This window comes from Ischnura elegans, chromosome X (genome assembly GCF_921293095.1).
Source record: "Ischnura elegans chromosome X, ioIscEleg1.1, whole genome shotgun sequence".
Classification (NCBI taxonomy): domain Eukaryota; kingdom Metazoa; phylum Arthropoda; class Insecta; order Odonata; family Coenagrionidae; genus Ischnura; species Ischnura elegans.
In genome coordinates this window covers 37,042,481-37,100,403 of record NC_060259.1, presented here as the reverse complement: position 1 = coordinate 37,100,403, position 57,923 = coordinate 37,042,481, and the positions used below count along the sequence as shown (strand labels likewise).

The 57,923-nt window shown below is 35.1% G+C and overlaps 1 protein-coding gene across 1 annotated transcript; it reads right to left on the bottom strand.

Annotated features, from left to right (window-relative positions):
- Positions 1 to 40,370: 40,370 nt before the first annotated feature.
- LOC124171422 lies at positions 40,371 to 54,426 on the bottom strand. The gene is made up of 3 exons (XM_046550597.1): positions 53,979 to 54,426; positions 48,412 to 48,546; positions 40,371 to 40,765 (listed from the first exon to the last, which is right to left on the bottom strand). The coding sequence occupies exons 1-3, from the start codon at positions 54,261 to 54,263 to the stop codon at positions 40,595 to 40,597; spliced, it is 591 nt and encodes a 196-aa protein (XP_046406553.1). The 5' UTR covers positions 54,264 to 54,426; the 3' UTR covers positions 40,371 to 40,594.
- Between the last annotated feature and the right edge of the window lie 3,497 nt (positions 54,427 to 57,923).

Here is a 57,923-nt window from a genome sequence, read left to right as displayed (position 1 = left end):
GTATTTGTGATCCTGCCAAAATGCATAACTAAGTAGTAATATTTTTATAAGCAAAGATGGCGCGCCGCGGCTGAGGTACACGTTTCGAGAAAAAGAAAAAATAATTTATGTGAAATAATGATAATGTGGGAGAAATAGACACTGAGACAAGTAAGTGAATCAAAAATGAAGGAAAAAAATAAAGTAAAAAATTCATTAGAGCGACTATTTACGGAATGATAGCATGGATGAGAAACAGTAAGTTCAATACCCGTATTATATGCTTTAATTGCCCTAAGTAATGGGAATATTTAGAGAAATATGAGGATGAATCACTTATTAAGTCGTAAACCTGAATTGAGGAAAAAATAATCTGAGTATCTTTCTGAAATTGATTTTACTATTCACCTTGTTCATTCAGGCATTTATTCCACTTCTTTGCAAGTCCTTGGAAGCCAGAGGAAATCCTTTGGTTGCTGTCTCAGCCAACTTATAATCTCATAGATGACGGCATCATCTGTACCAAAATGACGGCCACCCAAATGTCCACCCAAGTTTATAGGCGCCCAAGCAGATTAAAATCACTTAATTAATTCAGGAGTGTACGTTGGATGGATCTGCTAGCAAAAGATGGACGCGTAAACTCAAACGGCTGAAGGCACACACACGTTTTCTACTAATTTATTGATTCACCCTCGCAGAGTTGATATTAGACAAAACTCTACAAATACTTTAACTCCCGTCCGTCGATTTAAAAAAGCATATACATTTTAGAGATGCTCTTATATTCTGCTACAAGTGTAGTGAGGAGAGCGAGGGAAAAATTATTTTCTTCATTTTTTTTAAGAGGTGGACATTTGGAGTTTCAACTGAAAATATTCGCAATTTTCTTCAGATGGAATGTTTTTCAAATTAATTTTGTGGGTGACTTTTTGGAAGTTTTTTGTGTGCCCATTTTTTTCTATAAAAATTTACTTTTCTGATAATCCAACTGAATCGAGGAACTAATTTGGGGGAATCCAAATTAAATACATTCAGCAGCTGCATTATTATTTAAGAAATGAACTGAATAATATATGCTTTCGAGATAAAGCTAAGATATTTATTTTAAATAACTTGTGTCTACAAGATATATGAGAATTCTTGGATTGAGAAATTGAAAACGTCAGCCTCAAAATAAATACACCAGCTATATCATTTTCATTGTTTTTGAAAATTTTCTTATTTTATGGGATGATATACAGAATATATTCTCAGAAATTAGTAGCCAATAGATTAGTACGCTCTTTTAAATTGAGCCGTTGAATTAACCAAACTAAAAAAATGGAGTATTCAAAGAGACTTAAAATTGATCTTACATATATTATGCAGACTGTCCCACAGGTTATGTGTCATTTTTGACATATAATTTTATTAGCTTTGCATCGAATAATATTAATGAAAATTAGCATTCTTATTGGAAAAGGTCAAATATTTTGTTGAGTGTAAGAAAAATTTTAAAATTTTGCCCTTTTGACCTCATAATGTAGGTCCAATCGAAAAATTTTAATTTGCCTTATGGGGTTTCAATATTTAAAAAATCGAGGAAGAAAAAAGTCTGAATTTTATTGTTGACCAGGATGTTAATTTTAAGGTTTTCTGACACGAGAAAACCGAAAATAACACTTTTATTAGGTAAACTAAACAGTTGACACAGTAATAATAATAATAATAATAATAATACGTCTTTATTGGGCGACATTGGGACTAGAAAGTCCCATCTTCCATCTAACCCCTAAGGAAGGTCAGTAAGGTCATAGTCAAGATCGTATGGGTGACAAAAATAATAGCATGCCAACATAGGTGTCGATCCATGGGTTTTAAAGGGTGCCCAAGTCAATGGTATTGCCCTAATACCCGTATTATCCACCAATTGACCTCCAAGGTTAATGCGGAGGTCAAAGGTCATAGAGGTAAACGTCGGGCCATCGTGACAACCAATGTGTCGAACCATAGGTTTTTAAGGGTGCCAATGTCGGTTTTGCAGTTCATAGATCCGTATTGTTGATTTTTTGACCTCCGAAGGTCATGAGGGAGTCAAAGAATTAAACGTCACTATGACAACCAACGTGTGCAACCATAGCTTTTAAAGGGTGCCCTAGTCAGTTTTGCAGTTCATGGATCTGCTTTGTTGATTTTTTGACCTCCAAAGGTACTAATGGGGATAAAAAGGTCATTGAGTTAACCGTCGGTTAACTCAATGACCTTTGTTTCATACAAAGCTTTGAAATATTATGATGTTCGCAGTAAATCTAAGGAGTTCTTTCGATGTTTAAAGGATTGGTAAGAATTTGTCGAATTCAAAAATAAATATAAATACAATACGACTGTCTTCATTATTTTTCATGGCCAGTTAAACTAAAGAATTTTATCATAAGAAATATTATATAAAACAATTCGTAAAGGTTTTTGACGCAAAGAGATAAAATTTCAAATAAAAAATACAGTATTTAAATTGATTAAACGAGGTTTTTAGTCCTATTATTGCTGGAAAAACACAAGATCGTATCAAGAAAAGGAAATTTACCATGATTTTGAGAATTTATGACGTAAACAGTTGAAAATTGAACTTAAAAATTTAGCGAATATAATATTATTTTAACGGTGAGAACAAATATTTCTTTTGCACATGGTTTAGTAAAGGAATTTTTCTAAGAAGTAAGAGGACACGAAATAAAAAAAATTGACGAGAGAAGTTGAAACGGCATTTTAAAGGTCACTTAATGGCGAGTTTAAATATATCTTACGTTCTATTTGTAATTTGTGAATTTATTTCTAGAGAGCAGAGTGCAGACGACAATTCATTTTTGATACGACAAATTTAAATATTTTAACTTAAAAATGCAACGGATAAGTTATATTAACGGTGAAATACTGCTGTCTTTCATGATAAGTATTAGCAATTTATTCTGAGGAATTAGTACGAAAGGATTAATGAGAATATGTGACGGGAGAAGATTGAAAAGATAAAATTATAAATATTCAGTTGCCTTAAACATGATTATAAGGTTTTGTTGAATTTTTTAAATATATTTTTTGTTTTAACGAATTCATTCTGGAATAGAAGATCCCAAACCTTAAAGTCCTTAGGTATGAGTGGCTTACCACGGCACAATTTACAGCCGAAGGTAGATTCGGTGTTCATAATGCTACGAAACCAAAAGCAACCAAAACTATACAATGGAACGCGTTCGGTTATTAAATAATGTAATAACCGAACTTAATTAGCTTCATGAATTTAATTTACAAAAAGTGTTAATAAATGTGATTCACGCGACTATACCCAATGGAATATTCAAATATGAGGAAGTTCTCATTCCGAGGACTCCCATGATCCCAACCGATATGCCCTTAAGTTAGAACGAATTCAATTTCCCAGTCGTGTTGCACTCGCGATGGCGAATATCAAATAAATAGGTGAGTGTTTGTGGTCTGAATCTAGAAACGCCATGTTTATATCAGAGTAAAATTTATGTTCCATGTTCAAGTGTTTGCAAACCATCCAATATATTTGTTCTTCCGGCTGGTTACAAAACAAAAACTGTTGTATATCAGTAGGTACTTGACTCAAGTGAATAAAGCCGAAATTTCCAAACCTACTTATTTACAGCGCTCCGCAAGTCATGACTTATCAATGCTGCTTCATGAGGCTATTTTCCTGAGACATTGAGCGTCAGTCAAGCATCGGGCTATCGTTGCGTAAACTTGCCCCTAGAGCGAGGCAAGACTTGGAACTAAAAATATTTTTTGCGGTTAAAATCGCAAATAGCCCACAAAATGAATGCATAAAATTTTGACTTTATTAACTGCTTTATAAAACCACAATGTCAAAAATTTCCAATGCTGAGACATAAAATTTAGAAAATTCATAGAAATAAATCCGCATATGTAAATTGATTAAAGAAAATACATTTCTATGTCCGTCCTATGTAAATTGATTAAAGAAAATACATTTCTATCAAGTCATTGCAATGCCTTTTTTGTGGCATCATTGAATTGTTTTCTTAATTTTTATAATAACTCAAAAATTATTACAATCACAACAGCCTCTCTTCATTTATAAATAGTGTAACTAATCTGTTCATTGATAAGTAGACGGTACGACATTCGCAGGGTTAGATAGTACAATATATTCACGATAACTATCTCAAAATGAAGTCATTCTCTTCCTCGAGTATATTGGGAGTATTTGAGCTCAGAATCAACAAAAATCGGATTATTGTGGTAACTAGAGGGTGTGCCAGAGTGTTTGCTTCCCACTCCGTGGACTATGGCTCCGAACCCGGCGGTGGCAGAGCATTTTCAGGTTCTGCTGATCCCTACTAGTGTTTGTTGGAGGACAAGTGAAGCTCGGCACTCCGTCCATCGGATGAGACGCTAAGCCGTAGTCCCATTTGCGTCTTTCGTTAAGAGCAGGCTAATGCCAACGCCAGGTTTCTCTCCACCCTTCTTCCACCTACCATTTCCTCATGCCGCACGTGAACACAACCGTCGATCTTCAAGTAGCGAACCATGTTTAACACGAGAGACTTTTTAGCTTACTTCACAACTTTTTCACCACTTGAGTCTTTAGTCGTAATTATTCAAATGCTTGCGTCAATTTTATTACTAAGCCTTAGATCGCTAATTTTGCTGGATGAATTTTAAAGCCCCACTTGGAGCATTGGGAAACGACGGACTCACGTTTGAAAGATATTAAATACTCTTTTGTGTAATTTTACCTATATTACCGAGAAGTGTGGCGGTACATATTCAGCGTCCTGTAGTATGACAAAGCTCTTTGACCGGATCACGATATCTCATAAATGATTAGACACAAGTCAAAAGAAACAAAATTATAATTCGTAAGGGAATGGCTTACTTGTTTCCCATCAAGGTAGTATTTTCAGTTCCCAAAGAATCAAATTTTGACTACTGAGTACTTAGGGTCTATGCTATATAGAGTAACCAAATTACATAAATGTGCCCTTAATTTAGGTCATTTGAGGCTGAGAAAACATAAAATTTCCAAATTCTGAGATGTAAGAGTTTTTGAACGCCTGCTCCTAGGAGTAGCTTAACATGTCGTGAAAACTATGATCTTGCCACTGAATAGGTCTTACGCTGCTCATAGAAGTCGGCTAAATGCAATAAAAGTATAGTAAATGCCCTGAAGGGTACTTCTTATGAGAGATTTCAACGCCCCAATAAATTGAATTGATTTCGTAGTTTGGGCCTCTCATGCGATAAATCAAAATGACAATTCAGGAAAAGCGATGTAAACATTTGGGACTCAAGAAATCAATTAGAACGCAAAAAAATCGGGAATTAATAAATGATAAACTTGAGACGGCACCAAAGAATACAATCCAATAGTAGAAAGCTTATTAATAATGAATATCACTTTGTTACTTCCACTGAATTCACAGTTTCTATTTTAGCTAAATAAGATTTTGTGGAAGTAAGAAAGTGTTTTTCATTTCTAATATGGAGCCCTTCCACCACGTAAAAGCTTCAACTTTCGATGAAATTTAAGTAGAAAGCTTAATTCAAAAGAAGGAGAAATATATATTTGCGAAAAACATTCCTACCGAAGTACGCGTGGGACGCATCACCTAGTCTAAAAGAGTGACATCCCCAACTCCTTTTGCTTTGCATTAGTCCTCCAAACTCAGATAAAAAAATAAAATGGTAGAAAAATGTATGCAAATCCGCCACTTCTGACATAAGTTCAGACTTCGGCAATATCAAAATGTATCCGATTAATTTTAGCTAAACAGAATGAAAATCAAATTCTGTTATGATATATTGATGAAGTCTCTGGCGCAGGCAAGAGGTTTTTATTCCTGATGTTTCGTTTTCGGTATGAGTTAATGGACATTCCAAGGAAGGAGAGGGAAAACATCTAGGAGTTGAAGAAATGGGAAGCCCGTACCTTAGCGCGCTCTTCGGAGGGCGGAAATTAATCTGAGAAATTAGAACTTGTTTCAACTTTTTCACTAAATTTTCAATAGCGTGGTAAAAAAAATCCAAATACCCGACTCAATGTTACATTCATAATGATCATCTATTTTTGAATTTGATTTCTTAGAACTTTCATCAAAAAGTAATTCTACCTGTGGCCAATGCTTTAAACGATTAATTTTCCTTATAAATAAATAATTGAGACGGTTAATTTTTATGCATCGTACACAGTTCTGACGAGGTAGCATACTCACTAAAGGGCCCTAGAGAAGATCTTACCTCGACATTGTTCACTAAAGTGTCCATTCTCTGTTAAAAAATCAAATTACCAACAATTAACTCATAATTACCGAGAATAATGGACAAATTTGAAATCACTGTTACAATACTAATGATAATGTTTTTTTAATTTAGTATTTTTAAATTGCTTTCATCAAAAAGAATCATTTATACAGTGGCCACTTCTTTCTCCGAATAATTTTCAAAATGATATATAAATATATATAATTAAGTTGGGCTATTATGTGTATTGCACACAGTTATAGCGAGCTGGAGTGCTCCATTTAGGGCTCTGTAGTTAACCTTACCTGGACGTATTCCACCTCCTCGCAGATGCACTCCTCGTACCAATAATCTTCCTCTCCAGCCACATTTTCTTCAGGTTTGATTATCATGTCTGAAGCTGCCCCGGTCTGCTCGGAATCCCAATACTCCAAAATAAGCTGGAATAAAAACAAAAAAGTCATCTCAGTATCGATTTGGTAATTCAAATAAAAAATAACTCTATAATTACCTACGCAGTGAAGCGATGGATAGGGTTTGACAGGTGGAATTCGAATCCTGAAATCCCAATTGCGGGTCAGGCCTGTGGCACCACCACTATGGGTAAGATCACTAAATAACAGTGTGAAACTAAAGTGAGTTGAAATCGAATAGGGTGTTTTTCTAATATTTTTTATTTGCCTTTATCGAAAGATTATTACTCTTGGAGTACGTATTTCACGCTTTCTGACTTTTAAACGACGATATTTCTTATTCGCGACTAAATGGAAAGTGAATATTCTTAAGCGCGGAAAAACGTGACGGCTAAGTATGAATGCAGGGAAAAGCCCGTGTGACCCCATTTTGGTTCCCGCTGTCGCCGTGTGAAGTGACCTTGGGGCGATGGTATATGCACTGTTGCGATTAAGGCTGCTAGCAGGTAGCAAAGTACCCTGTTAGCACGTAGAGCTTGGCTTAAATAAGGATTGTTATTAATACCTTATCAAACGTAGGTAACCTTCACCCCTTAGGCAGTTTTAATAGGTGATTATTAATAAATGTTTCCCTTTGCTCTGTGCTTCATGCATGTATTGGTAATCTCAGACCATGTAAAACTCCTATCTATTCGTATAGAAACTAGGTCCCTGTGACGTCACATGGAGTAGCATCGCATGGGCGCTAATCTGGCCTTTTACAAAAGCGGTAAAAATTGACCATTGCCCTTTGTCAAAACTGGTATTTCTTAAACCAAATAATTTGTATATTATAAATACACTAATGGCGGGTAACGAATCGCAATGAATGCCTTTTGTTTCCTTTGATGAAGGAAACTACCCTAGTCTGGCCAACTCGAAGGAAATTTACCATGGGAAACTTCAGTCCCATTGCATACTAATGCAATTTTACAGCTGGTGGATTAATTTATTGCACATTACTTACGACGTGAATTAAACACTTGAAAAGATAGGAAATATTCCAGTCGGCCATTTCATCGGTAGCCCTTTGAATGCTGTCATGTCGGACAACATAGTTACACTACCACGACTATGTGAATGGCGCACAGAATTAAAAAGAGTACTTTTTATTCTCCTACAATTCATGGCAATATTTAAAATAGCTGATCCATGACTGCATAAATTATATTTTTCGGCAGCTTTTTATCTGATGAAATAGAAATGTTTTCCTTCATACTTAACCAATGCCAGAGGAATTCCATATCATGAGACAGTAGATACAAACAATAAATGGAAGAACTACTTTTCATATGGGTAAACAAAGATCTTTTAATGACCTTTGAATAATAATAAATTATATATAATCAATTTATACCCAATCAATAACAATTGTGAAATAGGTATTCTTGGGATGAAAGTAGGCATTCAATCGCGTACCAACTGCAGCCGTAAAGAGGGTTCACTCATCATTCTATAGTTTAGACATGCATAAACAGTTTTTGTGGTCCTTTCTCAATCGAATCACATAGTGCTGTTGATCTTACCATGCACTTTCGGCCATTATATCAGCAAGGGGCGTAACTATGGGAGGGATGTGGGAAAAGATCCCCCCAAAGCCTCAGAGAATTTTATAGTCCTAAGTATACTAATGCTTTCCATATTGTGAAGATTTATCGCGGAATTACGAGTGAAACCAACATTTTAAGTGCCAAAATGTTGTAAAATGTTTTTCCAAGCACGTAATTTTTCAAATATTTTCCTCGGACCGGTCGTCTGGGGGGGGGGGAGGGAGCAAGGGGTTGCCCTCCCATCCCCCACTTCCCCCGCCAAAACACATTCCTAGTTACGTTGTGCCTATATTCCACACTGAAATCGGGTATAATGGCTCTAATTTCGTCCATCATGTCAACAGCAGTCCATTTCGACTTCCAGTTACAGTCGTCGTAGTGGCCACGTGGGCCACTTTCTTCTTATAATTTACACCGGCATTTTTCATTTTTCATTAGGCTTAGGGTGGTATCTATCCCCTCCATAGTTACGGCACTGATGTTTTCTTATAGCTAAAATCGCAAGTCAATAATTCAATTTATTAGATGGAAGATAAAGTCAACTTGCGATGGCAACACCTTCCTTATTCAGCCTTTTTATCAATTTCGTAGATAGACTTCCCGGTTTTCCTCCGCGTCGATTCATCTTCGATAACACAGACGCCTTGCTGCCTCGCCGGCGAAACTGTCTTAACGCAGATTACAACCCTGAAGCCTACCTGCGCCTACTGCACCACTCCGCAGAAGCCTCTATCAACTTTCTATGAAAGGTTCGGTCACAAATGACTGGAAGTTGACTCCCAAATTTCATGAGTTGGCGACGTCTTTAGAGTTCCGAGATATCAACTCGTTCAATGAGAACCACTCATAATGGGAAAAGAAAAGTTCACAACAACGAATCACGCGAGACCGATGTGTGGGAGAAAGGAGTAGCTGATAGCGGAGGCCAAGAGCGCGCGACGTCCCAAACTTGCTTGCAAAAGGGTTATGGCCGTCGATTTCTCGCCGCGAATACCTCGAGAGGTAAGCAATGAATCGAAAATGGAGAAATGGGGGTCATCTTGTACTTCAAATTCTATCGCTATAGACAAAGAGAAAAATATTGAACGGGATCATACGTTTAATGGACGCTCCCTTACTTTCTGCGGAAAACATTGCGCCCCTCACACAGTTTATGCAGTATTTATCCCAATCGATTTTTCCATCACTACTGCTATGCCAACGTAATCAAGGAAATGAATTATTTTTCAAGAATGTATTAACAACCGTTCCCGCGATAACTATGGCAGAGCAGGGCCTAACTATGGCCATAAAAACGTAAGAAGTGCTATACAAATACCGCTTGCGCAATCCAATTCCCTATTTAGACTCCCTCGAGCCTCATTCATATAACTTTTATGATTTCCTAGGAATTTTTTCACCGATTCTGAACGCGGTTTATGGAATTGCTTATGTGTTGAAATTCTTTTCATGGTTCTCAGCACGAGATAACGGAGAGTACTTTTTAAACATTAACTACATATTCTTCCTTAGCTAGAGATGACGCATCATTCCCGCACGACCAGTCTTTTCCGATGACGTTTTTTTGTGTTAAATTTTTGCTGGATTCTTGATACTTCTAGAATGTGCTGGGTGTTTCGGAGGGAATCTGCAATACTTCAGTAGGTGGTAGTAGAGACAAATTTCAGCATTTTTTGTCAGTAAACATGGGATCTCAACTTCATTGTCACTGAGACCTATGGCCACGGAAATATTTTTAGGATACACCTTGCGATTACCATAACAAAAGTTTTTCTTGAGTAACTAGCCTTTTCGAAATTTTATTTAATATTCTGAGTTTTTAAGGATATAATATAATTAATATAGATCGAAAATGTGCGATTATAAACTTCTGATATAATTAACCTTTGAGCTTGATTATTCGAGAGATTTGAGCGAGTATCAATTATTCGATTGCGCAATCTCACCCATGTTTAGATTAATTGATTAAGAAAAATGTAATAGCACATTTTTGTTCAACCTTAGCTACTTAATGTACTTAAAAATCCAGAAAATTAAATAAAATGTCGATAAGGCTGAATATCGGTGAAAAACCGTTTTCATGGTTGCTGCGAAGCATGTACATCCAAAAAATATTTCTATTGCAATGGATCAGAAAATGTGAAGTTCCGACCCTATTGTAATGGACCAAAAAAGCTAAAAATAATCTCCCCGACGACATTCTGAAATATTGTAGATTCCTCCTCACACGCCCTTGTAGAATACTCCCGATTCAACATTTTATTGAAACACAAAGATAAAATTTTTAAATTAGTAGGTACCCTCTAAAATGTAAAATTGTTATACTTAACATTCAGGGAAATGTTGATTTTTGTTAAGTCTATCTACTCGGAAAATTTCAAGGCATAGGACGAGATTTTAAACGACTAATACGATAAAAAATATAAAAAGATACGACCGGTTGATTACGAGTGATGAGACTTATTAAGAAAAGAGTTGTTTCATCTCATAAGATTGCGCATTGCGATTAAGAATTTGAAAGAAAATTTGTTCATCAAATCAACGCACATCCTAATAATACTAACATAAGTATTGCATACCCGACTATACTTACGAAAAGACTTTATTTATTAAAACTACCAGAATTAAATCAAATCCCACACAAATGTTTATAATGCAGTTGCTACAATGAATCTTTGAGATTAATTTAACGAGAGCTTTGAGCGGCAATCAACAATTCAAATGCGCAATATCAACCATTTTGAGATTGATTGTTACAGACAATTACTATCGCACAATTTCGTCCAACCTTAATTATTTTATATCCTTAAAAACCCATTGTATTAAATAAAATGTGGAGAAGGCTGCATACCAAAGAAAAACAGTTTTCATGTAAAAGCAAAGAATATCAAAAAATGTTTGCGTTGCCATGGTTCAGTATCTAAGGAATGGCGATCCGGTGTTTATGGATTAAAAAATTGCCACAAATTGTCCCTCCTACCACATGCAGAAGTATTGCAGATTACTCCTGATACTATCTGAACAGAATATACTCGATTCAACATTGGATTGTAACACGAAGTGAAAATTAATTTTACTTCTGTACTGTCTGATATGCAAATTTTTTACACTTGAGATACAGAAAAATTTTGTCACTTGTTTTCTTTACAAAATATGAAATTTTCAAGGCGATAGCGAGAATTTAAACGGTAAATACAATAAAAAACACAAAATACGACCGTTCCAGCAAGATTGATGGGACATCTTAAGAGAATGTGTGTTTTCTTCTAGCAAGGAAATACGAAATAAAATTTGATTTGCACATGAAAACACTACCTATGAGGCATAATAACCGTTAAAAATTCTCGCTATTGCCTTAAAAATTTCCTATTGTGTAAAGTAAAAAAGTGACAGCATTTCTCTGTATCTGAAGTGCAAAAAAAATTTACATAAAAGACAGTACTGAAGTAAATTTTTCAACTTCGTGTTAACCTGAATGTTGAATAGAGTATATTCTGTACAAATGGTTTCAGACTGCAAACGCGACTCTGCTTACGACAAGGCTTCGTTCATCGTAACCACCAGAACAGAAAGAAATCCCATACAAAATTATCACAATACTACTAGAATTCGAATCAGTGGCGGATACACATGGGGGACGCAGGGGGGTGCGTTCCCCCTTGTGGGACCGCCCGTATTGCCAAACATTGCAGAACCACAATTTTAACATTTTTATATCATAATATTGAATTGTCTTGTATTTTACACAATCACTTTAATTTACCCTTCCTAAACTTTGCATATGACTTGATTTTTTATTACGATAAAAGTAAAGGTAACTCAAGGTATTTTTTGCGCCCCCCATTGATTTTTTTCTGTATCCGCTACTGATTAATATCAAATACAAAATTACAGAAAGGGCCACTTACCACATCATACTCTTCGTCCTCCATGTCCTGTGATTGGTCGTCTCCATTTTCAAAGGTATCGTCATCGTCCACGGTGGCTTCCAAATCCATGTAAATCATTTGGACTGTGTCAAGCGAGTACTCTTGTTCGTCGAGACTGGCTTGAGGGATATTGTACTGAAAGGCTCCTACTCCCCAGCGACTTGCGGCATGTCTGATGCGGTGGCCCTCCACAGACCCCTGTGGAGGCACCGTCCTACCAGCGGCACAAGCCAGAAGGGCAAGGACAAGGACTATTATACGCATTTTGAGAAGACCGATTCACTAAAAGGGTATCTGCTGGAGTATCACTCGTCTATCAAAACACGATGCACAAAGACTTCGCGCCACAAGAGATACAAGGCAAGGGTAGAGTTATCGGAGAGAGAGACCAAGGCGTCCGTCTGCAGTTGTTGTCCGAAGAAGACTACTTCAGCCAAACTGTGCCTCTCCAATGATGTCTCGTACTCTCGCACTGCACCCCACCGACATCACGTGACACCCCCCCTACTTCTTTCCGTTTACCGCCTGACCAATCATGAGCGTCCTGCTCCCCTTCTTTTCTTCTGCCACGCCTCATCCACCGCCTTCTTACCGTGCCAACATGAAGCTTAATTGATAATATGAAAGTACAAGCATTGAAATTGCCACTTTTTTAACTTAAAATCTTCTTCTAAATTCAAATTCTAATTATCTAAGAAAGATAACTTGTTGTTAAAACAAGGAAAATATTTTTATTTTTACTTTTAAAAACTCCTTAAGCCGTATTGTTTCGAAATACTTTTTCTGTGATTGGGTTGGACATGCTCAAATAATACCTCTGGCGGAACATTGCTGTCCATTGTTTTGTAGATGAAGACGATTGGAAAAGAAAAAATCTATGCGTTTATATGCTCTTTTTATTGACGCCAGTAAAAACTTTTTCCGCCTTTTATACCAATAAATATTTTAAAATTACAATCTAAATGTAAATAAATTGGAGTAACCATGGTCTACAAGAGGACTGGTATAACTTAAACATTTTTTGTGTGAAAATACTAATGCCACAGAGAAATTTGACTCCAATTCTCGAAGTTTGAAATGGTTTCAAAGGTATGAAAGAAAATTCGTTACAGGAAAACCGCTTCGCAACCAGAGACGTAGCCGGGGGGATCCGTGGGGTCCGGGCCCCCCGAATTATGAAAACACAATTATTTTCTTTTATAAAAGAGAACGAAATAAATTTTTTTAAATCATGAATTACTTAACAAAACATTTTTTTACAAATAAAGCTTTTCGATTATTATAGGTGTTTAAATTAGTTAAAAATCCTTTATAAAATTCCAAGGGTATAGCGTAGGAGATGTAGTCTCAAAGATTTTTTCAATGAATAATATCTCAGTGGTAGGTCCTCGAGGACGCTGAATATGTCTGGTACACTTTTCAATCAAATATAGTCTAAGTTTTGGAGGAGTGGGATAAGGGATATGGGTGTCTTCAATTTTTTTTATTCGAAATAGCTTACTCGGGGTTTTAGAGGGTCCTGAAGCCATTTTCGGCACCAATATCCACCAAATTATGTCCTTTGTGGTTGGAATTACAATCGGTATGAGTTTGAGCGTTAGTGACACGACTAAATACGTACAAGATAGCATGAAACGGGTGTTATGGGGGCACAGCTCATGGAAAAAACAGCAAAGAATGGCCAAAATCTCGCATTTTATTTTTTTCGCGGTGTTGCACTACCTAAATATACTTTTTTTATTACATTAGCCGAAAGGTATTTAAATATTCATTCGAAACACGTTTTCTTGTGGCTCTCTCAAAAATTTTATATGAAAACCAGCGTTTGAAATATTCAAATTGACGCAATTTCTCCTTATGTCATTGAAAAGTTGTTAAAAAAATTAGGCATCTGCTCGATTAAGAAAGTCCTCCAATGTCGCAATCTGCATTGAAATGTATGCATTCTACTCCGAGATATTTAAAAAACAGTGGAAATCGAATTTTCGAGCTAGCCGGCCCTAGTGGGCCTCTAGTGAGCTGGAAGTGTGGGGAGGTTAGTCCTATTTGATCCCAAATCGCATGCCTCAAGTCCAGGAAAAATTCCGGAGGGGGGCTTTTCACCCTCTTATTCGGCTATGGCCTTTGGTTTTTTCTTAACGGTGGCAGATATTTCAAAATGCACCAAATATTCGTCCTACGAAGGCAGTAATACTGCAATATCTATAGGGAATGACCATTAAATATAAAATTTATCGAATGTCGATCCTCCCCTAAATTGCATTTGAGCGAGGGTCAGGGGTTCACCTCGAGGTCTCAAAATTTTCAGGACTTATTTCTACCAGTCCCAAAACTTTTATCATTGGGCGAGATGGATTCGAGAAAAATTGATTTTCCCTATTCGCACTACTGTAATTTCAGGTATCTATCTCATTTTTGCATTCTAACGCATTTTTGTGCCATTACTTTTTAAGGATTTTTTTAAATCCCAGTAATTATATGTGTCTAAAGAAGCAAATTCATAGTGCATACACTTAATCGAAGAACAAATTACGAATTCTCTTCAAATCGCCGAAATATAATTCCTCTAGAATTATAACGCAATGCGAGGCATTATTGCGTACTGGCTATTTTTAATGCTGCAAACCAGAAAAATGTGAACAGTACAGTGGAAGTGAATAGAATAACCTCATAGATTACGGCATCATCTGTACCAAAACGAAGGCCACCTATACGATGTTTTAAGAGCCTAAACAGATCAAAACCACTGGGGACTAATTCAGGACTTTACGCTGGATGGATGTGCTAACGAAAGATGGGCGCGTAATTTCAAACGGTATGAGGCACACACACGTTTGCGACATATTAATTGAATCACCATCGTAGAATTGACATAAGATAAAACCATACCAAATTTTCAACTCCCGCCTAGCGATTAAAAAAAATTAATTTTAGATGCGCTTTTATAATCTGCTACGCTTGTAATGAAGAGAGCGTGGGATTATTTTTTTTTTCATTTTTTAAAGAGGTGGATTTTTTTGGTTTTACTGAAAATGTCTACAATGTTTGCAGCATGGAATATTTTTAAAAATTAATTTTATTGGTGACTTCCTGGATTTCTTTGGTGTGCCGACTCTTTTTCTGGAAAAATGGACTTTACTGAAAATCAAACGAAATGGGGGAACTAATTTCAAACCAAAAACTTTCAGCAGCTCCATTATTATTTTGAAATGAACAGAATAATATTATTTTTCGAGATAAAAATAAGGTATTTATTTTTAGTAACTTATGTCTACAAAATACATGAGATTTCATAACTTTAGCAATTGAAGATATCAAGGCAAAATAAATAGGCGAATTAAATTATTTTAATCGATTTATGAACATTTTGCATGGGATTGTATCTCATAAAATATTCTCAGAAAGCAGTAACCAATAGATAAATACGATTTTTTAAATTGACCCATTGAAATACACCACATTAAAAAAATGGAGTATTCAAACTCGCTTAAAAAACGGCGTAAATATTTTGCAGATATACCTGGTAATAAAAACGAATTTATTCGACGCTAGTTGCACAAATTTTTAGGGATTATAATTTTAAAGTTCTGATGCGAGAATTTAAAAAATAAAACTAATAATACATCGCAGTTATAAAAGAAATTTCATTGTTCTTTCAGGTCTTTCAAGTTTCCCCTGAAATGCTAAGGAATTAATACAAAAAAAGAGTTATCAAAAGATAAATAATAATCATTAGCCCGGGCGGAGGAAAAATTGATTTATAAAGTACACTAGGTCTTTCAATTATTTTGACAGTGGATCCAGTTTTTATAACTTCATTGGTTAAAGTAATAAATTCATACCAATAAAGTAGTGTCCACAGTGTGTAGAAACATTTTTTACGTGAGAAATAGAGAAGTAAATAAAATTAAAGCTCAAAAAATTAGGACGTAAAATGACTGAATGATGAAAGTTAAGGTGAAATATTTTTTACACCAAGGATGAAATTCGCCATGGAAAAAATTTGAATCCGGTTAAAACGAATTGTTTTTGTAACGAATAACATTTGGTTTATTTAACTTTTTACCCGTGCGATTCACTGCTTGCAAAGTCACTTGTTTCATAAAAAGCTTTGAAATATTTCTTATTTTCGCATGTAAATGCTGTTAAGAGTATTGATTAGAATTTGTTGAAAATGAAAATAAAAATAAATATAATCCTACTTGCTTCATTATTTTTAAAGACCAGTTGAGGTAAGGAATTTTATCAAAAGAACTCTTATGTAAACATATAGTATGGGGGTCATGGTGATGACCGTGGGTTTATAAAGCTGTACTGACCAATTGAAAAATTCTAACTCAAAATATAACATACCCCACTCTGATTTACTGCAGTTGGTAATAATGAATAAAACAAATTAATAATTTTTTGGAGCCACCGAAAATTAATATGTGATAAATTAAAACAATTCCCACAAATGCTAATATGCACAAATACTAATCCAGAATCGTTACAACAGGACATAATTTTTTTAATTTTCATCAAAACCTTAAAATTATGTGTATTGCTACTGTATTTTTATAATTTGAAATTTTTAATCGTCTCCCGTTATAAATTCTTATTTATCCATTCGCCAATATTTTCACAGAATTAATTTCTCAGACTTATCATGAGCGAAAGTAGTACATCGCTCTTAATATATCTTATCTGTTTCACTTTTAAGTTTAAATAATTCAAGTTGTCATATCAAAAAAAAATTTTTGGCCTCTACACACAGTAATCTTGAAATAAATTCACAATTTATAAATAGAATTTAAAATGTATTTTAACTCACCGATAGGTAACCGTTTACATGCTGCATTTCATGAATTTGAGAGTTCCAAATGCTCTCGTAAATTTTTTTTACACGTCGCGGTCTCTTATTCCATAAAAAAATTCCTTTGCTAAACCATGTTCGTAAGAAATATTTGTTCTCACGGCTAAAATAATATTATATTCGCTAAATTATAAGTTCAATTTTCAACAGCTTACGTCAAAAATATTCAATATGCTGGAGAATTTCCTTCTCTAGATAAAATCTTGTGTTTTTCCAGGAATAATAGGACTAAATACCCCGTTATCTCAATTTAAATCCTGTATTTATTTTAATTTTAAATTTCATCTCTTTGAGTCAAAAACCTATACGAATTGTTTTATTTCAGATTTGCCTCGATTAAATTCTTTAGCTTAACTGGCCATTACATATAATTAAGAAAGTAGTTTTGTTTTTATTTTTATTTTCGAGTACAACACATTTTAACCAATCCTTTTATCACCGAATGAATTCCTTAGATTTACTTCGAGCATTATAAAATATGAAAAGCTTTCTATGAAACAAAGGTTATGGAGTTAACCCACGGTAATTCTTAGACTTATCATAGTGTGGGATGTATTTTACGTTTAGGTGCTTGAATTATCCAAGGTTTGCAATTAATTCGAATTCGATATGTGTATTTTTGGATGTGCAGTTAATGCCTTTTTTTTTAGGAGATCAGTACGTGAATCGCAGAGATTAAATAACTGTTTTTGGGGAACTAAGTTTCGATCATAAAAAGAGAATGTGAAATTTGTTTTTTGAATAATTGTAGCTGCTGTATAAAATTTCATATTTTACAGGTTGGTAAAATTAATAAAATTATGAAAATAAATCAGTAACGGGTACGTTTTAGTTTATGGCAGTTTAATTTTCACTAACTAGAAAACATTTTGATTTTGCTCTTTTCACTTCAACTGTATTTTTCACATTTATCTGGTCAGCAGCATTAAAAATGGCCAGTACGCAATAATAGTTCGAATTGCATTATAATTTTAGAGGAATAAATTTTCGGTGATTTGAAGAGAATTTGTAATTTCTTCTACGATTAAGTTTATGCACTTTTGCTTCTTTAGACACACTGGGATTATAAAAAAGGCTTAAAAATTAATGAGACAAACATGCGTTGGTGGGTATGTTTTACGTTTTAGATACTTGAAACATCCAGGGTATATGACATGTACATTTTTTGCAATAGTTTATATTTTTCAAAGGGAATTAACTATCGGTAATTTGAAAAGAATTTCAAATTTTCCTGGAATACCTAGTTGCACTATAAACTCACATTTTTTAAGTTAGCAATATAAAAATCAATCGCTCACAAATATGTTGTGAGATTTATTTTACGTTTCCGATTCTTGAAATATCCAATTTCGGAAGATGTTATGAAATATTATAAGAAGCACGATTAATTCGCATTCTCCAGTTCAAAAGGTTCAAAGCCCCTAAGACGAAATAACGATTTTGCAAATATTTTAATTTTAGGCATAATTTTTGGCGATGAAAGACCATGTGAATTTTTTTTGATCGATGCTAATTAAATGAATAAGGTCAAAATTCACGGGTGGTATAATGGAATAACTTGACGTGGCAGGAGAAAACTAAACACAATTTTTAAATCAACATATCGATGAGTAATGTTCTACACGTATCTCCAAACCCGCCGGTTTGAGACAAGTATCTAAAAAATTGTAATAACAGTAAAACGTAAAATACAAACAAAACACGACTTTTTGTTTGCAAATAAATGCTTATTTTACAGTTTTATGAACATATTGTATTTAATATCAGTGTCCAAGTTAATTAATTAATCGTTATTTTGCTCTCCTGAAAAGTTGCAATTTTTGAGATACGTGCTGTTAGAACTTAACTTAGCCATTGAAATGTCCTTTAGCATAGCGCAGCTCATGATTTGAATTTAACAGAATACTTGATTAAATTGCTCACAAGGGATAATCCTAGAGGGATATTTTTCTCTTTTTCTGTGGGATTATATTTCTCTCTTTTCGGAATATATTGGTTGGATATAGTTTAACAGTTAAATGCGCCTCCCTTATCTTTTTTTTTCCAGCATATTACTTAAATTTCAGTAATCGATAGTTATGTGCAATAATATTCTAAGAGGCTCTACGTAAATGGCTCAAGAAAAACTAAAGATAAGCATATATTTATATGGGAGAAACAAGAGCCTTCGGGCCTTAGGTTGATCCTGCAATTATTGCCTGTTTTACTAGACAATTATTCATTCTATTGACGTGCTCATAATCCAGTCATTGATATTTATGAACACTACTCACAAAGAATAATTTTCGAGATAATTATCAGATTGAAGACACCATTTGTCATCATTAAAATTCAATGAACATTGAAGAGTGATCAATGCAACAGTCAATTATGTCACTGATCATTGAGATTTAAAAGTCTTGACGAATACTTCTCTCTGCTTAATTCAAAACTAAAAGATTTGATTAAAAATTAAGTGTGTAAATTATCACCTCATGATATCTGAGGAAGTAGAGGGGAAGAAATTGCCTTTAACTTGGAGAAATATTTAATAATTTCACCGCAGATGTAAATGATATTATTGTCCATGCATGACGTGCCTTGGTTCTACTTGTACCCTGCCATCTAACGGCAAAAAAGGAAATTACAACTTTTCTTCTCTACGGTAACAAATTGACACATATTGGGAACATTTACCCACCAAGATAATGTTATAAAATACAATTTCGATTTCTTATTCTTTTAAAAGTTGAAATTTGTTAAAAACAATTGGCATTTAAAAAATCGAAGTGCTTTTTAAGTCGTCATTATTATACTCCGCGAGAACGCCACATTCGACACATTGGTTGTCACGATGGCCCGACGTTAACCTCTATGACCGTTGACCTCCGCATTAGCCATGGAGGTCAATTAGATCATAATGCAGGTATAAGGACAATACCATTGACTTGGCCACCCTTTAAAACCAATGGATCGACACCTGTGTTGGCATGCTATTATTCTTGTCACCCTTACAACAGTGACTGTGACCTTACTGGGTCAACTGTTGAGTTTTCGTAAATGAAAGTTTTATTTTCGGTTTTCTCGTGCCCGAAAACCTTAAAATTAACATCTCGACCAACAATAAAATTATGACTTTTTTCTATCTCGATTTTTTTAACATTGAAACCCCAACTTTCTCAACTCAACGTCAACAAAACAAACAAGAACTCAACAAAACCTTTGACCTTTTTCCATAAGAATGCTAATTTCATTCATATTACTCGATGTTAAGTAAATAAAATTATAGGTCAAAAATGACACACAACCTGTGGCAAAGTCTACGTGAAATATTTAAGCTAACTTCTTAGTCACTTTGAATACTCCATTTTTTAGTTTGGTTAATTCAACGGCTAAATTTAAAAGAGCGTACTATCTATTGGCTACTAATTTCTGAGGATATATTCTGTATATTATCCCATCAAATAAGAGAATTTTAAAAAACAATGAAAATGATTTAAATGGTGTATTTATTTTGAGGGTGACGTTTTCAATTTCTCAATCCAAGAATTCTCATATATCTTGTGAACACAAGTTATTAAAAATTAATATCATAGCTTTATCTCGAAAACATATATTATTCAGTTCATTTCTTAAATAATAATGCAGCTGCTGAATGTATTTAATTTGGATTACCCCAAATTAGTTCCTCGATTCAGTTTGATTCCCAGAAAAGTCAATTTTTATAGAAAAAAATGGGCACACTAAAAATTCCAAAAAGTCAACCATAAAATTCATTAAAAAAACATTCCATTTGACGAAAATTGCGAATATTTTCAGTTAAAACTCCAAATGTCCACCTCTTAAAAAAAATGAAGAAAATAATTTTTCCCTCGCTCTACTCACTACACTTGTAGCTGAATATAAGAGCATCTCTAAAATGCATATGCTTTTTGAAATCGCCGGACGTGAGTTAAAATATTGGTAGAGTTTTATCTAATTTACACTCTACGAGGTACAATAAATATGTCGAAAACCTGTGTTTGACTTATGCCGTTTGAAATTACGCGTCCATCTGTTGCTAGCTGATCCATCCAACGTACCTACAGTCCTGAATTATTAAGTGATTTTCATCTTATTGGGCGCCTATAATGTCATTTGGGTGGCCGTCATTTTGGTACAGATGATGCCGTAATCTATGAGATTATACGTTGGCTGCGACAGCAACCAAAGGATTTCCTCTGGCCTTGAAGGACTTGCAAAGAAGTGGGATAAATGCCCGAATGTACAGGGTGAATAGTTAAATCAATTTCAGAAAGTAACTCAGATTATTTTTTCCACAATTCAGGTTTGCGACTAAATTATTGACTCATCCTCATATTTCTCGACGTATTCTCATTACTTGGGGTATTGAAAGCATATAATTCGGGCATTGAGCATACTATTTCTCATCCATGCTATCATACCGTAAATAGTCAATTTCATGAATTTTTTGCTTTATTTTTTTCCTTCATTTTTGATTCCCTTACTTGTCTCAGTGTCCATTTCTCCCGCATTATCATTATTTCACATAAATTATTTTTTCTTTTTCTCGAAACGTGTACCACAGCCGCGGCGCGCCATCTTTGCTTATAAGAATATTACTACTTAGTTATGCATTTTGGCAGGATCACAAACACGAAGGTTTGATTGTCCTGAAAAGAGATGCATAAAATGCTAAAATTTTCATGCAGCTATGCCTCTATGATTTCAGTCCAAACTTAAAACTCACGATATTCGAATGAATTAGCTTCCAATTCATACAGAATAATTTTAATGTCATGAGCATTTTCAATAAACATATCCGAAATTGAAGATTTATTGCTCCATTCCCTTAAACTCCGTTTTTGACTCCTGAAGCTTCTAAATGCATGCTGAAAAACTTGTTTCTTCACCATCAGTCGTTGTGTCGTCAGTGTCTTGTCTGGGAATGGATAGATGCACCTGGATACAATAAGTCTGTTTCTTTCATTTTCATGGACCACTCACTGAATCATCTAACAATGAGGGCCTTAAACGATGCAATGTATGTTATCTTATACAGATAGTATATGAGGATATTTTTTCACGTAAGCCTCGTTTTCACTCAACATACGTGGGCCCCGGCCACCGATAAATATGGTGAGAAAAATTTGCCGCTCCATTGAAAAAATGAATGAAATGTTAACGTATCAAGTATTACTCTTCCAAAAAAATAATTAATATAATGTTGATTAATGTGTTCGAGTAAAGATCTTGAAGAATCTAAATGAAAATTTTTGTCCTAATTTCGGTTTACCTTCATCAGGTTTTTTTATATGAATTGGATCTAAACAATAAAATTCATTAAAAAAAATCCTTAAGTCCATGAATATGAAGAGACGTCAGGACATCGGGTTGGTGTGGTGGCTAGAGTATTGGCTTCCTATACCATGGGCTCGGGTTCAAAACCCGGCGGTGGTATAGAATTTTCAGACACTACCAGTTCCCTGCTTGAACGTTGTGTGGAAGACATTTCAAACACAACAATGGCACAAATGACCTCTGCTGTCGATCGCCTCATCCAAATACCATGCCATGCTGATACGTTGTAAAAAATTGGATTTCAATTCTTTAAGACCTTAAACTCCAACACACTATTCAACAAATCAACTTGAAAATATAGTAGTCAAGAGGAAGAAAAACTTAACTATATTATGAAAATTAAGGAGAAGCTAATTAAATGCCTTACTTTTTTACTTTTCAGGATGTAGACGTGCTCCCTGCAGAATGGCCAAATGTTTTTATGCTTGCCTTCTTAATCATGAGTATCAGACTTTGTTTTGCGTTGTTTTTGTGGTACTCAATAGAGAAATATCACATTGTATCTCGAGATATGACTGGAGAACGTGGTCTTATTTACTCTCCACTCGTGTAATTGAATTGAAATTTTAAAGAAGAGTTTTTGCTCAATTCCTGATTTTATTATAAATGTAATGAATATATTCTAGATTTTACATATGTTTTGTAGCGTGGTGACAATATTTTATTGTTACTGGGTGATTCCATTTGCGACAGAATGACCTTTAGAGAATTATATGCAATACGATATTTCGATAAAATTGTAAAATACAAAAAAATGAAAAATATCTAACTGTGCATGATATTTGCTAAAATATTTATGAAGGTGATTACATACACAGAAACAAAATTTGTTATAGATATAACTTCTAATTATAACCTAAGTTAACATGTGACGGTATTTCTGTCAGGTCAACCTCCTTTGTGTATTGATTCCAAACATCTTCGAAACTCTGAATCTAAGCGGAATTTGAAAACTTTCAAGAAGGCTCTGAACAATGTTTGAGCCTCTGCTTTTGATAACACATTTTTTCGAAACTACAAAAATTAATAATGTGTAAATCATATATAGGAAATTTGTATATAATCTATTTAAAGATACGGTCTTCCGATGAAAATCGAAGGCTTAGAAACTTTTTCAGGCATGAAAAAGAAGGCATGAAGCCACCAGTCAATAAACATCGCATTAATTAAAAGACAGATTTACAGAAAGTATACTATTAATGTGCCGACACAACTTCACGACACCACAAAATTCCAGCACCATTCCACCAGCATTCCACCACAAACATTCAATACCACAAAATACCAAAGAACACAGTCATAAAAAGCTATAAATAGATAATTTTGACTTCATGTTGTGTAAAACGCTAGGTGACATCAAAACATGAGTTTGATAACACTGCGGAACAGCTATTTAGTCGTTTTGGATGTGTGACTTGTATTTGACTAACTATTGACCTCTGAATGAGAAAATTAACTCTTGTGTGTCTAATAGGTGAACTTTTTAAATTACAAGATAACATCTTCTGTCTCATAAGTCATTAAGAATTTACAAATGAAAGAATCTAAAAGGAAAACTTACCTTGCATAATTTACATTCGGGAAGTTTTCTGGTAATTATTTTAACAGAATTGGTTTACTAATGCGCGTGGATTTAAAATAGAAATATATCCTCGTATGCAACCCGAACAATTACAAAGCTTCCCCCTTCCTGGAAACTGGTCTCATAATAGTATCCCCTGCATAACTTTATCGTTATGAACATGTCACTGGGCTCCTAAGGCGGGCCGCGGTTGTTGCGGTATGGTGCTTGGAGGAGGCGATCGACAACTGAGGTCTTTTGCGCCATAAGGGCAGGGTATGGAAGGAAGGGTGGAGAGGAAAGCGGCGTCAGCATCAGCCTGCTCTCAAAGAAAGGCGCCAAGGGGACCATTGCTGACGTCCCATCCGTCGGACGGATTGTTGCGCTTGAAATGTCCTCCACACAACATTCAGCAGGGATCGGGTAGTGTCTGAAAATTCTATGCCACCGCCGGGATTTGAACCCGAGCCCACGGGGTAGGAAGCCAACAATCGAGCCACCAACCCCGTTGAAGCAGGGAATAGGGGTTTGGGGGAAACCCCCCCTCTCCCAGACCTCAGAAAAATCTTTAAGCTTCATCCATTTCACTTAGTTGAATTAATATTACTTATATAATAGTGAAAGGTTTAATAAAATATCCCTCAGAAAGCAGTAAAAGTCATCATTTTGAGCCATTTATCTGCGAAATTTTCCAGGGGAGGGCTCCCAACCTTCCCTCTTACCCTCGCGGGTATTTAACACCCTCAGTCCCCCCAAATGTTAGTTACGCCTAAAACCCCCCCGTAGCCTTAATTCCTAGCTGCGCCCCAGTCCACACCAACCCAATCCCGCGCGCCGTGGCGTCGGATACCGGTCGCCATTCTGATAAGGCTTATGTGAGCCAAGTGGAGAGTAATAATGCCTCCTGTGTTCCACTCTAAATCTAGCAGAGTGGTCATAATCAGAGAAGGTGTAGTGAAATAACCAGGTAGAAGTAATATATCTTAAGTTTTGAGATCAGCCTTTCCATTTTAGCACAAAGCAGCTCGAAAATTGGAGTAAACAGAAAATGTTGTACAAAATTTTTCCAAGGGTAATAGACGTATGTACTTCTTTTGGGACCCAGCGGCCATGGTGGTAGGCCAAAGGGGAGGAAGAGTGTGGAATATCAGTGTTGCGTACACCGGAAGGATGGTATAGATACAGCCAAAATAGACTGATGACTTTACACTGATAACTTCAACTGATTAAAAATTATTTGCTCCATCTGTCTACTAGTTGGTTTCATCACATGCTTATGAAAAGGTAATTTTTCACCTTTTTCATTTAAACAAATTGGCTTCGTGTTGAATTTTTTATACTATTATATTAATAAATTATTTTATACATCCATTGCCACTGACAATAATTTATACCTGCTGTGATATAGTGATTGAAGTTGATAATGACTAATAGTCTATTCAAAATTGTAAGTATCCCCTAAACGATAATAATCCTATAACAAAAGTGCGAAATGATATCAATGACTGGATTATGGGCACTTCAAAATAAGCATATAACAGCGAGGTAACGTAGGCTATAAATTGCACAACCGAAATGATGCTTGAAAGGTAAGGCGTTTTCGCGGAGTATAATGCTGACGACTAAAGAAACATTTAGATTTTTAAATGCCCATTGTTTTTAATTAATTTCAACTTTTAAAAGATTAAGCAATAGAAATTGTATTTTATAAAATTATCTTGGTGGGTAAATGTTCCCAATGTGTGTCAATTTGTTACTGTAGAGAAGAAAAGTAGTTGATTCCTTTTTTCCCGTTAGATGGCAGGGTACAAGTAGAACCACGTCACTTCATCCATGGACAATAATATCATTTATATCTGCGGTGAAAGTATTAAATATTTCTATAAGCTAAAGGAAATTATTTTCTCTCTACTCCCTCAAATTTCATAAGGTGATAATTTACACACTTATTTTTAATCAAATGGTTAAGTTTTGAATTAAGCAGAGAGAAGTATTCGTCAAGACTTTTAAATCTCAATGATCAGTGACATAATTGACTTTTGCATTGATCACTCTTCCATGTTCATTGAATTTTAATGATGAAAAATGGTGTCTTCAATGTGAAAATTATCTCCAAAACGATTGATATTCTGTGTGACTAGTGTTCACAAATATCAAGGACTAAATTATGGGCACGTCACGACAGTGAATTATTGCCTAGTAAAACGGGCAATTATTGCAGGATTGACCTAAATCCCGAAGGGTCTTGTTTCTCCCATATAAAAATATGATTATTTTAAGTTTTTCGCGGGTCCCTTACGTAGAGCCTCTTAGAATATATTGCACATAACTATCGATTACTGAAGTTGAAGTAATATGCTGGAAAAAAAAACAAAGATATGGGAGGCGCATATAACAGCTATACTATATCCAACCAAAATATTCCGAAAAGAGAGAAATATAATCCCACTGAAAAAGAGAAAAATATCCCTCAAGGGAGAAAATATCCCTCAAATATCCTTGGGAGCAATTTAAGCAAGTATTCTGTTGAATTCAAATCATGAACTGAGCTATGCAAAAGGACATTTCAATGGCTAAGTTCTAACAACACCTATCTCAAAAATTGCAACTTTTCAGAAGAGCAAAATAACGATTAATTATTTTAATAGGAATCTGAAATTAAAAACCAGAAGCTCATAAAAATGTAAAATAAGCATTTATTTGCAATCAAAAAGTTCTTTTTTGTTTGCATTTTAGGTTTTTAGTGTTATTACAATTTGTTAGATACCTGTCTCAAACCGGCCGGATTTGAGAATCGTGTAGAACTTTGCCATCGATATGTTGATTTAAAAATTATATTTAGTTTTCTCCTGCCACGTCAAGTTATTTCATTATACCACCCGTGATTTAGACCATACTCATTTATTTAGCATCGTTCCAAAATATATTAACATGGTCTTTCATCACCAAAAATTATGCCTAAAATTAAAATATTTTCAAAATCGTAATTTCGTCTTAGCGGCTTTGAACCTTCTGAACTGGAGAATGCGAATTGATCGTGCTTCATATAATATTTCATAACATCTTCCAAAATTGGATATTTCAAGAATCGGATACGTAAAATAAATCTCACAACACATTTGTGAGCGATTAATTTTTATATTGCTAACTTGAAAAATGTGAGTTTATAGTGCAACTTGGAGTCTCAGGAAAATTTTAAAATTCTTTTCAAATTGCCTATAGTAAATTCCCTTTGAAAAATATGAATTATTGCAAAAAAATTACGTGTCATATACCCTGGATGTTTCAAGTTTCTAAAACGTAAAACATACCCACCAACGCATTTTTGTGTCTTAAATTTTTAAGCATTTTTTTTCCCAGTAATTATATGTGTCTAAAGAAGCAAATTCATAGTGCATATACTTAATCGAAGAACAAATTACAAATTCTCTTCAAATCACCGAAAAATTATTCCTCTAAAAATATAACGCAATGCGAGCCATTAATGCGTACTAGCCATTTTTAATGCTGCTGACCAGAAAAATGTGAACAGTACAGTGGAAGTGGGAAAAACAAAAGCAAAAACAAAAGTGGCATCGACGGCGGCAGATATATTAAATGCACGAAATATTCGTCCTACGAAGGCAGTAACACTGCAAATTCTATAGGCTATGACCATTAAATATAAAATTTATCTAATGTTGATCCTCCCCTAAATTGCATTTGAGCGAGGGTCAGGGGTTCACTTAGAGGTCTCAAAATTTTTAGGACTTATTTTTACCAGTCCCACAACTTTTTTCATTGGGACAGATGGAGTTGAGAAAAATTGATTTTTCCTATTCGCACTACTGTACTTTCAGGTATCTATCTCACCCCTTTACATGTTTGAAAGCCAGCAGCAATGATTTGGTTGCTGTCGCAACCAACGTATAACCTCATAAATTACGGCATCATCTGTACCAAAGCGCAGGCCACCCATAAGATGTTTTAGGAGCCCAAACAGATGGAAACCACTGCGGGCTAAGTCAGGACTTTACGCTGGATGGATGTGCTAACGATAGATGGGCGCGTAATTTCAAACGGTATGAGGCACACACACGTTTGCGACGTATTAATTGAATCACCATCGTAGAATTGATATTAGATAAAACAATATCAAATTTTCAACTCCCGCCTAGCGATTTAAAATTAAAACTAAATTGTAGAGATGCTCCTGTAATCTGCTACGCGTGTAATGAAGAGAGCGTGGTATGATTTATTTTTTCATTCTTTAAAGAGGTGGATTTTTAGGGTTTTACTGAAAATGTCTTCTATGTTTTTAACGTGGAATATTTTTTAAAAATTATTTTCATTGGTGACTTCTTGGATATCTTTGGTGTGCCCACTCTTGTTCTGGAAAAATGGACTTTACTGAGAATCAAACGAAATGGGGGAACTAATTTCAAACCGAAAACTTTCAGCAGCTCCATTATTTTTTTTTTAATGAACAGAATAATAGTATATTTCGAGATAAAAATAAGGTATTTATTTTTAGTAACTTATGTCTACAAAATACATGAGAATTCATAACTTGAGCAATTGAAGATATAAAGGCAAAATAAATAGGCCAATTAAATTATTTTAATCAATTTATGAACATCTTATTATTTGCATGGGATTGTATTTCAAAAAATATTCTCAGAAAGCAGTAACCAATAGATAAATACGATTTTTTAAATTGACCCGTTGAAATACACCACCTTAAAAAAATGGAGTATTCAAACTCGCTTAAAAGTCGGTGTAAATATTTTACATATATACCTGGTAATAAAAACGAATTTATTCGACTCTAGTTGTACATATTTTTAGGAATTATAATTTTAAAGTTCTGATGCGAGAATTTGAAAAATAAAACTAATAATACATAGCAGTTATAAAAGAAATTTCATGGGTCTTTCAGATCTTTTTTACTTCTTTACTTATCTTAGAAGGAGTTAATACAAAAAAAGTGTTACCAAAAGATAAATAATAATCATTAGCCCGGCCGGAGGAAAAAATCGATTCATAAAATACACTAGGTCTTCCAATTATTCTGACAGTGGATCTAGTTTTTATAACTTCATTGGTTAAAGTACTAAATTCATACCAATAAAGTAGTGTCCACAGTGTGTAGAAACATTTTATACGTGAGAAATAGAGAAGTAAATAAAATTATAGCTCAAAAAATTAGGACGTAAAGTGAGTGAATGATGAAAGTTAAAGTGAAATATAAAACATACACCAAGGATGAAATTCGCCATGGAAAAATTTTGATCCCGGTTAAACCGAATAGTTTTTCGTAATGAATTACATTTGGTTTATATTACTTTTTGCCCGTGCGATTCACTGCTTGCAAAGTCACTTGTTTCATAAAAAGCTTTGAAATATTTCTTATTTTCGCATGTAAATGGTGTTAAGAGTATTGATTAGAATTTGTTGAAAATGAAAATAAAAATAAATAAAACCTACTTGTTTAATTATTTTTAATGACCAGTTGAGCTAAGAAATTTTATCGTAAGAACTCTTATGTAAACATATAGTATGGGGGTCATGGTGTTAACCGTGGGTTTTTAAAGCTGTACTGACCAATTGAAAAATTCTAACTCAAAATATAAGATACCCCACTCTGATTTACTGCAGTTGGTAATAATGAATAAAAGAAATTAATAATTTTTTGGAACCACCGAAAATTAATATGTGATAAATTAAAACAATTCCCACAAATGCTAATATGCACAAATACTAATCCAGAGTCTTTACAACAGGAAATATATTTTGAATTTTTCATCAAAACCTTAAAATGATGTGTATTGCTACTGTATTCTTATAATTTGAAATTTTTAATCGTCTCCCGTATTAAATTCTTATTTATACATTCGCCAATACTTTCTCAGAATTAATTTCTCAGACTTATCATGAGCGACAGTAGTACATCGCCCTTAATATATCTTATCTGTTTCATTTTTAAGTTTAAATAACTCAAGTTGTCATATCAAAAATTAACACTTGGCCTCTACACACAGTTATCTTGAAATGTGTTCACATATTATAAATAGAACTTAAGATGTATTTTAACTCACCTATTAGTGACCGTTTACATGCTGCATTTCATGAATTTGAGTGTTCCAAGTGCTCTCGTCAATTTTTTTTTTAACATATCGCGGCCTCTTACTCCATAAAAAATTCCTTTCCTAAACCATGTGCGTAAGAAATAATTGTTCTCACGGCTAAAATAATATTATATTCGCTAAGTTTTAAGTTCAATTTTCAACAGCTTTCGTAAAAATTCTCAAAATCCTGGAGAATTTCCTTCTCTAGATAAAATCTTGTGTTTTTCCAGGAATAATAGAACTAAATATTCCGTTAAATGAATTGAAAGACTGTATTTATTTTAATTTTAAATTTCATCTCTTTGAGTCAAAATCCTTTACGAATTGTTTTATTTTAGATTTGCCGTGATAACATTCTTTAGCTTAACTGGCCATTGAAAATAATTAAGGAAGTAGTTTTGTATTTATTTTTATTTTCGAATACAACACATTTTAACCAATCCTTTTATCACCGAATGAATTCCTTAGATTAACTTCGACCAATATAAAAATTTCAAAGCTTTCTATGAAACAAAGGTTATGGAGTTAACCCACAGTAATTCTTAGACTTATCATAGTGTGGGATGTTTTTAACGTTTCACGTGCTGTGTAAAAAGAGAATGTGAAATATGTTTTTTGAATAATTGTAGCTGCAGTATAAAATTTCATATTTTTCAGGTTGGGAAAATGAATAAAATTATGAAAATAAATCAGTATGGGGTACGTTTTAGTTTGTGACAGTTTATTTTTCACTAACTAGATAACATTTTGGTTTTTTTTCTTTTCACTTCAACTGTATTTTTAACATTTTTTTGGTCAGCAGCATTAAAAATGGCTAGTACACAATAATGGTTCGCATTGCATTATATTTTTAGAGGAATTAATTTTCGGTGATTTGAAGAGAATTTGTAATTTCTTTGACGATTAAGCATATGCACTATGAATCTGCTTCTTTAGACACGCAAATTACTGAGATTATAAAATATCAATATCAAAGGGAATTAGCTATCGGTAATTTGAAAAGAATTTTAAAATTTTCCTGGAACAACGAGTTGCACTATAACCTCACATTTACAAGTTATCAATATAAAAATCAATCGCTCACTAATGTGTTGTTAGATTTATTTTACGTTTCCGATGCTTGAAATATATCCAATTTTGGAAGATGTTATGAAATATTATAAGAAGCATGATGAATTCGTATTCTTCGGTTCAGAAGGTTCAAAGCTGCTATAATGAAATAACAAATTTTCAAATATTTTAACTTAAGGCAATATTTTTCAGTGATGAAAAGACATGTGAATTTTTATTTGTTCGATACTAAATAAATGAGTATGGTCAATATCACGGGTGGTATAATGAAATAACTTGACGTGATAGGAGAAAACTAAATATAATTTTTAAATCAACATATCTATGGCTAAGTTCTACACGTATCTCAAAACTGGCCGGTTTGAGACAGGTATCTAAAAAATTGTTAAAATCTAAAAAATATAATACAAACAAATAACAACTTTTTGTTTGCAAATCAATGCTTATTTTACAGTTCTATGAGCTTTTGATTTTTAATTTCAGAGTCCAAGTAAAATAATTAATCGTTATTGTGCTCTCCTGAAAAGTTGCAATTTTTTAGATACGTTGCCGATAGGTTGTTAGAACATAGCCATTGAAATTTCCTTTAGCATACCGCAGCTCACAGAATACTTGATTAAATTGCTCCCAAGGGATAATCCTTGTCGGCTATTTTTCTCTTTTTCGGTGGGATTATATTTCTCTCTTTTCGGAATATTTTGGTTGGATATAGTATAGCTGTAAAATGCACCTCCCTTATCTTTGTTTTTTCCAGCATATTACTTAAACTTCAGTAATCGATAGTTATGTGCAATAATATTCTAAGAGGCTCTACGTAAATGGCTCACGAAAAACTTAGAATAAGCATATTTTTATATGGGAGACAATAATTCATTCTCGTGACGTGCTCATAATACAGTCATTGATATTTATGAACACTACTCACACAGAACATAGATCGTTTTTGAGATAATTATCAGATTGAAGACACCATTTGTCATCATTAAAATTCAATGAACATGGAAGAGTGATCAATGCAAAAGTCAATTATGTCACTAATCATTGAGATTTAAAAGTCTAGACGAATACTTCTCTCTGCTTAATTCAAAACTAAACCATTTGATTAAAAATTAATTGTGTAAATTATAACCTTATGAATTCTGAGGGAGTAGAGAAAAAGAAATTTCCTTTAGCTTAGAGAAATATTTAATAATTTCACCGCAGATATAAATGATGTTATTGTCCATGCATGACGTGCCTTGGTTCTACTTGTACCCTGCCATCTAACGGGGAAAATGGAATCAACTACTTTTCTTCTGTACAGTAACAAATTGACAACCATTGGGAACATTTACCCACCAAGTTAATTTTATAAAATACAATTTCGATTTTCGGAATAAATTATTGTCAGTGGCAATGGATGTATAAAATAATTTGTATATATAATAGTGTTAAAAATTCAACACGTAGCCAATTTGTTTGAATAAAAAAGGTGAAAATTACCTTTTCATAAGCCTGTGATGAAACCAACTAGTAGAGAGATGGAGCAAATAATTTTTAATCAGTTGAAGTTATCAGTGTATACTTATCAGTCTATTTTGGCTGTATCTATACCTACCTTCCAGTGCACGCAACACTGACATTCCACACTCTCCCTCCCCTTTGGCCTACCACCATGGCCACGGGGTCCCAAAAGAAGCTCATACGTCTATTACCCTTGGAAAAATTTTGTAACACATTTTCAGTTTACTTCAATTTTCGAGCTGCTTTGTCCTAAAATGGGAAGGCTGATCTCAAAACTTAATTTATTTTTCTACCAGGTCAAGTTTTTTCACTACACCATCTCTCATCATGACCAATCAGCTAGATTGAGAGTGGAACAGAGGAGGCATTATTGCTCTCCAATTGGCTCACATAAGCCTTATCGGAATGGCGACCGGTGGCCGACGCCACGACGCGCGCGGATTCTGTTGGTGTGGTCTGGGGCGAAGCTAGGAATTAAGGCTACGGGGGTTATTTAGGCGTAACTAACATTTGGGGGGTCTGAGGGTGTGGAATACCCGCGATGGTATGCGGGAAGGTTGTGGGCCCTCCCCTGGAAAATATCGCAGATAAAAGGCTCAAAATGGTGATTTTTACTGCTTTCTGAGGGATTTGTCCCCCAAAACACCTCCTCGCTGCGCCACTGGGCGTGTTGGCTCGAGTGTTGGATTCCTACCCCGTGGGCTCGGGTTCAAATCCCGGTGGTGGCATAGAATTTAGACACTACCCGATCCCTGCTTGAATGTTGTGTGGAGGACATTTCAAGCGCAACACTCCGTCCGGCGGATGGGACGTCAGCAGTGGTCCCCTTGGCGTCTTTCTTTGAGAGCAGGCTAATGCCTACGCCGCTTTCCTCTCCGCCCTTCCTACCATACCCTGCCCTCATGGCGCATTGACCTAAGCTGTCGATCGCCTCCTCCAAAAACCATACTATAACACCGCGACGCGCCGTAGGAGCCCAGTGCAATGTTCATAAATGTAAAGTTATGCAGGAGATACTATTATGAGACTTGTTTCCAGGAAGGGGGTGAAGCTTTGTAATTGTGCGGGTTACAGTACAGTGAACAGTGCAGTGGAAGTGAAAAGAACAAAATCAAAACGTTTTCTAGTTAGTGAAAATTAAACTGTCACAATCTAAAACGTACCCCATACTGATTCATTTTCATAATTATATTCATTTTACCATCTTGAAAAATATGAAATATTATACAGAATCGGAATCGTACTATGAATTTATATTTTGAACTATGAATAAAAAAATACTTCAAAAAGAAATTTCACACTCTTTTTATTAGCTAAATTTTTCCAAAACTTTTCCAAATTTTCGTTAGCACATCCATCCAGCGTAAAGTCCTGACTTAGACCGCAGTAGTTTCCATCTGTTTGGGCTCCTAAAACATCTTATGGGTGGCCTTCGTTTTGTTACAGATGATGCCGAATGCTATGAGGTTATACGTTGGCTACGTTAGCAACCAAATCATTGCTTCTGGCTTTCAAGGACTTGTAAAGAGGTGGGATAGAAGCCCGAAAGTACAGCAGTGCGGATCGGAAAAAAAAAATTTTCGAATCCATCTGTCCCAGTGAAAAAAGTTGTGGGACTGATAAAAATAAGGCGTGAAAATTTTGAGACCTCTAGGTGAACCCCTGACCCTCGCTCAAATGCAATTTAGGGGGAGGGGATTATCAACATTCGATAAATTTTATATTTTATGGTCATAGCCTATAGAATTTGCAGTGTTACAGCCTTCGTAGGACGAATACTTTGTGCATTTAACATATCTGCCACCGTCGGTGGCACTTTTGTTTTTGATTTTGTTCTATTCACTTCCACTGTACTGTTCATATTTTTCTGGCCAGCAGCATTAAAAATGGTTAGTACGCAATAATGGCTCGCATTGCGTTATATTTTAAGAGGAATTAATTTTCGGTGATTTGAAGAGAATTCGTAATTTGTTCTTCGATTAAGTTAATGCACTATGAATTTGCTTCTTTAGACACATATAATTACTGGGATTTAAAAAAATGCTTAAAAATAAATGACACAAAAATGCGTAGGTGGGTATGTTTTACGTTTTAGAAACTTGAAACATCCAGGGTATATGACACGTAATTTTTTTGCAATATTTCATATTTTTCGAAGGGAATTAACTATAGGTAATTTGGAAAGACTTTAAAATTTTCCTGGAATATCTATTTGCACTATAAACTCACACTTTTCAAGTAAGCAATATATAAATTAATCGCTCACAAATGTGTTGTGAGTTTTATTTTACGTTTCCGATTCTTTAAATATCCAATTTCGGAAGATGCTATTAAGTATTATAAGACGCACGATAAATTCGCATTCTTCAGTTCAGAAGGTTGAAAGCCGATAAGATGAAATAATGATTTTGCAAATATTTTATTTTTAGGCATTATTATTTGGTGATGAAAAGACCATGTGAATTTTTTTTAATCGATGCTAAATAAATGAGTATGGTCAATATCACGGGTGGTATAATGAAATAACTTGACGTGGTAGGAGAAAACTAAGCACAATTTTTAAATCAACATATCGATGAGTAATGTTCTACACGATTCTTAAATCCGGCCGGTTTGAGACAGGAATCTAACAAATTGTAATAACACTAAAAACATAAAATGCAAGCAAAACACAACTTTTTGTTTGCAAATTAATGCTTATTTTACAGTTCTATGAGCTTCTGGTTTTTAATTTCAGTGTCCAAGTAAAATAATTAATCGTTATTTTGCTCTCCTGAAAAGTTTCAATTTTTGAGATACGTGTTGTTAGAACTTGATTTGAACTCAACAAAATATTTGTTTAAATTGATCCCAAGGAATATAAGGATATTTTTCTCTTTTTCTGTGGGATTATATTTCTCTCTTTTCGGAATGTTTTGGTTGGATATAGTATAGCTGTTAAATGCGCCTCCCTTATCTTTGTTTTTTTCCAGTATATTACTTAAACTTCAGTAATCGATAGTTATGTGCAATAATATTTGAAGAGGCTCTACGTAAAAGGCTCAAGAAAAACTTAAAATAAGCATATTTTCATATGGGAGAAACAAGACCCTTCGGGCTTTATTTAGATCCTACAATTACTGCCGGTTACACTAGACAATAATTCATTCTCGTGACGTGCTCATAATCCAGTCATTGATATCTATGAACACTAGTCACACAGAATATTAATCGTTTTGGAGATAATTAGCAGATTGAAGACACCATTTGTCATCATTAAAATTCAATGAACATGGAAGAGTGATCAATGCTAAAGTCAATTATGTCACTGATCATTGAGATTTAAAAGCCTTGACGAATACTTCTCTCTGCTTAATTCAAAACTAAACCATTTGATTAAAAATCAAGTGTGTAAATTATAACCTTATGAAATCTGAGGGAGTAGAGAAAAAGATATTTCCTTTAGCTTAGAGAAATATTTAATAATTTCACCGCTGATATAAATGATATTATTGTCCATGTATGAAGTGACGTGGTTCTACTTGTACCCTGCCATCTAACGGGAAAACAAACTACTCTCCATCTCTACAGTAACGAATTGACACACATTGGGAACATATACCCACCAAGATAATTTTATAAAATACAATTTCTGTTGCTTAATCTTTTAAAAGTTGAAATTAATTAAAAATAATGGGCATTAAAAAAATCGAAATGCTTCTTTAGTCGTCAGCATTATACTCCGCGAAAACGCCGCACCTTTCAAGCATCAGGTCGGCCGTGCAATTTATAGCCTACGTTACCCCTCTATTATATACTTATTCTGAAGTGCCCATAATGCAGTCATTGATATCAATTCACACTTTTATTATAGGATTATTATCGTTTAGGGGATACTTACAATTTTGAATAATACTATTAGTCATTATCACCTTCAATCACCATATCTCAGCAGATATAAATTATTGTCAGTGGCAATGGATGTATAAAATAATTTATAAATATAATAGTATAAAAAATTCAACACGACGCCAATTTGTTTAAATGAAAAAGGTGAAGAATTACCTTTGCATAAGCATGTGATGAAACCAACTAGTAAAGAGATGGGGAAAATAATTTTTAATCAGTTGAAGTTATCAATGTATAGCTTTTTTGGCTGTATCTATCCGGTGGGGATCGGGTTGGTGTGGTGGCTAGAGTGTTGGCTTTCCACCCGGTGAACTTGGGTTCAAACCCCGGCAGTGGCAGAGAATTTTCAGAGACCGCCCGATCCCTGCTTGAGTGTTGTGTGGAGGACATTTCAAGCGCAACACTCCGTCCGTCGGATGGAACGTTAAGCCGTGGTCTCCTTGGCGCCTTTCGTTAAGAGTAGGCTAATGCCGACGCTGGGTTTCCCTCCACCCTTCATTCCATACCCTTCCCTCATGGCGCAAATGTCCTCAGCTGTCGGTCGCCTCCTCCAAATACCATACCATACCATCTATCCGGCGCACGCAACACTGACATACCACACTCTCCCTCCCTTTTGGCCTACCGTCATGGCCGCTGGGTCCCAAAAGAAGTTCTTACGTCTATTACCCTTGGAAAAAATTTGTAACACATTTTCTGTTTACTTCAATTTTCGAGCTGCTTTGTGCTTAAATGGGATGGCTGATCTCAAAACTTGAGTTATATTTCTTCTACCAGGTCAAGTTTTTTCACTACACCTTCTCTGATTTTGACCAATGTGCTAGAATGAGAGTGGAACACAGGAGGCATTATTGCTCTCCAATTGGCTTACATAAGCCTTATCAGAATGGCGACCGGTGGCCGACGCCACGGCGCGCGGGTATTGGGTTGGTGTGGTCTGGGGCGAAGCTACGAAGGCTACGGGGGTTTTTAGGCGTAACTAACATTTGGGGGATCTGAGGGTGTGGAATACCCGCGAGGGTAAGCGGGAAGGTTGGGGGCCCTCCCCTAGAAAATTTCTGAGGGATATTGTACTATTCCTTACACTATCATATAAGTAATATTAATTCAACTAAAGGAAATGGATGAAGCTTAAAGATTTCTCTTAGCTCTGGGGGGGAGGGGTTATCCCCCAAAACCCCTCTTCGCTGCGCCAATGGGCGTGGTGGCTCGAATGTTGGCTTCCTACCCCGTGGGCTCGGAATTTTCAGACACTACCCGATCCCTGCTTGAATGTTATGTGAAGGTAATTTAATGTAAAACACTCAACCGTCGGATGGGATGTCAGCAGTGGTCCCCTTGGCGTCTTTCTTTGAAATCAGGCTGATGCCGACTCCGCTTTCCTCTCAACCCTTCCTTCCATACCCTGCCCTCATGGCGCAAATGACCTCAGCTGTCGATCGCCTGCTCCAAGTACCATGCCATACAACCGTTGCGCGCCTTAGGAGCCCAGTGACATGTTCATAACGGTAAAGTTATGCAGGGGATACTATTATGAGACTTGTTTCCAGGAAGGGGGTGAAGCTTTGTAATTTCGCGGGTTGCATACAAGGATATATTACTATTTTAAATCCACGTATTACTAAACCATACCTGTTAAAATAATTACCAGCAAACTTCCTGAATGTAAATTATGCAAAGTAAGTTTTCCTTTTAGATTCTTTCATTTGTAAATTCTTAATGACTTATGAAACAGAAGATGTTATCTTGTAATTTAAAAAGTTCACCTAATCGACGCTAATGGGTTAATTTTCTCATTCAGAGGTTAGGTTAGTTAGTAAAATACAATTCACACATGCAAGACGACTAAATAGCTGTTCCGCAGTGTTATCAAGCTCATGTTTGATGTCGCTTAGCGTTTTACACAACATGAAGTTAACATTATCTATTTATAGTTTTCTATGACTGCGTTCTTTGGTATTTTGTGGTGCTGGAATTGGGTGTCGTGAAGTTGTGTCGGCACATTACTAGTATACTTTCTGTAAATCTGTCTTTTAAAATATGCGATGTTAATTGACTGGTGGCTACATGCCTGCTATTACATGCCTGAAAACATTTCTAAGCCTTCGACTTTCTTCGGAAGACCGTATCTTTTAATAGATTATATACAAATTTCCTTTATGGGCATAACATAAGGTATGTTTTTCCTACACATTTTTTCATTGGCTAATTTTTTATGACGCATGAGTAGCATGCAGAATAGGTACTAGGGAAATTTGAAAGATACTAGGATATATTTCGCGGATGCTGTTTCGGGACATGAAGTGTACTTTATGGAAAAACCTGGACATCCTGATGCAATAAATCTCCTCCAGGTGTCATCTCATCAATTTCAATTTCAAATACGGTTTAAAGTTCGACGTTTTTGGTACATAGTTTTACACTTTCGGTACAAGATTTTCATCGTTTTGGGATGGACATTTTTATCATCAGCCAGGAAAGAACCTTCAGGCCTTAGTTGGGCCCAGTTACCATTCCGTATTTTACCTTGAAATCATTATTTTCTACCGATGTCCAAATTAATCCATAAGTCATTGATGGTAATGAACAGTCGTTGTAAAGGATCTCAATCGTTTTGGAGATAATCATTGTTTTAAAAAACAATTGGTCATAATTAACTTTAATCAACGTAGTTGACTGATTGTAGCAGATGCCAATAATTTTCAGCGGTAATTTAGATATAAAAATCCTTATAAATACTGAACTTGAAAAAATTTCAAAACAACGCAATAATATTCAAGAGCGATTTTTAATATTCATCATGAGCACCTTATGAAACCTGAGATAGAAAACATATTCAATAAATATATTAATATAACTTATTTAATGACTCATCCATTTGCGATTATGAATATCCTTCAGGTGCTTATATTCATAAAAATGATATTTTTAATAAACAGCCAACTTCAGTGCGTTTTAGGTCCTTAGGATTAAACAGAAATAAAAGTCAAAAGAAGTTCAAACATTTTTTTTATATTTTTTTATCTTGAAAAAGGTAACATTAGGATTTTCACATGCGTGTAAAAAGTATTACAAATTTCAATGATATGCGAATAATTATTTACGTCATGCGTTGACTCATGTTGTGAATACCAGAATCAAACCAGGAAATAGAAACGAAAAAGCAGCCATTTAACGGAGCCTTTTTGTTTTTGCAGTAGGTCATTTCCACGAAGATGTCAAATTATTTTCTACAACAAAGATTTAGGTTGGAAATGTTTTATCTCGATAAATTAACAGTTTCATGATTGGTGATCATTGGATTCAAATGGCTATTGGATAATGGTTATGAACTATTTCATCATAGTTCACGCAGTAATATTTGTCGACGAACAAGGCAAGCAGTGTTCCATTGAATATAGGATCTTGTGTAGTATAGCTTCGGCATCGTTTTGAAACAAATATCAACTTCAATATGCAATTCATACAGATATTAAAATATGGATGAATGTGCACATGCAAAATTGGTAATTTCTTCAGAAAAACTCTAAAATTGTTTCTATTTCCTTTTGAGTTTGAAACAAGAAGCAATAGGTAATTCCGTCACGTGTTTGTTTAAGACTGTGATAGAGAAATTATTAATTTTTGTAGTTTCGACAAAATGTGTTATCATAAGCAGAGGCTCAACCATTGTTCAGAGCCTTCTTGAAAGTTTTCAAATTCCGCTTAGATTCACAAAGTTTTGAAGATGTTTGGAATCTATACACATAGGAAGTTGACCTGACATAAATACCGTCACATGTTAATTTAGGTTATATTTAGAAGGTATTTCTATAATTAATTTTATTTCTGTGTATGTAATCACCTTCATAAATATTTATAGCAAATATCATGCACGGTTAGAATATTTTCATTTTTTTGTATTTTACAATTTTATCGAAATATCCTATTGCATATAATTCTCTAAAAGTTATTCTGTCGCAAATGGAATCACCTAGTAACAATAAAATATTGTCACCACGCTACAAAGCATATGTAAAATCTAGAATATATTCTTTACATTTATAATAAAATCAGGTATTGAGTTAAAAACTCTTCTTTAAAATTCCGAATCAATTACACAAGTGGAGAGTAACTAAGACCACGTTTTCCAGTCATATATCGAGATCCAATGTGATATTTGTCAATTGAGTACCACAAACACAACACCAAACAAAGATTGATACTCATGATGAAGAAGGCAAGCATGAAAACATTTGGCCATTCTGCAGGGAACACGTATCCATCCTGAAAAGTAAAAAAGTAAGGCATTTAATAAGCTTCTCCTTCATTTTTATAAATTAGTTAAGCTTTTCTTCATCTTGACTACTATATTTTAATGTTGATTTGTTGAATAGTGTGTTGGAGTTTAAGGTCCTAAAGAATTGACATGCAATTCTTTACAACGTCTAAGCATGGCATAGAATTTGGATGAGGCGATCGACAGCTAAGGTCATTTGCGCCATTGTTGTGTTTGAAATGTCTTCCACACAACGTTCAAGCAGGGATCTGGAAGTGTCTGAAAATTCTATACCACCGCCGGGTTTTGACCCCGAGCCCACGGAGTAGGAAACCAATACTCTAGCCACCCACGCCAGCCCGATGTTCTGACGTCGGGTTCGTGTGGTAATGTTTATATTTACGCCCTTAAGGTTTTTTTTCTATTAATTTCATTGTTTAGATCCAATTCATATAAAAAACCTGATGAAGGTTAACCGAAATTAGGACAACAATTTTCATTTAGATTTTTCAAGATCTTTACTTGAACAGACTAATCAACTTTATATCAATTATTAATTTTTTTGGAAGGATAATACTTGATACGTTAACATTTCATCCATTTTTTCAATGGAGTGATAATTTTTTAACCATGTTTATCAGTCGCCGGAATGGCTCCCCACGTATGATGAGTGAAAACGAGGCTCACGTGAAAATATACCCTCTTATACCCTCTGTATAAGATAACATACATTGCATCGTTTAAGGCTCTCATTGTTAGATGATTCAGTCAGTGGTCGATGAAAATGAAAGAAACAGACTTATTGTATCCAGGTGCATCTATCCATTCCCAGACAAGACACTGACGACACAACGACTGATGGTGGACAAACAAGTTTTTCAGCATTCATTTAGCAGCTTAAGGAGTCAAAAAATGGAGTTTAAGGGAATTGAGCAATAAATCTTCAATTTCGGACATGTTTATTGAATATGCTCATGACATTAATATTAATCTGTACGAATTGGAAGCTAATTCATTCAAAGATCGTGAGTTTTAAGTTTGGGCTGAAATCATAGAGGCATAGCTGCATGAAGCTTTTAGCATTTTATGCATGTCTTTTTAGGACAATCAAACCTTCGTATTTGTGATCCTGCCAAAATGCATAACTAAGTAGTAATATTTTTATAAGCAAAGATGGCGCGCCGCGACTGAGGTACACGTTTCGAGAAAAAGAAAAAATAATTTATGTGAAATAATGATAATGTGGGAGAAATGGACACTGAGACAAGTAAGTGAATCAAAAATGAAGGAAAAAAATAAAGTAAAAAATTCATTAGAGCGACTATTTACGGAATGATAGCATGGATGAGAAACAGTAAGTTCAATACCCGTATTATATGCTTTAATTGCTCTAAGTAATGGGAATATTTAGAGAAATATGAGGATGAATCACTTATTAAGTCGTAAACCTGAATTGAGGAAAAAATAATCTGAGTATCTTTCTGAAATTGATTTTACTATTCACCTTGTTCATTCAGGCATTTATTCCACTTCTTTGCAAGTCCTTGGAAGCCAGAGGAAATCCTTTGGTTGCTGTCGCAGCCAACGTATAATCTCATAGATGACGGCATCATCTGTACCAAAATGACGGCCACCCAAATGACATTATAGGCGCCCAAGCAGATTAAAATCACTTAATTAATTCAGGAGTGTACGTTGGATGGATCTGCTAGCAAAAGATGGACGCGTAAACTCAAACGGCATAAGGCACACACACGTTTTCTACTAATTTATTGATTCACCCTCGCAGAGTTGATATTAGACAAAACTCTACAAATACTTTAACTCCCGTCCGTCGATTTCAAAAAGCATATACATTTTAGAGATGCTCTTATATTCTGCTACAAGTGTAGTGAGGAGAGCGAGGGAAAAATTATTTTCTTCATTTTTTTTAAGAGGTGGACATTTGGAGTTTCAACTGAAAATATTCGCAATTTTCGTCAGATGGAATGTTTTTCAAATTAATTTTGTGGGTGACTTTTTGGAAGTTTTTGTGTGCCCATTTTTTTCTATAAAAATTTACTTTTCTGATAATCCAACTGAATCGAGGAACTAATTTGGGGGAATCCAAAGTAAATACATTCAGCAGCTGCATTATTATTTAAGAAATGAACTGAATAATATATGTTTTCGAGGTAAAGCTAAGATATTTATTTTAAATAACTTGTGTCTACAAGATATATGAGAATTCTTGGATTGAGAAATTGAAAACGTCAGCCTCAAAATAAATACACCAGCTATATCATTTTCATTGTTTTTGAAAATTTTCTTATTTTATGGGATGATATACAGAATATATTCTCAGAAATTAGTAGCCAATAGATTAGTACGCTCTTTTACATTGAGCCGTTGAATTAACCAAACTAAAAAAATGGAGTATTCAAAGAGACTTAAAATTGATCTTACATATATTATGCAGACTGTCCCACAGGTTATGTGTCATTTTTGACATATAATTTTATTAGCTTTGCATCGAATAATATTAATGAAAATTAGCATTCTTATTGGAAAAGGTCAAATATTTTGTTGAGTGTAAGAAAAATTTTAAAATTTTGCCCTTTTGACCTCACAATGTAGGTCCAATCGAAAAATTTTAATTTGCCTTATGGGGTTTCAATATTTAAAAAATCGAGGAAGAAAAAAGTCTGAATTTTATTGTTGACCAGGATGTTAATTTTAAGGTTTTCTGACACGAGAAAACCGAAAATAACACTTTTATTAGGTAAACTAAACAGTTGACACAGTAATAATAATAATAATAATACGTCTTTATTGGGCGACATTGGGACTAGAAAGTCCCATCTTCCATCTAACCCCTAAGGAAGGTCAGTAAGGTCATAGTCAAGATCGTATGGGTGACAAAAATAATAGCATGCCAACATAGGTGTCGATCCATGGGTTTTAAAGGGTGCCCAAGTCAATGGTATTGCCCTAATACCCGTATTATCCACCAATTGACCTCCAAGGTTAATGCGGAGGTCAAAGGTCATAGAGGTAAACGTCGGGCCATCGTGACAACCAATGTGTCGAACCATAGGTTTTTAAAGGTGCCAATGTCGGTTTTGCAGTTCATAGATCCGTATTGTTGATTTTTTGACCTCCGAAGGTCATGAGGGAGTCAAAGAATTAAACGTCACTATGACAACCAACGTGTGCAGCCATAGCTTTTAAAGGGTGCCCTAGTCAGTTTTGCAGTTCATGGATCTGCTTTGTTGATTTTTTGACCTCCAAAGGTACTAATGGGGATAAAAAGGTCATTGAGTTAACCGTCGGTTAACTCAATGACCTCTGTTTCATACAAAGCTTTGAAATATTATGATGTTCGCAGTAAATCTAAGGAGTTCTTTCGATGTTTAAAGGATTGGTAAGAATTTGTCGAATTCAAAATTAATATAAATACAATATGACTGTCTTCATTATTTTTCATGGCCAGTTAAACTAAAGAATTTTATCATAAGAAATATTATATAAAACAATTCGTAAAGGTTTTTGACGCAAAGAGATAAAATTTCAAATAAAAAATACAGTATTTAAATTGATTAAACGAGGTTTTTAGTCCTATTATTGCTGGAAAAACACAAGATCGTATCAAGAAAAGGAAATTTACCATGATTTTGAGAATTTATGACGTAAACAGTTGAAAATTGAACTTAAAATTTAGCGAATATAATATTATTTTAACGGTGAGAACAAATATTTCTTTTTCACATGGTTTAGTAAAGGAATTTTTATAAGAAGTAAGAGGACCCGAAACAAAAAAAAATTGACGAGAGAAGTTGAAACGGCATTTTAAAGGTCACTTAATGGCGAGTCTAAATATATCCTACGTTCTATTTCTAATTCGTGAATTTATTTCTAGAGAGCAGAGTGCAGACGACAACAATTCACTTTTGATATGACAAATTTAAATATTTTAACTTAAAAATGCAACGGATAAGCTATACTAACGGTGAAATACTGCTGTCCTTCATGATAAGTATTAGTAATTCACTCTGAGGAATTAGTGGCAAAAGGATTAATAAGAATATGTGACGGGAGAAGATTGAAAAGATAAAATTATAAATATTCAGATGCCTTAAACATGATTATAAGGTTTTTTTGAATTTTTTAAATATATTTTTTGTTTTAACGAATTCATTCTGGAATAGAAGATCCCAAACCTTAAAGTCCTTAGGTATGAGTGGCTTACCACGGCACAATTTACAGCCGAAGGTAGATTCGGTGTTCATAATGCTACGAAACCAAAAGCAACCAAAACTATACAATGGAACGCGTTCGGTTATTAAATAATGTAATAACCGAACTTAATTAGCTTCATGAATTTAATTTACAAAAAGTGTTAATAAATGTGATTCACGCGACTATACCCAATGGAATATTCAAAGATGAGGAAGTTCTCATTCCGAGGACTCCCATGATCCCAACCGATATGCCCTTAAGTTAGAACGAATTCAATTTCCCAGTCGTGTTGCACTCGCGATGGCGAATATCAAATAAATAGGTGAGTGTTTGTGGTCTGAATCTAGAAACGCCATGTTTATATCAGAGTAAAATTTATGTTCCATGTTCAAGTGTTTGCAAACCATCCAATATATTTGTTCTTCCGGCTGGTTACAAAACAAAAACTGTTGTATATCAGTAGGTACTTGACTCAAGTGAATAAAGCCGAAATTTCCAAACCTACTTATTTACAGCGCTCCGCAAGTCATGACTTATCAATGCTGCTTCATGAGGCTATTTTCCTGAGACATTGAGCGTCAGTCAAGCATCGGGCTATCGTTGCGTAAACTTGCCCCTAGAGCGAGGCAAGACTTGGAACTAAAAATATTTTTTGCGGTTAAAATCGCAAATAGCCCACAAAATGAATGCATAAAATTTTGACTTTATTAACTGCTTTATAAAACCACAATGTCAAAAATTTCCAATGCTGAGACATAAAATTTAGAAAATTCATAGAAATAAATCCGCATATGTAAATTGATTAAAGAAAATACATTTCTATGTCCGTCCTATGTAAATTGATTAAAGAAAATACATTTCTATCAAGTCATTGCAATGCCTTTTTTGTGGCATCATTGAATTTTTTTCTTAGTTTTTATAATAACTCAAAAATTATTACAATCACAACAGCCTCTCTTCATTTATAAATAGTGTAACTAATCTGTTCATTGATAAGTAGACGGTACGACATTCGCAGGGTTAGATAGTACAATATATTCACGATAACTATCTCAAAATGAAGTCATTCTCTTCCTCGAGTATATTGGGAGTATTTGAGCTCAGAATCAACAAAAATCGGATTATTGTGGTAACTAGAGGGTGTGCCAGAGTGTTTGCTTCCCACTCCGTGGACTATGGCTCCGAACCCGGCGGTGGCAGAGCATTTTCAGGTTCTGCTGATCCCTACTAGTGTTTGTTGGAGGACAAGTGAAGCTCGGCACTCCGTCCATCGTATGAGACGCTAAGCCGTAGTCCCATTTGCGTCTTTCGTTAAGAGCAGGCTAATGCCAACGCCAGGTTTCTCTCCACCCTTCTTCCACCTACCATTTCCTCATGCCGCACGTGAACACAACCGTCGATCTTCAAGTAGCGAACCATGTTTAACACGAGAGACTTTTTAGCTTACTTCACAACTTTTTCACCACTTGAGTCTTTAGTCGTAATTATTCAAATGCTTGCGTCAATTTTATTACTAAGCCTTAGATCGCTAATTTTGCTGGATGAATTTTAAAGCCCCACTTGGAGCATTGGGAAACGACGGACTCACGTTTGAAAGATATTAAATACTCTTTTGTGTAATTTTACCTATATTACCGAGAAGTGTGGCGGTACATATTCAGCGTCCTGTAGTATGACAAAGCTCTTTGACCGGATCACGATATCTCATAAATGATTAGACACAAGTCAAAAGAAACAAAATTATAATTCGTAAGGGAATGGCTTACTTGTTTCCCATCAAGGTAGTATTTTCAGTTCCCAAAGAATCAAATTTTGACTACTGAGTACTTAGGGTCTATGCTATATAGAGTAACCAAATTACATAAATGTGCCCTTAATTTAGGTCATTTGAGGCTGAGAAAACATAAAATTTCCAAATTCTGAGATGTAAGAGTTTTTGAACGCCTGCTCCTAGGAGTAGCTTAACATGTCGTGAAAACTATGATCTTGCCACTGAATAGGTCTTACGCTGCTCATAGAAGTCGGCTACATGCAATAAAAGTATAGTAAATGCCCTGAAGGGTACTTCTTATGAGAGATTTCAACGCCCCAATAAATTGAAATGATTTCGTAGTTTGGGCCTCTCATGCGATAAATCAAAATGACAATTCAGGAAAAGCGATGTAAACATTTGGGACTCAAGAAATCAATTAGAACGCAAAAAAATCGGGAATTAATAAATGATAAACTTGAGACGGCACCAAAGAATACAATCCAATAGTAGAAAGCTTATTAATAACGAATATCACTTTGTTACTTCCACTGAATTCACAGTTTCTATTTTAGCTAAATAAGATTTTGTGGAAGTAAGAAAGTGTTTTTCATTTCTAATATGGAGCCCTTCCACCACGTAAAAGCTTCAACTTTCGATGAAATTTAAGTAGAAAGCTTAATTCAAAAGAAGGAGAAATATATATTTGCGAAAAACATTCCTACCGAAGTACGCGTGGGACGCATCACCTAGTCTAAAAGTGTGACATCCCCAACTCCTTTTGCTTTGCATTAGTCCTCCAAACTCAGATAAAAAAATAAAATGGTAGAAAAATGTATGCAAATCCGCCACTTCTGACATAAGTTCAGACTTCGGCAATATCAAAATTTGTCCGATTAATTTTAGCTAAACAGAATGAAAATCAAATTCTGTTATGATATATTGATGAAGTCTCTGGCGCAGGCAAGAGGTTTTTATTCCTGATGTTTCGTTTTCGGTATGAGTTAATGGACATTCCAAGGAAGGAGAGGGAAAACATCTAGGAGTTGAAGAAATGGGAAGCCCGTACCTTAGCGCGCTCTTCGGAGGGCGGAAATTAATCTGAGAAATTAGAACTTGTTTCAACTTTTTCACTAAATTTTCCATAGCGTGGTAAAAAAAATCCAAATACCCGACTCAATGTTACATTCATAATGATCATCTATTTTTGAATTTGATTTCTTAGAACTTTCATCAAAAAGTAATTCTACCTGTGGCCAATGCTTTAAACGATTAATTTTCCTTATAAATAAATAATTGAGACGGTTATGTTTTATGCATCGTACACAGTTCTGACGAGGTAGCATACTCACTAAAGGGCCCTAGAGAAGATCTTACCTCGACATTGTTCACTAAAGTGTCCATTCTCTGTTAAAAAATCAAATTACTCAACAATTAGCTCATAATTACCGAGAATAATGGACAAATTTGAAATCACTGTTACAATACTAATGATAATGTTTTTTTAATTTAGTATTTTTAAATTGCTTTCATCAAAAAGAATCATTTATACAGTGGCCACTTCTTTCTCCGAATAATTTTCAAAATGATATATAAATATATATAATTAAGTTGGGCTATTATGTGTATCGCACACAGTTATAGCGAGCTGGAGTGCTCCATTTAGGGCTCTGTAGTTAACCTTACCTGGACGTATTCCACCTCCTCGCAGATGCACTCCTCGTACCAATAATCTTCCTCTCCAGCCACATTTTCTTCAGGTTTGATTATCATGTCTGAAGCTGCCCCGGTCTGCTCGGAATCCCAATACTCCAAAATAAGCTGGAATAAAAACAAAAAAGTCATCTCAGTATCGATTTGGTAATTCAAATAAAAAATAACTCTATAATTACCTACGCAGTGAAGCGATGGATAGGGTTTGACAGGTGGAATTCGAATCCTGAAATCCCAATTGCGGGTCAGGCCTGTGGCACCACCACTATGGGTAAGATCACTAAATAACAGTGTGAAACTAAAGTGAGTTGAAATCGAATAGGGTGTTTTTCTAATATTTTTTATTTGCCTTTATCGAAAGATTATTACTCTTGGAGTACGTATTTCACGCTTTCTGACTTTTAAACGACGATATTTCTTATTCGCGACTAAATGGAAAGTGAATATTCTTAAGCGCGGAAAAACGTGACGGCTAAGTATGAATGCTGGGAAAAGCCCGTGTGACCCCATTTTGGTTCCCGCTGTCGCCGTGTGAAGTGACCTTGGGGCGATGGTATATGCACTGTTGCGATTAAGGCTGCTAGCAGGTAGCAAAGTACCCTGTTAGCACGTAGAGCTTGGCTTAAATAAGGATTGTTATTAATACCTTATCAAACGAAGGTAACCTTCACCCCTTAGGCAGTTTTAATAGGTGATTATTAATAAATTTTTCCCTTTGCTCTGTGCTTCATGCATGTATTGGTAATCTCAGACCATGTAAAACTCCTATCTATTCGTATAGAAACTAGGTCCCTGTGACGTCACATGGAGTAGCATCGCATGGGCGCTAATCTGGCCTTTTACAAAAGCGGTAAAAATTGACTATTGCCCTTTGTCAAAACTGGTATTTCTTAAACCAAATAATTTGTATATTATAAATACACTAATGGCGGGTAACGAATCGCAATGAATGCCTTTTGTTTCCTTTGATGAAGGAAACTACCCTAGTCTGGCCAACTCGAAGGAAATTTACCATGGGAAACTTCAGTCCCATTGCATACTAATGCAATTTTACAGCTGGTGGATTAATTTATTGCACATTACTTACGACGTGAATTAAACACTTGAAAAGATAGGAAATATTCCAGTCGGCCATTTCATCGGTAGCCCTTTGAATGCTGTCATGTCGGACAACATAGTTACACTACCACGACTATGTGAATGGCGCACAGAATTAAAAAGAGTACTTTTTATTCTCCTACAATTCATGGCAATATTTAAAATAGCTGATCCATGACTGCATAAATTATATTTTTCGGCAGCTTTTTATCTGATGAAATAGAAATGTTTTCCTTCATACTTAACCAATGCCAGAGGAATTCCATATCATGAGACAGTAGATACAAACAATAAATGGAAGAACTACTTTTCATATGGGTAAACAAAGATCTTTTAATGACCTTTGAATAATAATAAATTATATATAATCAATTTATACCCAATCAATAACAATTGTGAAATAGGTATTCTTGGGATGAAAGTAGGCATTCAATCGCGTACCAACTGCAGCCGTAAAGAGGGTTCACTCATTCTATAGTTTAGACATGCATAAACAGTTTTTGTGGTCCTTTCTCAATCGAATCACATAGTGCTGTTGATCTTACCATGCACTTTCGGCCATTATATCAGCAAGGGGCGTAACTATGGGAGGGATGTGGGAAAAGATCCCCCCAAAGCCTTAGAGAATTTTATAGTCCTAAGTATACTAATGCTTTCGATATTGTGAAGATTTATCGCGGAATTACGAGTGAAACCAACATTTTAAGTGCCAAAATGTTGTAAAATGTTTTTCCAAGCACGTAATTTTTCAAATATTTTCCTCGGACCGGTCGTCTGGGGGGGGGGAAGGAGCAAGGGGTTGCCCTCCCATCCCCCACTTCCCCCGCCAAAACACATTCCTAGTTACGTTGTGCCTATATTCCACACTGAAATCGGGTATAATGGCTCTAATTTCGTCCATCATGTCAACAGCAGTCCATTTCGACTTCCAGTTACAGTCGTCGTAGTGGCCACGTGGGCCACTTTCTTCTTATAATTTACACCGGCATTTTTCATTTTTCATTAGGCTTAGGGTGGTATCTATCCCCTCCATAGTTACGGCACTGATGTTTTCTTATAGCTAAAATCGCAAGTCAATAATTCAATTTATTAGATGGAAGATAAAGTCAACTTGCGATGGCAACACCTTCCTTATTCAGCCTTTTTATCAATTTCGTAGATAGTTTTCCCGGTTTTCCTCCGCGTCGATTCATCTTCGATAACACAGACGCCTTGCTGCCTCGCCGGCGAAACTTTCTTCACGCAGATTACAACCCTGAAGCGTACCTGCGCCTACAGCACCACCCCGCTCTATCAACTTTCTATGAAAGGTTCGGTCACAAATGACTGGAAGTTGACTCCCAAATTTCATGAGTTGGCGACGTCTTTAGAGTTCCGAGATATCAACTCGTTCAATGAGAACCACTCATAATGGGAAAAGAAAAGTTCACAACAACGAATCACGCGAGACCGATGTGAGGGAGAAAGGAGTAGCTGATAGCGGAGGCCAAGAGCGCGCGACGTCCCAAACTTGCTTGCAAAAGGGTTATGGCCGTCGATTTCTCGCCGCGAATACCTAGAGAGGTAGGCAATGAATCGAAAATGGAGAAATGGGGATCATCTTGTACTTCAAATTCTATCGCTATAGACAAAGAGAAAAATATTGAACGGGATCATACGTTTAATGGACGCTCCCTTACTTTCTGCGGAAAACATTGCGCCCCTCACACAGTTTATGCAGTATTTATCCAAATCGATTTTTCCATCACTACTGCTATGCCAACGTAATCAAGGAAATGAATTATTTTTCAAGAATGTATTAACAACCGTTCCCGCGATAACTATGGCAGAGCAGGGCCTAACTATGGCCATAAAAACGTAAGAAGTGCTATACAAATACCGCTTGCGCAATCCAATTCCCTATTTAGACTCCCTCGAGCCTCATTCATATAACTTTTATGATTTCCTAGGAATTTTTTCACCGATTCTGAACGCGGTTTATGGAATTGCTTATGTGTTGAAATTCTTTTCATGGTTCTCAGCACGAGATAACGGAGAGTACTTTTTAAACATTAACTACATATTCTTCCTTAGCTAGAGATGACGCATCATTCCCGCACGACCAGTCTTTTCCGATGACGTTTTTTTGTGTTAAATTTTTGCTGGATTCTTGATACTTCTAGAATGTGCTGGGTGTTTCGGAGGGAATCTGCAATACTTCAGTAGGTGGTAGTAGAGACAAATTTCAGCATTTTTTGTCAGTAAACATGGGATCTCAACTTCATTGTCACTGAGACCTATGGCCACGGAAATATTTTTAGGATACACCTTGCGATTACCATAACAAAGGTTTTTCTTGAGTAACTAGCCTTTTCGAAATTTTATTTAATATTCTGAGTTTTTAAGGATATAATATAATTAATATAGATCGAAAATGTGCGATTATAAACTTCCGATATAATTAACCTTTGAGCTTGATTATTCGAGAGATTTGAGCGAGTATCAATTATTCGATTGCGCAATCTCACCCATGTTTAGATTAATTGATTAAGAAAAATGTAATAGCACATTTTTGTTCAACCTTAGCTACTTAATGTACTTAAAAATCCAGAAAATTAAATAAAATGTCGATAAGGCTGGATATCAGTGAAAAACCGTTTTCATGGTTGCTGCGAAGCATGTACATCCAAAAAATATTTCTATTGCAATGGATCAGAAAATGTGAAGTTCCGACCCTATTGTAATGGACCAAAAAAGCTAAAAATAATCTCCCCGACGACATTCTGAAATATTGTAGATTCCTCCTCACACGCCCTTGTAGAATACTCCCGATTCAACATTTTATTGAAACACAAAGATAAAATTTTTAAATTAGTAGGTACCCTCTAAATTTTAAATTGTTATACTTAACATTCAGGGAAATGTTGATTTTTGTTAAGTCTATCTACTCGGAAAATTTCAAGGCATAGGACGAGATTTTAAACGACTAATACGATAAAAAATATAAAAAGATACGACCGGTTGATTACGAGTGATGAGACTTATTAAGAAAGGAGTTGTTTCTTCTCATAAGAGAATTTGAAAGAAAATTTGTTCATCAAATAAACGCACATCCTAATAATACTAAGTATTGCATACCCGACTATTCTTACGACAAGACTTTATTTATTAAAACTACCAGAATTAAATCAAATCCCACACAAAATGTTTATAATGCAATTGCTACAATGAATCTTTGAGATTAATTAAACGAGAGCTTTAAGCGGGTATCAACAATTCAAATGCGCAATATCAACCATTTTGAGATTGATTGTTACAGACAATTACTATCGCACAATTTCGTCCATCCTTAATTATTAAATATCCTTAAAAACCCATTGTATTAAATAAAATGTGGAGAAGGCTGCATACCAAAGAAAAACAGTTTTCATGTAAAAGCAAAGAATATCAAAAAAATGTTTGCGTTGCCATGGTTCAGTATCTAAGGAATGGCGATCCGGTGTTAATGGATTAAAAAATTGCCACAAATTGTCCCTCCTACCACATCCAGAAGTATTGCAGATTACTCCTGATACTATCTGAACAGAATATACTCGATTCAACATTGGATTGTAACACGAAGTGAAAATTTTACTTCAGTACTGTCTGTAATGCAAATTTTTTACACTTGAGATACAGAGAAATATTGTCACTTGTTTACTTTACACAATAGGAAATTTTCAAGGCGATAGCGAGAATTTAAACGGTAAAAACAATAAAAAACACAAAATACGACCGTTCAAGCAAGAGTGATGCGACATCTTAAGAGAATGTGTGTTTTCTTCTAGCAAGGAAATATGAAATAAAATTTGATTTGCACATCAAAACACAACCTATAAGGCATAATAACCGTTAAAAATTCTCGCTATTGCTTTAAAAATTTCCTATTGCGTAAAGTAAAAAAGTGACAGCATTTCTCTGTATCTGATGTGCAAAAAATTTACATAAAAGACAGTACTGAAGTAAATTTTTCAACTTCGTGTTAACCTCAATGTTGAATAGAGTATATTCTGTACAAATGGTTTCAGACTGCAAAGGCGACTCTGCTTACGACAAGGCTTTGTTCATCGTAACCACCAGAACAGAAAGAAATCCCATACAAAATTATCATAATACTACTAGAATTCAAATCAGAGGCGGATACACATGGGGGGTGCAGGGGGTATGCGTTCCCCCTTGTGGGGCCGCCCGTATTGCCAAAAATTGCAGAACCACAATTTTAACATTTTTATATCATAATATTGAATTGTCTTGTATTTAAACAATCACTTTAATTAACCCTTCCTAAACTTTGCATGTGATTTGATTTTTTATTACGATAAAAGTAAAGGTAATTCAAGGTATTTTTTGTGCCACCCATTGATTTTTTTCTGTATCCGCTACTGATTAATATCAAATACAAAATTACAGAAAGGGCCACTTACCACATCATACTCTTCGTCCTCCATGTCTTGTGATTGGTCGTCTCCATTTTCAAAGGTATCGTCATCGTCCACGGTGGCTTCCAAATCCATGTAGATCATTTGGACTGTGTCAAGCGAGTACTCTTGTTCGTCGAGACTGGCTTGAGGGATATTGTACTGAAAGGCTCCTACTCCCCAGCGACTTGCGGCATGTCGGATGCGGTGGCCCTCCACAGACCCCTGTGGAGGCACCGTCCTACCAGCGGCACAAGCCAGAAGGGCAAGGACAAGGACTAAAATACGCATTTTGAGAAGACCGATTCACTAAAAGGGTATCTGCTGGAGTATCACTCGTCTATCAAAACACGATGCACAAAGACTTCGCGCCGCAAGAGATACAAGGCAAGGGTAGAGTTATCGGAGAGAGAGACCAAGGCGTCCGTCTGCAGTTGTTGTCCGAAGAAGACTACTTCAGCCAAACTGTGCCTCTCCAATGATGTCTCGTACTCTCGCACTGCACCCCACCGACATCACGTGACACCCCCCCCCCCCCTACTTCTTTCCGTTTTCCGCCCGACCAGCGTCCTGCTCCCCTTCTTTTCTACTGCCGCGACGCATCCACTGCCTTCTTACGGCGCAAAAATGAAGCTAAAGTGATGATATAAAAATACACGCATTGAAATTTCCACTTTTTTTAACTTAAAATATTCTTATAAATTCAAATTAAAATTATCTAAGAAAAACAACTTGGTTTTGAATAGAGGAAAAATATTTTTATTTTTAGTTTTAAAAACTCCTTAAGCCGTATTGTTTCGAAAATTTTTTTCTGTGATTAGGATGGGCATGCTCAAATAATACCTCTGGCGGAACATTGCTGTCCATTCTTTTGTAGATGAAGACGAATGGAAAAGAAAAAATCTATACGTTTATATGCTCTTTTTATTGACGCCAGAAAATACTTTTCTCGCCTTTTATGCCAATAAATTTTTAAAAATTACAATCTAAATGTGTATAAATTGGAGTAACCATGGTCTACAAGAGGACTGGTATAACTTAAACATTTTTTGTGTGAAAATACTAATGCCACAGCGAAATTTGACTCCAATTCTCGAAGTTTGAAATGGTTTCAAAGGTATGAAAGAAAATTCGTTACAGGAAAACTGCTTCGCACCCAGTGGCATAGCCGGAGGGGATCCGTGGTGTCCGGGCCCCCCGAATTATGAAAACACAATTAATATCTTTTATAAAAGAGAACGAAATATATTTTTTTATATCATGAATTACTTAACAAAACATTTTTTTACAAATAAAGCTTTTCGATTATTATAGGTGTTTAAATTAATTAAAAACCTTTATTAAATTCAAAGGGTATATCGTAGGTGTGGTAGTCTCAATGATTTTTTCAATGAATAATATCTCAGTGGTAGTTCGTCGAGGACGCTGAATATGTCTCGTACACTTTTCAATCAAATATACTCTAAGTTTTGAAGGAGTGGGAGAAGGGATATGGGTGTCTTCAAATTTTTTAATTGGAAATAGCTTACTCGGGGTTTTTCGAGGGTCCTGAAGCCATTTCCGCACCAGTATCCACCAAATTATGTCCTTTGTGGTTGGAATTACAATCGGTATGAGTTTGAGCGTTAGTGACACGACTAAATACGTACAAGATAGCATGAAACGGGTGTTAGGGGGGCACAGCTCATGGAAAAAACAGCAAAGAATGGCCAAAATCTCACATTTTACTTTTTTCGAGGTGTTGCACTACCTAAATATACTTTTTTTATTACATTAGCCGAAAGGTATTTAAATATTCATTCGAAACACGTTTTCTTGTGGCTCTCTCAAAAATGTTATATGAAAACCAGCGTTTGAAATATTCAAATTGACGCAATTTCTCCTTATGTCATTGAAAAGTTGTTAAAAAAATTAGGCATCTGCTCGATTAAGAAAGTCCTCCAATGTCGCAATCTGCATTGAAAAGTATGCTTTCTACTCCGAGATATTTAAAAAACAGTGGAAATCGAAATTTCGTGCTAGCCGGCCCTAGTGGGCCTCTAGTGAGCTGGAAGTGTCGGGAGGTTAGTCCTATTTGATCCCAAATCGCATGCCTCAAGTCCGGGAAAAATTCCGGAGGGGGGCTTTTCACCCTCTTATTCGGCTATGGCCTTTGGTTTTTGCTTAACGGTGGCAGATATTTCAATATGCACCAAATATTCGTCCTACGAAGGCAGTAACACTGCAATATCTATAGGGAATGACCATAAAATATAAAATTTATCGAATGTTGAACCTCCCCTAAATTACATTTGAGCGTAGGTCAGGGGTTCACCTAGAAGTCTCAAAATTTTCAGGACTTATTTCTACCAGTCCCAAAACTTTTTTCATTGGGCCAGATGGATTCGAGAAAAATTGATTTTTCCTATTCGCACTACTCTACTTTCAGGTATCTATCTCACCCCTTTACAAGTCCTTGAAAGCCAGCAGCAATGATTTGGTTGCTGTCGCAGCCAACGTATAACCTCATAGATTACGGCATCATCAGTACAAAACGAAGGCCACCTATAAGAAGTTGTCTTGTCTACAATGTTTTAAGAGCCCAAACAGATCAAAACCACTGGGGACAAATTCAGGACTTTACGCTGGATGGATGTGCTAACGAAAGATGGGCGCGTAATTTCAAACGGTATGAGGCACACACACGTTTGCGACATATTAATTGAATCACCATCGTAGAATTGACATTAGATAAAACCATACCAAATTTTCAACTCCCGCCTAGCGATTTAAAAAAATTAATTTTAGATGCGCTTTTACGCTTGTAATGAAGAGAGCGTGGGATTGTTTATTTTTTCAGTTTTTAAAGAGGTGGTTTTTTTTTGTTTTACTGAAAATGTCTACAATGTTTGCAGCATGGAATATTTTTAAAAATTAATTTCATTGGTGACTTCCTGGATTTCTTTGGTGTGCCGACTCTTTTTCTGGAAAAATGGACTTTACTGAAAATCAAACGAAATGGGGGAACTAATTTCAAACCAAAAATTTTCAGCAGCTCCATTATTATATTTAAATGAACAGAATAATATTATTTTTCGAGATAAAAACAAGGTATTTATTTTTAGTAACTTATGTCTACAAAATACATGAGAATTCATAACTTGAGCAATTGAAGATAACAACGCAAAATAAATAGGCGAATTAAATTATTTTAATCGATTTATGAACATTTTGCATGGGATTGTATCTCATAAAATATTCTCAGAAAGCAGTAACCAATAGATAAATACGATTTTTTTTAATTGACCCGTTGAAATACACCACATTAAAAAATGGAGTATTCAAACTCGCTTAAAAGTTGGCGTAAATATTTTACGGATAGACCTGGTAATAAAAACGAATATATTCGACGCTGGTTGTACATATTTTTAGGGATTATAATTTTTAAAGTTCTGATAGGAGAATTTGAAAAATTAAACTAATAATACATAGCAGTTATAAAAGAAAATTCATGGTTCTTTCAGGTCTTTCAAGTTTATCCTTGAAATGCTAAGGAATTAATACAAAAAAAAGTTATCAAAAGATAAATAATAATCATTACCCCGGCCGGAGGAAACGTTTGATTAATAAAATACACTAGGTCTTTCAATTATTTTGACAGTGGATCCAGTTTTTATAACTTCATTGGTTAAAGTAATAAATTCATACCAATAAAGTAGTGTCCACAGTGTGTAGTAACATTTTTTTTGTGAGAAATAGAGAAGTAAATAAAATTATAGTTAAATGACTGAATGATGCAAGTTAAGGTGAAATATGTTTTACACCAAGGATGAAATTCGCCATGGAAAAATTTTGATCCCGGTTAAAACGAATAGTTTTTCGTAATGACTTACAATTGGTTTATATTACTTTTTACCCGTGCGATTCACTGCTTGCAAAGTCACTTGTTTCATAAAAAGCTTAGCAATTATT

Coding starts and splice junctions, on each gene's coding strand:
- LOC124171422 (XM_046550597.1), bottom strand. CDS start 54,263: ATGCGTATTTTAGTCCTTGTCCTTGCCCTTCTGGCTTGTGCCGCTGGT. Junction 48,547..53,978: donor AGGACGAAGAGTATGATGTG/GTAAGTGGCCCT, acceptor TTTTTATTCCAG/CTTATTTTGGAGTATTGGGA. Junction 40,766..48,411: donor AGGAGGTGGAATACGTCCAG/GTAAGGTTAACT, acceptor TTTACTTTTCAG/GATGGATACGTGTTCCCTGC.